The 72,089-nt window shown below is 42.1% G+C and overlaps 3 protein-coding genes across 4 annotated transcripts; all 3 read left to right on the top strand.

Moving 5' to 3' along the window:
- Positions 1-39,172: 39,172 nt before the first annotated feature.
- kcnk13b (potassium channel, subfamily K, member 13b) lies at positions 39,173-45,934 on the top strand. 2 transcript variants are annotated; one of them, XM_026341623.1, is made up of 4 exons: positions 39,173-39,751; positions 42,978-43,163; positions 43,200-43,765; positions 45,363-45,934. In XM_026341623.1, exons 1-4 carry the CDS (start codon positions 39,415-39,417, stop codon positions 45,516-45,518), a joined length of 1,245 nt encoding a protein of 414 aa, XP_026197408.1. In that variant the 5' UTR covers positions 39,173-39,414; the 3' UTR covers positions 45,519-45,934. The 2 variants fall into 2 exon arrangements, with proteins under 2 accessions (XP_026197408.1, XP_026197407.1); XM_026341622.1 differs by having other exon boundaries at positions 42,978-43,765.
- Positions 45,935-49,808: 3,874 nt separating this feature from the next.
- psmc1b (proteasome 26S subunit, ATPase 1b) lies at positions 49,809-56,388 on the top strand. The gene is made up of 11 exons (XM_026341953.1): positions 49,809-49,861; positions 50,364-50,417; positions 50,819-50,915; positions 51,343-51,467; positions 51,549-51,734; positions 52,057-52,185; positions 52,448-52,544; positions 53,768-53,957; positions 54,291-54,442; positions 54,756-54,910; positions 56,057-56,388. The coding sequence occupies exons 1-11, from the start codon at positions 49,859-49,861 to the stop codon at positions 56,189-56,191; spliced, it is 1,323 nt and encodes a 440-aa protein (XP_026197738.1). The 5' UTR covers positions 49,809-49,858; the 3' UTR covers positions 56,192-56,388.
- A 3,989-nt stretch (positions 56,389-60,377) lies between these two features.
- Positions 60,378-71,073, top strand: calm1b (calmodulin 1b). Its single transcript, XM_026341068.1, has 6 exons — positions 60,378-60,511; positions 65,283-65,313; positions 66,066-66,209; positions 69,584-69,690; positions 70,051-70,186; positions 70,962-71,073. The coding sequence occupies exons 1-6, from the start codon at positions 60,509-60,511 to the stop codon at positions 70,988-70,990; spliced, it is 450 nt and encodes a 149-aa protein (XP_026196853.1). The 5' UTR covers positions 60,378-60,508; the 3' UTR covers positions 70,991-71,073.
- The last annotated feature ends 1,016 nt before the right edge of the window (positions 71,074-72,089 follow it).

Here is a 72,089-nt window from a genome sequence, read left to right as displayed (position 1 = left end):
TCTTTCTCTGCCTCCCTCATGCTTTTATTTGACTTTATTTTTGTCATCAAACATGACAATTTGTCACTGTTGACACAATACGCTCTGACCTCCAATGCGCTCCGTCACTTTGAACCTTTGCGTCCTTCTGTTGCGATGACTCGTACATACAGAGGACAGAGAGAGAGAGAGAGAGAGAGAGAGAGAGAGAGAGAAGATGGAAGAATAATGATGAGTATTTAGCACAGGGTTGAACATCCGCTGGAAACAAGGGCACCAGATCAAATGACACAAAAGCAAAGAAATAAAATAGCAGACAAAGATGGGGAAAATTGGACGACTCCATCCAGAAATAGTGTCCATCTGTAACACCTCTCAGCTGAGCTGTCCATGTAGCCCACGCTGAAATGATACAGTATCTGTTTCATATATTTATATATATGTTAACTTCCACACGCGAGCACCGCAGGGTCATGAGAGCTATTTCTGGCTGCCAGTGTAAGATCAAACATATTGTAACTGCCGATAAAAGCACATGCATGCGTATATAGCCCGAGCATGTAACTCCAGGTTGGGTTCACGGCTGTCAGTCAGCTGCAGATGTAGGTCAAATGAGCAGACAACTGGACTGTAATGGGCGACTCAATCAGTGCAGTAATAGCAGGCTGTGGGATCTGGAACTGTTAAAGGGAAAGACGGAAAAAGAGAGGGATGAAAGACGAAAGAAAAGAAGCCAAATGACAAAGTAAGTGTTACAGCGAGAGCTGCGAGGCAGAATGAGGTTTCTAGGAGAAGCAGCTTTCTTGCTGACAAACTGGAAAAGCTGTAGGCCTGCGTCTGACACTTAGGAGCCCGAAGAGGCTGTGTCAAGAAGACTGTGACTGTGACCCCTTTGTACAGCTAAGTAAATGTGTCGTGTGCGTCTGCTGCAAAGAGGCTTTTGGTCACTTTCAGAAGTTTTTTGAACAATCGCAGTGTTTTTTCCCGGAACTGGACCTAAACCAGCAGCGAGAGAAAAAAGGAAGGAACGGATAAACGCACAACCTGTTTTTGCCAAGTCGCCAGTGGCCTCGAACCAAAATGTATTTTCTTTTTTTTGTTAAACGCCGGAGCCAACAGTGCTCTCAAACAATTAGATCATTTTGTTAGTTTTCTCTAAAACCGTCATATGCTCCTCATCAGGTCGTTTTTTTATGATTTACGAAACTGCTAAATGTGTTCCAGTGCTTCAGTAAGAAGTAAACCTGACGGGTGTACAGACGTCGCATTGCCATTCAGAGAGGCGGTGGAATGTTTGAGCAGCAGACTGAAGAACAGAGGCTGCAATATGTATATTAGATACACAAAAATCCATATTAATCCAAGGATCTTCAGTGAGAAATCCGTATTCAATCCAAAAATCTTCAGCAAACAGCCAGAGGCTCTGACATATTTTGAGGCAAGTGCTTCATAGACCCGTTCGTTCTCCTTTTTCTGAGAAGACGAGAAATCCTGATTGTTTAGGATTATAATTTGTGATCACTTGTGCAGAAACTTGACATCATGGCTTAATGATACAGTGCTGGCAACAACAGGGACAGCCACACTGAGGCATTCCACATTTAAGACAGTAAGAAACGAAGAGTCGAGCTTTCCGTGTAGGTGGTCCCCGTTTTCTAACAGACTTAACTAATTCAAATCAGGTTTTAAAGTGAAGACAAACAAAGTCATTGTTTTTGTAGTTAAGTCATAATTCTGCTTCAAGTCCCAAATGGAGACCTGGAGACACATAAAGGCAGACATGAGGAAAATGGGGAGGACCAGCAGGGCCAGACTTTACAAAGAGCTGATGTAGAGGATACTGAAGGGAGGGATCGAGCCACAGGCAGGAGGCAACAGTCGAGACTTTACTGAAGATACATAACATCAAATGACACTTTCCTTCATATGTGACTTGTGTCTCTGACTCCTCCTCCTGGCCTCCTTCTCTGGGCACTGTGAGGTGTACTCTGACCAACTTTGTGTAGGTTTCATGACGTCATGTTAGATGTCATATAGACTTAAAAACGCATATTATTATATATGCATCTAAATGTAATGAAATTAAATTGACAATATGTTCTATCGAGGGTCTGTCTTTGTATCATTCTCCTTAATCCCTCCTCATCAACAGTATGGATTGGCGTTATGTCTTCAGCTCAGCAAAATACCGTCGCCACCGTTCGTTCCAGTGTTTGCTTCTTTTATTGTAGGTGAAACCACTGGTAAATACGCTGACAAAGCCGTCTGAATTGGTCTGACATTTCCCATAATCTCTTCCTTGTAGTGGTGGTGTTTGTCTCTGAGGTGGTGAGACAAATTCGATGTGTTTAAACCATTGGTTGGTACTGGTTTCTAACACAAATTGATTTGCATCTGATTTGTCGCTGAACCATTTCCAAATGATAGACAAAGCTTAGTTTTCAGAATTACCTCTTACTCAGACTGTTCCAACATGTACGCTCTACCTACCACCATGCTTGTTCTTTTGGCGCGCTCATGTGACATGCTCACATTATGGCATGTATGCAAACGTGTCATCACCTAGTAATATTGTTGATGTGACTATGTGAATATGTTTTTCATGGTAAATTACATAGGGTAATATACATGGCATAGATAATTTCATTAGATCTGACATTTTGACTGACCTAAAAAGAAGTCCTGCTCCAAGTGTTTTATGTAAAATGGATACATTTAGAGTTTGATGATTTTATAAAATATAGAAGTAACTTGTTCTAAGTGTTAATAGGTGAGGGTACTGTGACTGGGTAGAAAAGAAGCATCCACCAAAGTCACAGTCAAGCAAAGGTGGGTCATGTCATGGCTCACCACTTTGTGCCAAACATTGTTACAGAGTTGTCAATCGGTTAAAAAAGAACGTTTGTTCTTTCACCATCTGCAGTACATAATAATGTGAAAAGATTCAGGGACTCCGGGGAAATCTCGCGGCATACACAGAGGGCATGTGCTTGACTGACTTGCCTGCAGTCCAGGTCTGTCTCCTATTGAAAATTTGGGGAGCATTGTGAAGAGGAGAGAGTGTTGTGCATCTCAAGTCTTGTGTCCAGCAAGAATATTTCACTTGCAAAGCTGCACTTCCCAAATTAATAAGCATAATTAAAAGGGAAGGTGCGATGGAGTGACATACTTTAATGGCAATAAGTCTAATTGAGAGAATCCCATACCTAATGTTGAAACATTTTTCAGATTTAAAGTTACTAGTTTTAGCACATGTGCTTCGACAAGCGGCAGCTTATGTTTTTTAGAAATGGGGTTTGTATCAAATTAGTTTCATAAGTAGAATGGCAGTGGTTTACACAGGAGAATGATCTAAATAAAGCTCTTACAAGTTGCACGATGGAATTATTGGAGGTTGGAGGTGGACGGCAACAAATGTACTGTAAATTACAATTATTGTTCCTCCACTGATCTCTATCATCTGTGAACCTGAAATGAAACAACAATGAAAGCTAGTGGTATAACTGCATTTGGATTGACAGCACCATTGATCTGCAGCAAGCAGCCGATTGTTAGAGGTGTTGGTGCCTGACAGCCTCGCTCCTGTTTCAGGAGGAAATAGCACACGCACACACACACAGACACACACATACACACACACATACACACACACACACACACACACACACACACAATAATCCTTTTTGGACACTCATTGACATAATGTATTCCCTAGCCCCCTACTGTCATGTAGGCCGTGTTAATCTACTCTATTTCCTTTTTTATTTATCACGTGTTCTGCCTTCTCCTAACCCTAACTATCACACCTTAACTTAACCCTAACCAAAACCTAGTCTTAACCCCAAGATTGCTCTTTCTCAATATGATGAAAATGTCCTCAGTTCAATGGTTATCACATTGATAGCCATAGAAACACATGCACGCACACACACACACACACACACACACACACACACACACACACACACACACACACACACACACACAGAGGTCTTGTTAATTTACACAGTCCAGTCCTCAACTGTAGATTTTCATCAATCTCTCATTAGCCAGTGTGTGCAGAGTGTACAAGTGTGCATGCACAAAGCTACATGTAGCTGTGTACACTCCATAGTATGTCGTACGCCAGACAGACACACAACTGATGTGTAACTTTGTGATTAGCAGGGGCTGAGTGAGAGCTTTGGATATAGACAATGACAACAAAGGGAGGATGGGTGTCACAGAGGTAAAGAGTGGGAGAGGCAATTGAACAACACGCCACTCAGGTTGCACTTTGTACTGACAATAGAGGTCATGATGAGATATTGAATCTATCTGGAGCTTCGGCGCAGGGAAGAAAGTAAAAGTCTGTAGAGGCCAAGACAATATGTTAACTGAGGTCATGTAGCATGTTAACATACATAACGAGCCCCGCCGTTAATCAATGTGCTTTACTTAATTAGACGCAAACACACACACACACACACACACACACACACACACGCTATATTTATGAGTGGACAAAGGTTTCCTATGCCAACCTGCTGCTCTATACTGTGTAACTTCTTGCCAGGGCTCCTCCAAATACACACACTTCAGATATTTCAGGATTTAATCCACGCCTGGGGTTCTGCAGAGGTATTATGGACGACAAAGGCCCGATAGAGATGCCATTTTAGTCAATTTAGCTCTGGGATATGATTAATACCAACCCACACCAGGTGAGGTGCCTGAGGATACTGCACTGCTACGCCAATAATGAGAGGTGGAACAAGAGGAAAAGATAGGGACAGAGAGAGAGGGAGAGACTTTTTGGAAGACTCTGTGGTCATCTCGTAATAAAATTAATTGCATCTTTAAAGAAGACATGATGAGTGGACAGTTTGACAAATTGAACTGAGTGTGAGGAACTGTGGAAGTACAGTTTAAGAGGTTTCGAATGATCACTGAGAAGCACAGTGACGATAAAGATTACAAATGGGGCAAAACATGCAAACCTGTAGTTGATAAAAACACATTAGCTCTCGAGTTTTAATGCTTCAAAACGGACAAGTAAACAAAGCAATGTTTCAAAAGGAGGCCCACTGGAGCGGAGGCAACGAGGGAGAAAGAGGAAGGAATATGAATGGGGCAACGGGAGGAGATAGCGGCAGTTCTCTGTCGAGCACGGCAGGTTAATTTGCTCTTGTCAGAACGAGGGCTTTCCCTCTAGCCGCCCTTATCTTTGTTGTCCTGCTGGATGTTGGTGTCAAACCAAGAGGCGGTGTGTGGATCCCGCCTCAACACTGTCACCTTGCTGGTTGCAGCCCAGAAGTGACAGAGCAGCAGCTTCATAATGTAATCCTGTACTTATGCCAATTAAGCAGATGAAGAATGGATGAGGGAAACTGAATTCTTCTTGTAGAAAGGTAAAGAGGGAGAAGTCGAATTGTATTCACAGGCGTTTACCATACAGTTACACAGGCACACAAATACACAGCAAAACCGCTCTTTACACCAGAAGACGGTGCTAGAAATCGAGGATTCATGCTCAGCTAACTGTGCCACATGATTATTTAATGAATTAAACAATGTCTAATTATTGTTGACTGCAATACTGAAAGCTATTGGAAGAAGCAGAAGCAGCTAGTAATATGAAGAAAAGTGCAGAATGCAAATTCAGGATGAGTGTCAGGCAAGAGGACTTAAGGAGCCTTAAAGTGTTGTACATTACCTCAAATAGGATTTACAGCTATAGTGAGATGTTACACAATAACACAGTCAGTAACACAGGGTAGACAGTCATGTCCTCGTCATGTATATGTCAGAGTCCTGTGGAGGACCAGTGTTTTCTTGTTTTACAACGCCTTCTGCTTTAGAGATTGAAAATGTGACATAAAATAGTGAAATGCTCACTGAAATGTAGAGAAGCAGCTGTGGAGGGTGTTGAGTTTTAGTCAAAGAACAGCAACTGAATCCAGATCAAATCAGTACAAACAAACGTCCCAGTACAAACAAACGTCCCAGTACAAACAATGTTAAGACCTCTATTGGTTCTATAGTGGCTAAAGTAATGTACAAGACAACAACATAGGGTTGTGAACGCATAAACATTAAGGCCCTCAAATGTGGTTCATGCAAGTTCGCAAATGTAGGCTCTTTGAGCTATGCAAAGTTGATTTCACTTATCAACGCGTAGCTTAATGTGCCACCTGAAAAATCCTCATGTGGCGCGAACGTAAGCAGCCGTCTAGGCATCGCCACTAGGGGCGCTATAGCACGACCCAGCAAGAGAAAGCTGAGTGAGTCAAAAGTTCGTTCACAGCAACCGCTGATGAGTTCCATGTTTGTTTAGTACTGAGTGTTTGGCAGCCTCTACCGCCACCTTGTGGACAGAGCTTGATCGCCTCCACAGGTACCCAAGAGTGCATGTCCCCTGAGGACAATAACATTTTTCAATTAGATTTTATTTGTATAGCATCCAATAAACAATGGATGTCATCTCAAGGCACATTACAGCGTTTAAGGTTTGAGACCTTACGAAATATTACTGTATACAGAATTATAAAGAAAACCCAACAACCCAACTTGAGCAAGTACTCGACGACAGTGGAGAGGAAAAACTCAGGCATTGTCATTTGCATTCACATAATTGCATGAACCATGTTTGGGGCCTTAGAGATAACAATATACTGTATGTGCAGCAGAAAACATACAAGACAGCTTCAGAGCCCTAGTAATGCGGGCACTGAACACTTGTTAACTGCAGCTTACAAATCGATGAGTAAACAATTTATAGTGGAGCTCCCTGCAGGTTTAGCTGGTATGGATGTTAGTAACTTTAACTGGCTAATATTACTTAGTACTTAGCTGATGCATAGCATTACTGCAGAGAACATTACAGAGCAATATTTTAAAGTGACATAATGCTGGTAATTACTTTTTTTAGTCATGAGTTGTAGCCATTATTCTTACATTTTCAGAGGTCGTTGTCTTACACAAAATGGCCATAATATAGAATTTCAAAAATCAAGTGATCACAAGTCTTCACAATTTCCATTTACGGCTTCAAAGTATACTGTAGGTACAGGTGGTTCAAAGATAGATAGTTATAAAATATCATCCACTGAAAGCACACATTTCCTGGTACTATTGCAATAAAGATCAAGTAAGCATGGACATGTTTATATTTAGGTGGAGCTGACGCAGTGGTGCTCTTCTTTCCCTTTGCAGTACTGCAGGCTACCGACATTCTATGTGGTTCTGATCCATGTCAGCCATCAGCAACAATTCCCCAGGAGACGTCCATCGCTGATGACATCATCTCTCAGCATGGGAAGTTGATGGATCCCTCGCCATTTTGGTGCCCGCGGTTTTGATGAAGTGGTGAGCAGGTAGCTGGGGGGGAGGTGAGGGGAGGACGACTGCCAAAAACACCCATAGCGCTTTGTCAACGTCAGGGAGGTGCACCCAGGGTCCCCATGCAGCCCAGACAGAGATTAAGAGCAGGGAGGATAGCAGAAGTGGTGTGTGTGTGTGTGTGTGTGTGTGTGTGTGTGTGTGTGTGTGTGTGTGTGTGTGTGTGTGTATGTGTGTGTGCTTGCACCATCATCAGATATATCAGGTTATCTCACTACACCTCCATCTATTATATAGTGAAATATCTCCTCATACACATGACTCACTACACTAGCAGCTGGGATGTGGAGTCACACGCACGCACACACCCCATCCTGTGATTCCATCCAACCCTTATTGAACCTTTAGCCTGTGAACCAGCCCAAGATAAAGAGTCACAGGGGGAAGTCAAGTGAAGAAGGAGAAGGAGGGAGGATAGATGGAGTGTGTTGCGCTCTCTGTGAATGTGTAAAGTGTCTGTTCTTCAAACGGCTTCGTCTCACTTTAGTCTTGAGCTTTAACGGACCAGCAGGGGGCCTCGCAGCCAGGGAGCTTGCCATGAGCTCATACAGTTAAAATGTAATTTAACTGCATGAAAGCATGTGTGTGGGCATATGGATATGTGTGTGTGTACGAGTGTGTGTGCGTGTATGTGTGTGTGAATATAATACTGTATATTCTGTATACGAGACAAGGACAGGCGAAGATGCAAGGCCTGGAGCTGTAATTCTGTCAAGGGCAAATCAGACCTGTCAGAAAGCATCAAGCCGTGCTGCCATGGCAACGATGTTAGCACCCACGAAGGTCACAAGACAGAGTGTGTGTTTTCCGTCCCGCTGGGCGGCTGTCAGGAACGACACACATCTACAGCCCCCCCACAGACACTCATACTTTTGTACTTGTATCTTTATGAGGACACTCATTATACCCCCCCCGTCCCCCCCCCCCCCCCCCCCCCCCCGTCCCTTAGCTCAAACTCTAAAACTACGTCTTAACTCTTAAACAGTCTTTTAAAGGTACCAAAATGTCCACTATCCAAATTATATCTTCAAACACATGGTATAAACCCAGAGTCCTAACACACACACACACACACACACACACACACACACACACACAAATCTGTATTAACAATACACTGCTGCACAGAACAGTGTTCATCTTATACTTGGCGAGTAGCAGGGAGCTTTCATACACTTCAACATGTTCACATTTAGGATGCACGCTTGTATTATTTTTATTTTTCATTCTTTTATAGCAGAAAGTTCAAAATTTACAATTCTTCAGGAAATTTCACGCATCTTTCAACTCTTACTACTCATTCATACTTTTAGATAAAGAGAGAAACTCCATCCAAACTCTAAATAATTCATAAATTTGCCTACTTTCTCACTTGTTTTCAACTTTCAAATCGAATTCGTAGACACTGAGAATTACACGGGTCTCTATGGGGTACAATGTTGAAATAACCAGAGTGGTTGTCATGACACACTGATACTGAAAACAGATATTTGGATTCAACCAAAATTTTTCAGTTCCTACATTTTTCACATGACAACCACATATTAGACATCATCGTCTCTGACCATCCAGAGTGTTGTTTATTTGGGATTACAGATTTTATAATGTATACCAGAGTTGGAGAGGTGCATCTCAGCTTAATCCCTGTCTGAAGCAGTGGTAATTAAGCACTTAACGCCGCCATCAGCCTTGTCTGTATCATCCTGTAGCTTTTTGATGGCAACACACAAGTGATTTACAAATTATTTCACATTTTTAATAACCAACTGCTATCTCCTGGTAAAGATTCATCATATTCACAAATCTGAACACAGACACACAGATAAATCAGGTAATAACCCACTAAATATAAACTTTAAACACCTTGAAAAATTCTTCCAAAGAAAATGTTAAACAATATTCAGCACCCTCCTCTCATTTCCCCACCTCTATAACTATTCAAACGTCATCAGTTGTTCGTGCACCCACAGTTAGTCCCAGCATGGCAGCGTGGCTTCAGCTTTCATGTCTTATACAGAAACAAATCTCAGTTTAATATATGTAGCCGACAGCAACACAGTTAAGCGAAGCTTTTACAGCACACAGTAACGCCATCACAATTTCTCCAGTAATTGCTGTTTCTGGATCTGTTTTGAATTGGAGCTGCGTTTTCAAACCGTGAGAGATGTATCTCCCTTAAACTGTTCTACTTTGATTGTGTCTTGGGATAAGAATTACACACGTGAAAGCACAGGACTGTGTACACAACCAGGTAGAACACACACATCCTTGCATGTCCACAAACTCTCTCTCTCTCTCTCACACACACACACACACACACACACACACACACACACACCTCAGCAGGTTCACAGGCTCATTAGAGTTTTCCCAGCTGTCTGGAGAGGATCTGTGGGATGTCGCCATCACTTACCTCAACTGCATAGGGATCTAACACCATCGGCTACACGTGCGCACACATCTGCAGCCACAAGCAAATGTGAGCTCACAGCAGTGTATACTGTCTTTTCTACAGAGCCGGCTGCTGGCTAGATGATGAATGTGCTGCTCTGCTGCGTGTCCTCTCTTTGTTAATAGAGTGATAGAGCCCTAGTTGCACCCTGCGCTCGCCACTCCTCCTCTCAGTTATAAAACCAGTGGCAACTCAATCGGGTCAGAGAAGCTTGGTAAATTGATACCATACAAACATCAAATCTGGGGTCTCAGAGGGAAAACCCCTGAAATGTTAATGACAGCAGTCAGCTACAAGATGGAACTATGTCTTGAGGCAGAAATTAGATCATCAGCTCCGCCCTCCTCCTCCTCCTCCTGCTCAATTGGTCAAGTTCACACCCAAACACCTGTCACTCATCTTGACGAGCTGTCTACTGTAAAGCAGCATGTAGCCTCAAGCTTTGCAGATGCCATGGTGTTTTTGAATGGCTCATGTCTCCTAAAAACATTTAGTTTCACTGTTCATACATTGGTTTTTGCTTCTTTCCAACTTTGCAAACATTACACTAACATTTCCACATACTTTTTCTTGCCACTATATGAAACTGAGACAGTCAACACCTGCAGAGGCACAGCTCTGTCTGACTGCCTGCCTTCTGCCGCACTCATCTCTGGCACCCCGGTCAGAATCCCGTCGTAAAACAGCCATCACAAATAAGCTACAGCAGGATTTATGTGAACAGATATGTGGCCCATTAGATGGCATTACACCGCGTGGGTTGCATTCAAATTGATTCATTTGATGTTACATGTTCGTTTGAATGCATGCAAAGTTTATGTTTTCGACAAATGTCAACGCTATGAATGAGAAAACTCTGCTAACGAAGCAAGTAAGATAAGAAATAAAGCATCAAACACACTTTTATTACTGTGTGATCACAAGTGTCTATAGTATATACATTAAGTATGCTTTTTTGAAGCAGTGGAATTTCTGAGCTGCTCACGTTTTCATCCCGCTTCTGTTTGCAGGCCCGACTTTAGCTCTCCTCCATGGTGATGGTCTATATTTTGTTTGAAGTGAAGGAGCCATCATAGAAAATGCTGTTTTTGCCGCCCTTTAATTAACACTGAAAGTGAAAATGTACCATTTGTGGCGCTGAGTGCTTGCTGCTCCTTTCGGTTACTTCAAAGTAAGTTGTAGTTCCAGCCCATTTTGGAGTGACTTCAGTAAACCAGTAAATAACAGTTACACAGACCAGCGACGGGCAGATTTGTACAATGAGCAATTTTACATGGTGACTTCTGTTTGTTTTTTGCTGTTTGTTTTCTGTCTGTTTATATGAAGTGTCCAAAATGTACAGCCAGAGGTTTTTGTTTTACTAGAACATTTCTACCATGGCGAACTTTGTGGTGGTTACACAGGAATGAACTTGGCTTGTTTGCAGAGGACTCAGTTCCTACATTAACTGCAGCATGTACTGCAATACCTTCAAATGTATTAGAAGGAAATGTCAGCAGTTGTATAGTACGCTTTGTCTAGTAGTAACACACTGCCAGCGTTGTCAGTATGCTGCTTTACTTCAGTATTGGTTTATGATCATTTATCAGTGCTGGTGCCGTGTTGTGTGCGACAAACTTTCATGATGCTGTAGATTTACTGTATTCCCCGTTGAACAAAACACGTTTCCTCAGCCTCAGGGGTTTCTCATGTCTAAACATAGACCTCAGAGGACGTGATCGACTGCAGAGTCCCCAGGGAAAGTGCTTTACTTCCAGTCAGTCCAGTCACATTTTACTGTAAGTCTAGTGTCTGTGAACCTGGCTCCGCTCAAAAGCAAGAATTCAAGCATGTGTGAAGTAAAAACACTTTTTCTAACAGTAGTTGTTGGGATGCTTGGTGCTTATAGGTGAAAACCCTTGGGTGCATTTCAATTTGATGTTTCTCTGAAACAGCAGTGGTTCGTTTAGAAGAAAATTTTAGACCTTGCCACACAGCATCAGCACAGTACCTACACCAGAAGGTAACTGTACCATGAGAAACATCCAGGACAATCAAAAGCTGAGTTGTGTGGATATCGGTGCTGCTTCTTAATCACACAAGAACAGGACAGGAGCAACGAGCAGTGCATTTTATTTTTGAGATGAGGTTTCACTTCATCTCAGATGTGATGTGAAGATTCAAAACGGCTGTTTGCACAAAAAATTAGTTTGTCAAATGTTTAATTTCTACAATCAATGTCCATCATGGATGATTCCACACAAATCGGTGTACTGTACTGTATGTCCAGAGTCACAGGAAGACCAGTACAGTGCCAGTACAGGAAGATCCTGTATATACTGTGCCTGTACTGTAGATCAGAGTGTGGGACACTAGAACAGAAAATAGCTTAAAATGCCCTTTGAATTCTTAGAGATGGGTTTATTCATGCATTTACAAATTACCGTCCACAGGAAACACTCTCTCATTAACTCAAAAGGTGGCTAACTTGCATTTCTTTTCTACTTTACTGATCTGATCTCCTCCACGGTCACTGCTGTTCTTATTTTTTATTTTTTTAATGAGGCACCCTTTCAGACTGAGTCAAATTTGACCAACAACACAAGTGAACAGCGGCAGCATTTGTTTGCAGCCTAATTAACCATTATTAAACTGCACGCTGAGTGTATTTGATACATTTGCATAACATACATAACATGCATGTCTCTACACATGCACTGTAAACCTCGGCCTGCTATTTATAGTCTCTTCAGTCGTCTCGGTGGAGGATCCTCAGCTTGTGGTCGTGGCAGCTGCTGTCAGTCCACTGATGTCAAAGTAACGGTGACACTGGTCTGAAGTGATTGCTGGACAGAGGACTGAGAAACACCACGGAGGTGATCATTTAACACCAACACGTTGCCAAGGGAGAAAAAAAAAAAAATGTACAGATTACCACTTCAACAAATGGCAGCTGGGAGCCTGTGACACCCTTGAAGGCAGCTGATAGCTAAGCCCTTCTGGATCAAGGTCTCTTGTATTTGGTCCCACAGCCTCACTTGGCATTCTGGCTTTTGTCTCATAGCTCTACAGGGGACAGAGGAAGATTTAGGGTAAGACAGTTTGGTGGACAAACACAGAGCGACAAATAGAAATGTGATTCCCGTCAGTGAAATAAACATTTCTCCGGGATGAAGAGTCAACTCCAGTGAGCTCTGAGCGTCGCATGTTTAGCTCTACATTACAACCTTTGCAGCTCGGCCTCCTCGTCTTTAGTTATTTCTATATTTTTTTTACTTCTGTCACTTTCAACAGAAGTGCTATTTAGTAAAGCTGCAACACCAGGGGGGGAGTAAAAAAAAACAGCAAGGGAAGAAGAGGGGGGGGGGGGCTTTTCAAAGTTGTGATGTCTGACCTAGAAAAAATGCCTGCGAATCCTCTTTGAATTAGTGTTTGGAATTAGAAGTGGCGGCGGCACAAGCTCTCACTTCAAAAACAAATGGAGAACACTCAGGTTGAGATTTTCAGGGTCAGGCTCCAGCTTTATTTATTCGAGCCGCTACATCACGGTCTTTGGTATTTGGTACTTTCTAATTAATGGCAGCGGAGACGTTTGAACAGCTCATTGATGTTTATCGGCTTTGATGTGAGAAAATTGCCACCATCATGGACCCTCAACGGCGAGCGTGCACGTTCACGCGCTGATCACGGCTTTATTCATCTGACACACACACACACACACACACACACATGCACACACATAACCCCGTGCCACTGTACTCAGGAGTGAACGCACTGCAGGGATACACTGGAGAAACTGCTCCAGTGCTCTGCGTTAACACGCGCACGCTCGCCAAAAGTGGCACAATGTTGTGACTGATAAAACGATCAAATGGCAGCACACTGCTGATTACAAGGAGTGATTCACCGTCAGCAGATGTTGTGTGATTATAAACAAGAGGATTTTTGTCAGAGCCATGAATCAAGCTGCCTGCCCTAATGCGGCTGTGTGCAGCACAGAGCCTCATCAAGGTGCTATTATTATTCCAGGCAAACTTGCATTCCAAGTCTGAGGAGAGAACAAGTGGCTAAACTAAAGCTCGGGTTGAGTCGCTCTGCCTCTTTGATCACAAGCAAGAGATTCGAAGTTTCTTCAACATCTAAGCCTTCGAGTCCAACGTTCTTCTTCTGTCTTCTCTGTGCCTCCGTCAACTTCTTCCACAACTACAACTGATCCTCCTGTGATGCAGCACAGGTAGATTTTACTAATGTGATGGCAATTTCCATTAAAATCAGTTCAAATCAAATTCACATGGCTCACAGCTGTTTGACTGGTGGCTCACGCCATTACACACTTCTGAGATTCGCCGTGCACTTTAGAGTGATTCATGACGTTGGGAGTCAGTTTGCTGTGTGTGTCCACAGCTGTTACATGCAAAGATCTAACACTGGATTTTATTTTTCTCCCATCAAAATGAATCTTGATTTGAATGCATACGGATTAGCCACTTGTTTTTAGTACGGCAGCTGTGATGGGTATCCTCTACAGGTAGGCCTGTTTAAACTGGTTATATAACAGCTCCTATACATCTCTCAGTTATGTATGTGTTATACTTAATATACTGATACGTTGTTTTAATTAGTCTACAGAGATTTCCAATACTGAAGACTTGGCAAACAACACAAACGGTATCTTGTTATGTTATGTCTTGTTATAAGTTTTACTTTTTATAGGCGAGGATGTTGTTATTTTTAGTTTATGGCTCATTCCTTGTCTTTAATATTAAAGATATTGAATAAAAGTTCTTCATCTTACCTTTATTCTAAGTGTATGCTAACAATTCAAACTGACAAACACTGAATTTATTTATTTATTAATGAACACTAAAGTAATTGGGTGTTAAGTCTGAATAAACAAACAAGGTATTAATTTTGCTATTTACATTTTTTTTAAAATACTTTATATTTGTAGCATTTGCACTGAATAAAAACACATTTTCACACAGGATATCTTAGGAAACAGACAGACAGATGTTGACTTGTGTAGAAATTTAGATTATTATGCGCTAAAATGATAAAACCTTGAAGGCCTCGTTCACTTTGGGTGATTCAAGACAAATCCATGAACTGAACCTAAGACCTCATGCTGCATCGGGTACATGGGATCTGTGTGTTCTGCTGTGCATGTAGAGTAAGTCAGACTACGACTGGGGACCACCTCATTAAGGTGTTAATTGGGTTGGTTACCTGCACTATCCCTTGCCTAGGGCAGTGTGTGTGTGTGTGTGTGTGTGTGTGTGTGTGTGTGTGTGTGTGTGTGTGTGTGTGTGTGTGTGTGTGTGAATTAAAGAAATATATGGGCAGAAGCCAAAAGAGGTGTGAGGTGATGGAGAAGAGATCTGGGGAGAATCATGGCTCTCTTCAGAGAGAGAAGGGGTTGTGGGGGTGGGGGGGTTGAAAACAGACGGGCGTTTTGATGAGACACTATTTGATTTCTGATTGATACAAGCCTCTCTCTAATTGGTCTGCGCTGTGAGAGCGATGGCTCCCAGGCACAGCTGTCACTGGATCAGATGTGTGCCGATGTGTCCCTGCATCATCAATGACCTTTTTGAAAATGAAGGCCCGTGCCACAGAGTGCCGTCATGTCGAACAGAGCCAGAGCCGACATTAGGGTTACAGACATCAAGTTACCAACCTGATTCCACTTGTCACTATTTATTCTCCACGACAAATCAGGCATTTATTAAAAGACGCCGCAGCGGAATACAGTCCAATCTGCCGAGCACAGTAATAATAAATACTCAGTTTACTGTATGATTCATCAGGCTCAGAGGACCGGGCTATGACCGGCGGGAAACAATTAAATAAAAACAATCTTCATAAATTGTCGTTATGTTTTCACTTTATTATTCAGCGCTCATGTAATTTGTTAACTGCCTCAGAGTGGACAGGATTCTGCCCTCGTCAGTCGGTAACAAATGCATCTGTCCTACCAAGGTCAGCAGCTGACACAGTAGGTGCTGTAGCTGTGGTTGCTGGGTGCAGTTACCTGATGCCCATTTCAGACAGGGGATGTGTAACATTGCTGTTTTCATCAGTCTGTCAAAGAGAAGGCTTCGTGTCATTCAGACATAGATCATGTTTACATCAATGGCTTCATTCAGACTTCCCCACGACTGTGATGGAGCCAAGGTACCCTCATGATGTGTGCCGTATGTTGTGGACACTACATCAAGTCACATTATATGATGCACAATGTGTGATACAGTTATTTAATCATACCTTCACATCTTGTTGAAATGTTTCCAGGTGTATCATTGCACTGAAGCTTAAATTAGATTTCAATGATCTGTCCCCAAACTACTAGTGTCATGCACTGACAAGCTTTAGGTGTGGAAACTTAGTTAAGATTTGAGAGAAAGTAATCGGTTTCTCTGTGATAAAGTTAAGTGGCACTGGTTATTTTCAGCTCATAAAATGTGCATGTTGTAACGTGTGGTTGGTCAAAAACACAGACACTTGACATCAGTGTAATTGTGGCCGTAGCCTTGATCACTCAGTAATATTTTTGTCAACTGCTTCAAGTTGGCCAAGGCAGGCCCGGTGTAACATAAATGTCAAGTTCAGCCTCAGGTGAAAATGTCAGCGTGTCCTCTGTAGCGTCCAGCAGCCTCGACACATGCGACTGGCTCACTCACCAAATCCATTGATTTTCCCAAGACCAATTACCCCGGCGTCAGAGATCTCACTCACAAGTTCCGGACGGCAGGGGGATTCTCTGACTTTAATCACACATCAATGCAGAGCCCCTCTGAGCAATCTCCACTGTTTATCCCTAACCCCAGCCCTTTGCCAGCTCTATATTGATTAGCGCCCAGCTTTAACCCTGTACTGCCATCCGTCGCTGTCTGTGTCCAGCCGCCAGCCGTCCCTCTCACTCTGTCTCCTCATAGGGGACTTAGGCAAAGGAGAGCAGAGCCCAAGAGAGATGATTCCCTCATGAAACTGCCATTGATTTGGTGACATGCTGATGCCGTGTCTTTCACACATTATATAGTCCTGACAGGGCGGCACTTATGGAAACCTGGGAATGCTTGTGGAGAGTGGGGTTGATTTACTCACGTGATGACGGGAGTTTTTTAGTCAGTCTGTATTCGTTAGCATGGTCACACATGTAGCAGTTGTCATGGCTACATTACAATTAGATGCATCAGATCTAGATCTAGAGACGTGAGCTGTTGTCCCTTAGTATAAAGATTGAATGTGCACATTACACATTATTTTACTTCTGATATATGATCGGACTAATGGTGCCTAAGCGCCAAATCCAATTTGTACATTCATATGAACAATTTATACACAACTGTGCTGTAATTCCATGTTCTGCCCCAGTTTTTAGGAAACATCAAGGTGCCATTAAGCATGAGTCTATCACAGCTTACTGAAGCTTATCTTTGCTATGGAAGAAATGAATGAAAGCCATACATTGGGAGAACTGGCTTTTAACAGCAACTCTTCTTACACTATTTAAGCCTTGTGAACATCCACTGAAGCGCCTTATTTACCATCTGATGGTTTGTTTATTCAGTTATAATCTATCTATTTCTTTATTTACATCTAAAATGGCTTCCTGTGTGTATTGGTCTGTACAACATTTTCTTGCTGTAGCAGTGTCCTCATAACTTGGAGATAAATGAGATAGTTCCTTACTAACTGCTGTTAGATTACCTCATCATAATTTGGCTCACTGGTGTCTCTCTGGACGGTCATGGAGCCAAAGTACTCGATGTGTGTGCACGTGTGAGTTCGCATGTTTAGATAGTTGAGATTTTTTAGAATAAATGCGTGTTTAACCGAGTTTGTGTGCGACAAGTTTGGCGTGATATTTTTGGAGTGTCTGGATTCCAGCAGATGTGTGTGTGTGTGTGTGTGTGTGTTTTGGCTGAGTCACGATGGTTCTGGCAGGGTCGGGCCAGGGCTGGGCTGCGATGGGTTGAGTTTGGACGAAGCGCTGGAGCGGACGTGGGAACCCTCTCTCCTGTTCGTCCATCTGTTCTGCTCAGTGGAGGTGCAAAAGGTGATAGAGGTGCTGAATGTGGTGTGTGCGTGCATGCGGGTGTGTGTGTGTGTTTGTGTGTGAGTTTGTGTTACAGGGAGACAAATCTCACAGTATACATGTATGAAGACAAAGAGAAATAAACACACAGCTACTCACTTTAAAACAAACACTGACTGTACACGCGCTTCATATGGAATCGTGCACCCAAACTTGCAAACACTGCAATGTGCGTGCGCTCAGATGCAAATTCAAATGCTTAACAGTCAGGTACTAAAGCTGCAAAGATCACATCCCTTTAGTGCACACACTGTACACATTCCTACACAGCCGTACATACACACACCTCTGAGCAACAGATGGCGGAGTGAAGGGGTTAGGGCTTCCTGAGGTCTGTGCCTGAGCGTCCCGTGGGCTACATCTCTAGAGCCAAATTTCATCTTCCTCCTCCTCCCGTTCTCCTTCCCTCCCGACATGACACTCATTCATCACCTGCAGGCGGGGATTCTACTTTACAGCCATTGGGGATGCAGGTGGTGCATCACTCTAACCTTGGCTGAAGGTCCGACATCTTCAGTAGTTCTTCGACGTAGCAGTAGTTTTTGCCACTGTTTCAAACTAACAGTTAACTGCTTAGATCATCAGATAATCTAATCCCATGGGTGAAGTATTGCACAGACAGAGAAGGGCTAGAGTCAGTCACCCTACATGATTTGTTGGAAAGATACCAAAGGATCTTGTTGGTACCAGGGGCTTCACAGTCTACCCCACAGTGCTCTGACTTGATGGTACTGACCATTCTGCATAAATGAGCTCTGTTACTTTTAATTCTGCAAAGTTTCTTATTACAAAACAGACTAATGTGAAGTACTGTACTGTCTCTAGCAGCTTGTGGTATTTTGTCAATTTCCTGGACACATTAGATAAAATGCGATGATCTGTTGGGGAAATTGTGTAGTTGCAGCAGTTAAGAATTCAATATCCTGTTTAAAAATAGAACCAATCCAGATTATTGCAGATAATATGGGAAAGAAAGAAATACGTGGAGGGTGAAGCAACCAATTATAGGAGGCTTCTACTTGTAAGAGTGGTTTTTGTGCTGGATGAAAACATGCAGATGTCTAGTGGTGCGCATAGACTCCTATTCAACATACATACATGAACACATGTGTGGCTAGATAGGATGAGAGAACACACACACGCACACACACACACACACACACACACGCACACACATACCCTCCTCCTCATAATCCCACCTCCCATGAGTCTCTCCAAACAGGTGACATCCTGTGCTGTTCCTGGTTTGAAATAATCTCATACAACAGATGGGTCCTTTTCCCCGAACCTGCCAGCCAGCCCCACACTGCACCACAGGCACTCGTGGCAGCGAAAATACAAATGCTACCCACGCCAGGAGAGTGGTCCAATTCTCATTGCAGTGCCCACCATCATCGCGGCCACCGCCGCACACGCCGCTCCGCGGGTTTCTTTCCTGAAATACCAGTGGGCGTTAGTTTCACTTCCTGTGCTCTTTGTTCCGGGCTGAGGTGTTAATGCGTGTGTGTATGTGCTTGTGTTGTTTCATTGTGGAGTGGTCAGTGAAATCTGGAGCCTCTTGGTGCTTGATGTGTGTTGCTGCAGCGACAGGTAGGCAGTCTTCTGACAGCACCATGTAGGAATAGGCAGGAGACCAACAGACAGCGTAGGCAGGCAGTCAGTAAAGTGTGAAAGCAGGTATGTGTCTTGAGTGCTGCTTAATTCATCTGTCCCCTCGGGTTTGCCCAATCAGCTAAGCCCCAATCTGCCTTCACGAACACCATAAGGAAGCAGATAATAAGGAAATTACGAGACACTAAGTGAGAAACAGATGCATCAAATGGGTCTGGGTGTCACTTTTAAAGGGACAGTTCGATGTCTTATTGCCTTTTCACCTATATTGCACGAGACGAACATCACTCTCTAACTCATATTGTGTTAGGGAGCAGATGACTAAGCTTAGCGTCTTTAATCTGCTCAAGCAGTGGTCAACAGATTAAAATTCAACAAATGTGGACTTTTGGAACACCATGCTTGTCCTAGTGCAACACAAATGTGCACGCACAACACACCGCAACAGTGTGGAGGCTGTTTTCAATGTGAATCTACCTTTAGTCATACTTAACAGACCAATACCGTCTGACACTGCTATTCATCTTCTAACTCAGAGAAAAAGACAATAAGTGCATTTGCCAAATGTTGGAACTATTGCTTTAAACATAATTTGGCTCATTTCGATAGAAAAGTATCTTGACTTGGAGAGTTACAGCTGTGCCCTTTTGATAAAGCCTGAACTGAGGTTTTCATTATGTTGATACCCAGCTGTGAGACCTGATGGATATTTCATAAGGATAAATTTCAGTTTGAAAGGCCATTTCTCCACAACTGCTACCTCCATTCAGATGCCAATGTGAGTTTGTGTGGGAGGTGTGTGTGTGGGTGTGTGTGCGCGCGTGTGTGTGTGTGTGTGTGTGTGTGTGTGTGTGTGTGTGTGTGTGTGTGTGCTGGATAAAAAAGCTGGCTGCATCCTAAATTAATCACGCCACTTTAACATCTATGTGTTCTCTGCTGAGCCAGCTCTAAAGTTGGAGTGAGTGCACGTTGTGTGTGTGTGTGTGTGTGTGTGAAAGAGAGAGAGAGAATGCTAAGCAGCTTCCCAAACTCTTAGCAACACTAGAGAAACTCTGCACAGTTCACAAAACACACCCCCTTGTCCTTTTCTTCTTTTATATCCGTGATTGAGCCAACCACCTCTTCTCACCAGCTGCCTCACCTCATCTCACCAACTTTTATGTTTCTCCATCAATCCTCTGTCCTCCTCCTCATATCCCGCCTCTGTTACCTCATTAATATCGCCTCAAATCTGCTCTCCTTCCTTAGATTCTCCGCTCTCCTCCTCCTTCGCCTGTCGTTTTCTTACTACCCTGTCCTCCTCCTTCGCTCTCTCCTCTGCGTGCCCTCTGAGCGCTGTTGTGTTACAGCTCAGCTGGTGACAGCGTGCCAGGAGAGTGCTCCTTTTGTGCCCTGCTGAAAAGGACTCATAGCTTTGTGTGTGTGTGTGTGTGTGTGTGTGTCTGAATGAAGGGGGTGGAGGGGTCAGAAAAGATTGACATGGTGCATCCATCAACCGCAGGAGTGTGTGCAGTGGGCCTGTGGCTGTCACAGAGATTTCAGTCAAGCTTGTCCACATCAATTATCTGTGGTAGATAACTGGGTAATAACTACACTCGCACACATACAAATACCCCCTTCCCACGCCGATCACCACATATAGTTGGTGTCGCAACTTCTTAAAGAATTTATTGATGCCAGCCACCTTCTCACCAATAAACACTCGCACACAGTCGCACTCATAAAAGCCCAACAACCCCAAACTCATCTCTCTTTCAGCACTAGCTATATTAAAGACACAAAGGAGGGCAGCGTGTTTTGAAGCCCAGCAGAGCATGACACTGAAGTGAAGACGTAGCCTTGTTAAAGGCTCCAGCAACTCTGTCTTCTTCTGTGTCTCCCGCTAATGGATGGGTAAATTTAGAAATATAGTCAAAAAGAGACGAGACAAGAAGAAGAGAGGGGAGGAAATAGTTTGAGCCCGAGGAGGAATCCTCTTCTTTTTCAGCTGAGGATTGTAAAGAGCTTTTCTTAATACGCTGAAAAGCAGTTTAAAGAGAACAACCTGTTTTAATCGAGAGCAAGAACAAAAATAAATACAGTCGAATCCACTGTTTCCTCAACACTGTGCCGGTCGTGTGAGAACAATGCCTGCAGAAAGTTGTAAAGCACAAAATATATGGCAACATGGCAAAATAGACCACGGCCATAAAATATGACAGGATGAAAATGACAGAAAGGACCTGTGGGGGATGAGATCATCATAATGATATTCATCCTAATGCACCATCTGGAGTAATGGCTTTTGGACGGTACTTTGACCAAGCCCCAAGCGATGGTGATTTAATGATTTATTGACAGAGGCATGCCTTATGGCTATATGACTACATAAAAACTTATAATCATGCCATTTTGAAATCATTATGTCATGCACATGCTATGTGGGTGGATGAGACTGAATGCACGGCACCAGAACTCCTAATGCACATCACATGTCTGGTCGACCGTCTCCCGGTAACGTTGGCATTTCAACGCCTTGCTCTGCAAATCTCTCACTCGAACAATGCTGTAGACGTGTAGTTAAGGGGACAGGTGTTGCACTGCCACATTGGAGAAAAAAAAGTGTTACCAACAAAAATTTACAGTCTTATTATTATTATTATTATTATGTTCCCTGCTAAACTTACAGTGGTTACTAATGTGGATTTTCTCACAGCTGATCCATCTTAAAGGACATTTGCTGTTCATACCAGTGCCAGTGGTGGAGCCATCTCCGTGTGTAACTCTAGACAAGAAAACTAATAAGCACACGTCCCAAAATGTTGAAGTACGTACAGTGTGTACGTAAGAAGCTTTTCTACCAGCTGGTGACTTCGCGTTTCCAGTAAGAAATCTGATGAGCCAGTGAGTGACTCAAGCTACCGAGTTAAACCTTATGATGATTCTGGATCAGTGCTGGAAAACTTCTTAAGCTGCGTTACAACTGCCCAAACTTTGGAGGAGTGAGCCTATGAAGATAAAGTAGAGGGTTCGACTGTTTGGAAAAAAAAATCACCTAACACATTCTCTCCTCCCGCAGCAGATACCCTTGAACAAAGCATCTGTGCTAGGAACTGCTCCAGCGGAGTTACTCAATGTCCACAGGAGCTGTAGCAGCTCCCAGGTGTGTTCGGCTCTGCTACTGAATGAGAATATGCAGGACAATGCTGAAAAGGAGCAGGTGTGCTTCCACAAACCACTGCTGGCTAATAAAAGGTTTTCAAACGTGCATGTTGAGGCACGCAGAGCGCTTTCCACTCCGGGTGAAAAGCGAACAAAAAAAAAAAAAAAAAACTAAACAAAAATAAAGGCCGTCCTGTGAGTGCATGAACAATTCTAGAAATACATCCATTTAAATAAACGTGGCATGTTTTAATATGGTCCAGGGCGTTTGTTATGGTTTCAGCAACAGCCTGCTCGCTCGGCTCCTGCCTGCCATAAGACAGTCAGGCACAAAGACGCACGCTGCAGCCATGCAAACAGGATTTTCACACTCCTAGACAAAATGAGATTATTTTTTGCCATTGAGACTATTCCAGGCAAGCATTCATGTTGTGTCTCAGCCCTGCTCGAGTGCATATTATACTTCTGTACATCCAAGGGAAAAAAAAAATAATCATAATACAGTAAGAAGGGTAGTCAATTGCTGGGTTTCACCTATTGCGCCTAGTGGGTTCATTCATTGTCCCTCTATTTTCATGCCACAAGAAATGAATGGTCTGGGCTGTAGTTTAAAATAAACAAGCACCGCTTTCAATCCATTTCCAGGACTGAGATGGTGAAGTCACTAGTGATGGCCACTTTAGCCGGTGCTTGATAAGTGGTTATTGTGGGCACGGTGATGGCGAATGAGTGGCTGCAGACAGCCTCCCATCCTCCAGGCCACATCATAAACACAACACTTCATCTTCTTAACGTCCTTCCTGCTGTAAGTGAACAAAATTAACCAGCGACTGTGATTCGCTTTTACTCTGATCACCGTTTTTATCGTATTTCATGCTCTGATTGCATCTAACACAATCTGCAATTTAACTCCTGAGATGCATTAAGCACTGAACTAGTAGCTGTAAACAAAAGCACTCGGACTGTAACGCATTGTTTAATCTTTTTTTCATTTGAATGTCACACAACTGAAGTCAGTCACTCGCCAGCTTTGTTGTATTTTCAAAACCTGGAAGTCTGGAAGGAAAATTTTGCATTTTCACATCTTTGATCTACAGTTTCTATGGGCTACACTAATTAAAAGATCAACATCTAACAGGTATGCTTGGTGTAGACAGAAGCGCAGACACTGTAGTAGTTAATTTCCCATACTACTCCTGTGTGGCTTCAAATTGCAGCAATTGGATTTTAATCTGTGTACCACTGATTAGTCATTTGGCTCCCCAGCCGCTGTGTAATTTGTTCCACAACAGAGAGCGGAACAGGCACGTGCGTTTACACAGTGAACTGCAACACACACTCAGGCGAGCAAGTGTGCAAAGAGGTGCACATGAAAAATATACAGGGAAGGCTGGACACAGGACAAGGACTGAGAGGAGCGAGAGACGGACAAAGAGACAGAAATAAGATGAACAGACAGACAGCGGAGCAAAGAAGGAGCAAACAATAGTTTGTTCCTGGGATTTGAAGAGTATCTCAGCACCCTCTCATGGCGGCTGAGTGTAAAACATGCACTCAAACTGCTCGATTGATCATACAGGCTGGTGGACACATGTTGTTTTGCTGTGTGTCAAAGTGTCAAACAGGAAGCAGAGAAGAAGAGAAGGATTGTACCTGACAGCAAGGGCGTGAGTGTGACCGCTGTGTGGGTGTGTGTGCGTTTTACTGAACACAGCTCATGATCCTTTGTCTTTTCTTCAGATCAGCACTTAAACTCTGTAGCTCACAGAAAACTGCTTCAAACTGAGCTTTTATATTTTGTATTTACATTTTATTTTAGTTGTTGGCTGGCTTAAGTTGGAGTGACATCACACAAACGTTGCCTCCACCACAAGTTGATGCAGATGTTGCATCGTTCTGTAGATTTAAAACCTAAAATCTAAATTAAAGACTTTTATTTCTATTTTATTTATATTTTTTCTTATTTGCAGGACACAGGAAGAGAAGAGTAGAATTTTGTTCAATCGCATCTTTATTTACAATTTCAGAAATACTGGTATATTGATGAGATATTAAAAATTGTTGCATAGGCAAAAAAACTGAAACAACAACTGGTGAGTTTGAGAAAACAATAAAGAGTGACATTGACGGAAAACTTGTAGGATTTAACAAATCCTGCCTTCATCAAGGCTGTATTATGCAATGTTGTCCAGGAGATGGCAACAGTAACCTACACACACTTGAACTGTGCATGAAGCCCCACAGAACCAAGTCTACTTACTAGACGTGTGTCTCACTCTACCTGACTGGGTGATTAAAGTCCATGTTCAAGTTTTGACTTTTTAAATCAACTAACTCGCTGTTGAGCTGTTATGAAGGCACAGCAGCAGCCCAATGATAAACATATGATTAGTTCAGTTGTTAAATCGTGAAACGCTCTCAATTGAATCACTGAATCTCAAATGCATGCAACATACTATTTTGTAGCTGTTGTTGATGACTATAATAATTTACTTTTGGCCAGTTGAAGGCAGCAGAAATCAACTGACCTTATTTAACACATTTCCACATTCAAGCCGTTGTGAAATGTAAGATTATAGTTTGAATCTTGTTTCTGCCACATAGCAAATGTCGCACTTTTATGCTCTCTGCTAATTCTGAGTGGAAACATGATGAATCAAGACATACTTTATTGATCCCCTTGGGGAAATTGTTGTTTGGACAGCTGAAGCAGATGACGGCAGGAACCGGGAATCAAACCAGTAACCCTGGGGTTTATAGATGTATAAAATGTTTTTCTCATTTTTGTTTTCTTTGTCTCATTTTCATAGCTTTAGCATTTTTTAACATTCATTTGGTGAAAATAGAGAGAGGGCATAACAGACAAGGACTGCAGATTTTTTTTTAGGCAGAGAGGAAACATATGAGATGAGAGTCAGGTGTGACATTGACATCAAACTAGGGATGATGCAGTTACAGTACACGGTATGCATTGGAATTATTCATCTACCAAGGTGCTGCAGAATGTTGTCTTAATACTCGGTTGGTTTATAATCTGACACGACACATTTAATTAATCATTTAATCCACTGTTAATACAAAAATGTCAATTAGAGCAGATTTGAATATAATGAGCTATGTAGATCCTGTCGGTCTGTGTCTACAAAACATCCATGTGCAATGAGAAGTTGTTTTGTGGAAGTACTAGTACAACACTGTACTCCAGTACTGTAGTCAGAAATAAATGAGGAGCCATTAATGGCACCGGACTCCACTAAGTACCACTAAGCTGAACTACACTATCATCATTCTTTGTCACACATGCTGACTGATTACCTGACTTATACTGGATTACAAGTTACATAGCAGGAGATGTCTTCTACATTTACCCTTCAGCTCAGCTGAACTGATCTGAGCTGAATTGATCTCCAAATCAGTAGTATACCTGTGTGTGATTATTCATTGCCACTAAGATTAAAGTGGACTGCGAAACAAACCGCCCCGTAGACCAATAACCGCCATCATCCCTGGTTTCAGTTTAATTAGATCATTTATAAAGCAGTTATGTTCTTCCGAAGCTTTATACTTGAGGTACAAATTGCATCAACCTGATGAGTTTCATCCAATTTGGAACAGTGATATCTAAAGGTTTCACATTTGACTTCACAATTTTGACCTTTCATTGTACTGTACATTCATCATTAGGTATGTGTGGTGCTGGCAGAGTTCCTAATATGTCAGAGTTTGGTAGAAAATAGCAACTTTCAAAGGCAGAAACTGTGACCTTTAATTATGGTGCAGTGATGTTTTTAATGGCTGGAACACAGAAACTTCATAGGATTCCCTTCTTTTTGCACAAACCAGGGCAACTGTGTCTAAAATATCAGATTTGAATGATGGACAACCTATTCCATGACGAACATTGATGGCTGCAAAGCAACCTGAAGAGTTTGAATATGTTCAGTAGAACCAGAACCAGCCAGGATGTTTACCCTTACTCCTCAAATACAGCTTGAAATCATGCCAGTGAGATTCTCAGGGGATTTCTCTAAATCCTGCAGCTTCCCTCTACCTCTGTCTCTAGAGATACCCATCCTGTATGAATAAATGTGTCTGCATGTGTAATTTCCTCAGAGTATCTGAAGAGGCCCCTCAAGATCACATGATGTCCCCAGGTCCTCAACAGGGATGAGATACTCTGCGCGCCTCTCTGATTGGTGCAAGGTCTTAACAAATGGCTTATAGCACAGAGCTATTAAACATTTGGCTCATGGACCACGTCAGAACAGTTTTGTACTCTTTAAACAATAAAGTGGTGACTCATCTAAATCTATGTTAAACTGACAACATTACCTGTTCTCTTTGATGTTCTTATTGAACTTGCTGTTTAGTGTCATGGCTGAGGCAGCGAGGACACCAGCGGGTGGGCAGGTGCAACAATCTAACTTAAATAGAATAAAAGATGATGTGGTGCAGGCTTAGGAACAGACAAGATGCAAGAGGTACGGTAGCATTGAACATAGCAGGCTAAGAGTCTATAGCAAGGGCAAAACACGGAAACGTGTATTGTGCCACGATACGGCAGGGAGCAGGTGTAAATGGCTGGTATAATTATTGAGAGAACTGATACGTAAACTGGTACCATGTAAGAGGAAGGTCAGGTGACTGGGAATGGAGGCATCTAGTAGCTGTAAAGATAATGACAGGAAAGAGGCAGACTATGAAAAAAGGCCTGAGACAAGAATCTAAACTGCAAATTAATCTTGGAGAAGCAGGATTTAGTTTTTGTTTTCGCCGCTGTCTCTTACTCTTCACACTAGTGGATGGAATTAATAATTCATGCTTCCAGTCTTTACGCTAAGCTAGGCTAATCACGCCAACCCCCCCCCACATGCAAACTTAATGTATAGGCAGGATTGTGGTGATAGAAAGGTAAAAGGTTTTGGAAACATTGCTCAATCCTTTAATCTTTTACAGTGCATCCTTTATTTAGTCATTATTTACAGCACAGCTTGTGATGCCAGTATTTTGAATCATCATTTCTATTCTGAGTGCATTAATTCACTCAAGAGATACCTCAATAGCTCTCTCCACACACACACAAACACACACACACACACACACACAATTGAATAATTAAAGTAAATTAAATTGTTTTCATTTTTATCATTTCAGTCATTTCCTCTGACCTTCCCTTTGCCTTCAATCTAATCATTGCCATCCTTCCTTCCTTAGATGTACAAGATGTCCTACGTTTATTTTGTATATCTAGATTCAGAATTGTTTGAGAGATGTGAAACCTTCTAGTCAAACTTCACACACACACACACACACACACACACACACACACACACACACACACACACACACACAGGAAAGCAAGCAAGTTAATTCAGGATACAATCAGTCCCCACTGCATTACTTGAGGAGCTCAAAAGCTCTGTTAAGACACTCCAGACTTCACAAGCCAATCGTAAGCTTTGTTTTTTTTTTTTCTCACAATGTCACAAGAAGATGTTAATTAGGCAGGCAGTCGAGGTGGGTACCTAAAAATAGCCATGACACGGTAGCACCATTACCAAAATGTGCTAGGCCTACATCTGGGCTCCTTCAAGAAAAGAGACTTTAGGGGATAAGAAGATCAAAATAGCACTTGTGGCTGGAACGTGACCTGCGTTAAACAGTGCAATCACACACTCACGCACACACATGCATATGCACACACAGTTCTATCAGCAATAAGAGCAATTTTTAGTCCTTCAGCGCCAGACTCATTTCTCAGGAACAAGAGTCATCTATATCTGCCTGCGAGATCTTTCACATCACAATCACTTCTTATCTCGTTCAGTCCAATTTCTTTTCATTTCTTTGTTATATTTCCACTTTCAGGTCTGTACCTCTGCACAGCTTCCTCTTAGACCATTTGCCAAACAGACAATATCTGTTTCAGTTGGGTAAACTGAATATAGCAGAGCTCACTTTTCTTGTGTTGAACTACTAGTACAACTTAACAGTAGATTCGTGATCATGGTTGAGTAAATCCAGTTTAGCCCTGCCTTCTGACCACAATAGCACAGGATAGTTCACCATGAGGCTTTAAAAAAGCCCAGTCAACGGCTGAATTTATCTTTAAAGGTCTTAGACAAGGCCCTGGATACCCCTTCCTCTTCTTACAGCATAAGAGACGTGTCTTCACCTTAGCACCTCCCCACCTTTGGCGCTCCAAATCCCCGACACATGTCCTGGCCCAGTGTTGCCAGGGAACAGCGATGCCTTGAAGTTGTGTGGGGGCGTACGACTGGACAAGTGGAGGAGTGAATGGAGACAGGAGAATGAGGTCCAGGGGATGAAGAGCCTCTAATAAATGGTGGCAGCAGTACATTGTGGCTGGGGGAGCTAATGGGGAGCTTAGTCCTAAACACGACCACAGGGTGCTTAATGGGACCTCAGGCCTTTGTGGAGGGAACTCGAGCACCCCCTTGCTGCCACACCTGCTTATGATACTGCTTTTGCTTTCTCCTCTTGCAGTCCCTATTGGCAGTCAGACCCTGTGTGAGCCCAATTAGACTTAGACTTTCTTTCACTCCAAAAGAACTGGTGGCTTTGTTCCTATTTTGTGATAATGTACTGGTGCAGAATTGTTCTTTGTACATATTCACACAGTGTGGAGGAGTTTAGATCCTAGTTAATTAGTCACTTGGTGGAAATTCGCTACACTGTGAGTGTGGTGGAGATAAAAGTTTCTCTACTGTGAAAAGTCTATCTGAAGGAGTCAAGCCATGAACCACCAACAGTGTCAGGGTCAAAGCCACAGTCCCCATTGGTTTACTGTTACTATGCAAAAATGACAAAACTATTATACAACTATTATATTTTAAATTGAGATTACTATTTTGCCCCAGCGAAAGCATGCTACGCTGCATGGCTCAGAATCCTACATGACTCATGAATCTTCTTCTTCCACTTTTTAAAACATTGTGTTGAACAAGATCCGAATCAGCCTTTTCATATAAACAATGGAGCAATTGACGAGGTGTACTTTGTAAGTCCACCTCATTCATCTGTTTTAGAATCCATCAGCTCATTGTTTTGGTCATCAGTCAGACAAAGTTAGCAACTAGCTGGTAAACCTTGTGAAGCTTTTAGCAGCCGGAGAGCAAGATGTTTCTCCCAGGAGCTGATAGAGGCCCGAACAAAGCTGAAGAGTGAGGTAATGTACAATCAGCAGGTGGTAAACACAGTTACAAATGAATGCTAATGTTGTTGTGCATCTTCTGCGTAGAATCCATTAGCCACATCCATTTATCCATCCATTTATCCAGTGACAGCAGGCGACCCTTGTGAGAGGTCAGACATCCCTCTGTATAGCAATGTTTACCACCCCTTCCTAGAGGGCCCCAAGGTATTCCCAGGTCAGATAAGATACATATATATCCTCTCCTACATGTTCTGGGCCCACCACAACGCCTCCTATAAGCGGAATGTGCATGAAAAACTCTGAAAGGGGGCACGTATTGCTTCCCGCAAGTGATTTAACAGAGGCTTAAAGTTATTTCACCAACATTTTACCACCTAACCCCATCAGTTCCCAGCATCCAGCGCACCCTTTGAGTAAAGCTTACTCCAGAACAGTTTGCTGTAAATATACCAATCAACAATCATTTCACAAGAAACTCTCATTTTGACTAAATGAGCTATGATTATTGGTTGTAACTCCTCCTTTTGTGTTGCCACAGTGATTCAAGCAACATGCGTGCATCAGTTTTGTTTGTGTCCCACTATCCTGAAGTCATAAACAGTTAATGGTGCTGGCTAACAATGTTTGAGGCACTGAACCTTGATCCCTTTTTCTGCGACACAGTTTGAGTTGTGGAGACTCAGAATAACATTTTTTAGAATGAAGGATTGCCATTTCACTAGCAGCATTTCGTTTACTATGCTGATTTTGATAGATTCGATTCAGATGTTTATTTAGACAACACAAATCTTTAAAGCTAAAAGAGATATTTAGAAAAAGGTTTCAGAAAAATACAATCTATGGTCCAGTTCTTGCTTTTCAGCTAAAAAATCCACTCTCATTCTCATGTCAGTACACTAAATATGAAGCCACAGGCAGGAGACAATTACTTCAGAGGCTTGCTAATTAACATGTTACATCTTGTGTGTTTAATCAGTACACAAACCAAAGTCTCTGCTGGTTGCCAGGCTTTCAGGCTTCCTAACTACAGGAAGTCACTGTGCCGAGTTAAAACATACTGCGTGTGTGAATTTCCCCTGAAAGCACAACTTGTGTTTTTTTTTTTATATATTGCTGTTTGTGTACACATTAAACAGAAGAGATATCCCATTTTCTGAGTGAAATTTAGAGGCAATCTAGGCAAATATTTAGTTTCCACTGCTTCAAAGTCAAAGCTCACACGAGTGTTTTACCAATCTTCACATCCAACTCTCAGCAAAGAAGCAAAACGTCTAACTGCACCTTTAAAATGCAACAGGAAACACTGATGCCTTCTAAAACACATAATAAGTATACAGGACCATACAAAGCCCTGTTACACTGTACAAACACTTAAAAAGCAGCATGTAGAGACGACACAGGAGCAATAAAAGACACAATACGACACTATCTTCCTCCCTTTTGCAATATCAGTTCAATAGCTTTAGATCCCTGCATCCCTAAGAAGGTTTATTGCAGCATGGTGCTGGTGGCTATCTGCTGAGAGGCTGGATGACGGTGGGAGAAGTGCTCATTTACAGCTGCTGCAATGGCAGCAAAATCACCAAGGCTGGGAGGGGGATACGAATTGCTTCCATTCCAGCTGGACGCGACGATGATGATGGCGCTTGGTCGGTTAGTTAGCATGTGTACGGTTAATAATACAGCTTGGCACGGCGTAATTGATTTGTTAACGTTTAATTAGTTGTTTGTCATTCAGGAAAGGACTATTTGGGCAAAGCCAAGCTGCTGTGTGTGCTGTTGTTTGGTTAATACATCGTTGCTAATTCAGTGTTTCTAGGCCACATCGTAAAAAATTTGCATCTTATTTAAAATGCATAGAAATTCTCATGCAAACTGAATAGGGTTTCTGCTTTTAATGTAGCCTGACTAAATAGCATACAGTTTGGAATATATGGCATTTATACATAACAATATTTACCTTTATAATACAATCAATACAGTAGGTCTGGAAACATATTTTGTGTTTTTATATGGATCATAAGTCATTTAAAATTAATACATATGCATAATTCCTGCTAAACAACACTTGTCGTCAGTATTCGTCAGTACCAAATTTCATGGTGATCCAGTAGCTGTCTTCATATGGTGGTGCTACAAAGTCGATTTATTCTCTGGGGATCACCCTAAAGCCATGCCCCCAGCACACCTAACACATGGCAGGGCAGCCATACATGAACCCCAGCATTCAATTTCTGGTTTCCCTCGCCCCACATGAGGAGGAGTCCTTAGACAAGAGATTGCAACCCTGTTGTTGTGCCGTTATCTGTCTGCCGCTATCCAACAATCCATCGACCATCTGGTATATCAATACCTTTTGTATGTCTATATCAGAAGAAACACATGCAATCACTGCAATCTGCTGTGAACCACATGAAGTGCATCAGCACAGCTGCCAGTGTCTAATATTGCTGGAGGTAAATCAGTTCCTCTGAGCATTTACTTTGGTTTCTGTGGTTGCGCTGTTAGCTCTTCAGCAATAACAGACAAGCAATATACACTGTGTACTGTAAGATGTCATGCACACATTGACATGTAAGCACCAAAATCACAAATTATCCACACACATTCACACTCTGCTGTGCCTAATAAAGTGTCCATATTATAATGTCTTTCACATTGTTTAGTGTTAAAAGAACCATCTGCTACCACTAAATCATTAGGAAACGAACAGCATCTGTTTTCAGCACCAGCTCTGAGAAACAGCAACTTTTCAACACCTCCCACTGGGTTAGAGCTTTACCCTCAACCCAGTGTGATGTGTCAAATGTGAGATTGCCAGTGGCATAAGTGATGCTAACATTTCTGAATCCAAATGTGATGCTATTTATTACCCTTAACACCCAATTATCACAGTTCCTCTTATGTTTCTTCCAAGGTTATCACCCAGCCATTTGTTCCTCACTGTCCATCATGGGACAGCTCCTTCTGCTTCCTATTACACGCTGCCCCCTGACAACAGGTTCCAAACCCAATCCACTTTGAGTTGTTTTTGTGAAGGAAACTAACTTCACAAAGCTTTTTGTGTTATGTTTTCTTTGAGAGACACCTTGTCATGAAGACATTCATACAGGAGGCATTTCCAAGAACAGTCTGTACAGCCTAAGAAAATCTGCATACAAGTGATCTATCTCACGTTGATGACTTGATTCCCAGTAGGGGGAAAACATAGCTAGATAAAACATCGGAGGACTACTGTGGGCAGTGTGGTACAACATGGGCAGGAAAAGCTGTTGTGACACATCAAAGGGTCAGCCACTGGAAATAGCCATGGCAACCAGTCTGCCTCTCCATGACATCGCCACAGAGGGCAAAACGCTGTGTGTGGTCTTTTAGGGTGTTTTATGATATGTCTGATTCACAGGGACAGAGGAAAGATAAGGAAAGGGAGAAGGCGGTGTTGCACTCCAAACCTTTTGAACTTGTTAGGTCGCAAATAAAATGCATGTACAAATGCATTACAACCCTACTGACATGTAATTGTTTTATACTGGGCTGCAACGTCAAAGCCTGAGCCCACGATTTACATCTACACTATACATCAATACCATAGCATCACAAAACTGATTCATGTGGAAGGATCCTCAGTATCTTCACATTTCTTCAATCTGATACGAGGAGCTGAACATAGAAAATCACAGCACAAAGGGAGCACAATAACGAAACACAGACCCTCTCAAATGAGGAGCAGTCCTTCAAATAGAGGAACCTGTGCCACTGTGCCTGTAAGCATCTACCAAGTGCATACTTCTTTGTGCGAGATATTGCAGCAATGACTTGTGTAGAGATTGGGTGCTCTCTGACTCTGCTGAACTGAGGAGGAAGCAGAACACCAGTATTAGCCAAGGCAAAGCTTTAGAGTTAGATAGGAATGCTTTTACTGCATGTTGGCCGCATACTGTTTGTGCAGCAGATAAGGGTTTTGGTATTTTGCAACATCAACCACTTAACGACTTTTCTGAAAAAGATGTTGGTGCATTCAAGGGCACTCGGGCATCTCACACACACGAAAAAAACACCTCTAAACCGAATCCATCCTTGTAAATGTAAAACCTATCTCTTATCTATTCAGGGCTCCAACCACTGTATCAAACAAATGAATCATCTGCACAATGTAATTGCTTCCTTGTTTATGTTTTACAGCATATAAAGAGTTGTGGACATGCTCCATATGTTAAAAGGTGAGCTTGCCAGTAACACTGCTACATGTTGATCCAACGTCTCACACGTATTAGAATGTGCTCTGTGATCTGAACCTGCTGTTGTATTCGTGAGGGCAAAAACGAATCAGCTCGGCAGTAAGATCAATTTCAGAGGCCATTTTTTAAGGATATTGAGAGTCATAAAAAGTGCAGGGTGCTTCCTTTGAAACATGTTCTTAATAATATCTCATGGCGGAAAAAAGAGCTCCTGCTTTATCAGACACTAGATTGAAGTCAGATTCGTGACTATTTTATGTGAAGTATAAGTCAAATTTCACCACTTTTCCTTGCTGTATTTTTCTTTCAGTCAATAAGATTAAGTTCAAGCAGTCTGAGCCAATCTCTTTTGCCACTGTAATGTTTTTAAAAGGGTGCACCTCAGTTATGACGTAACATCTGATCATCCTTTGAAAATACTAAATAAAATAGTATGTAAATTGGCCTAGATAAAGCCAATAGTCAGTTTAAGACTCCTCTAGTCATTTGACAGTGGGTTACTGGTCCTGTTTCAGGTAGTCTACTTTACTTTACAGCATAGTGAACACATCTGTTCTTTGCTTCACAATTTCCAAGAAGAAACAGCGTTGGAAGCTGTTACATCAGCCAGGGTGACTGAGCACAAATCAACCGTCATTGCCTTGCAGGGGATGACAAATGTTTTCTTTGACTGTGCTGATAGCAGAGGGGCTGGAAGTCTCTCATTTAGCTTTGAGGCCAACTTCTCTCCTGTTTCTCCTCTAATGGGGTGATCTCATTATCCGTCCCTCACCAATTACAGGAGACTTAAGAGACTGCCGTCTTCGGACAGTAATATGCCAGAATGCGATCACCCCCAGTGTTTCACAAAAGACACGGAGAAAAAGCTGTGAGCCTCAAAGGCAGGGGAGATAAAGGCCCTCTGCACACTCACCAGCACCTAAGTATGCACATAGTCTGCACAGAGAAAAGCTCTCACTGATACATAAACACACATACATTGCACCCAGCAAATGCTTTTTTCTAACAAAGACACGCATGTACAAATCTGCCACGGCCCCTGAAGCAGTTAACTAGGTTCAAAGTAATCCCGGCTCTGTTGTCGTGTGATACAACTGCTGTGCAACAGAAACAAAGCCCGCACCTTTTAGTCCAACACAATAGACTAAGTAGCAAGAACAGGATCCTTTCTAGACAAACCACATTTACATTTACATGAGAAAAGGTGAGAGCAGAACAGGGTTTGCTTCACCTGAAACGTGGTAAATATCAAAAGTGGAAGACTTCTCTTACGGACCTCCAGCTTCAGACTATTCCCTGGTCTTAAACGGTCAAACCTGATGCATTTTATGTATGAATGACACATGTTGTTTCAAACTTGGGCGAACAAACGCTAAATATTGCATGTTTATTTAATTTGGATTACAGCGCTAATTTTTCTCTAATTATAACATCTGAGGATTAAGGGATTAGTGTGGTGTTGGTGCGTTTTCCCATGGAAACACCAAAGCAACAATACACGAGTCTGTGGCACTCACATCCACTGGTTCCTCATGAAGATCTAAATCTTCTAAAATGGATAACAACGTTTTTCTTAAGAAGTCTAAGTAGTTTCCTGGAACATAGTAGAGAGATTACTGTCTGTCTGAGAAAGCGAACTGTACACTCTTGTGCACTTTATTGTTGTTTATATACTGTACTTTATAACCTAGTTTCTAGTTACTATGGTTACCCCATGTTCACTGGATGGATGCCTCCCTGCCAGAGAGAGAGAGAGAAAGAAAGAGACAGAGAGAGGTGCATGGTATAAAGCAATTCACCATAACTCAACTAAATCTCGTCATTTAATGGAAATGGAATAGGATCTTCACTTGTTTTGTTGTTGTTGTTCACTTAAAAGAAAAGCAACACTCACACACACACACACACTCACACACTCACACACACACACACACACACACACACTGACAAAACATATTCATCTAATTATGGGAAAGAGGAAATACAGCACTACCAGTGCTACTCAATATCCCTGTAAAGTGCCGCGGTGTCTGTGTTAAACATTTTATAGTTATATAAGTGTCAGAAAATTGTAGAGCAGCAGGGATGGTAGTAGATCACACTGAGTGGCAAAAGATGAGTACAGTTTAAACACTGACTGAATAAATGAAGGGAATATAACAGTCTGTAGTGCTGAGTGTATTAAACTGAACTTGTACGGCTGATACTTTGTTTAATTACCTAATTAAATTGAATCTAGGTGAACTAGCATTTGCAGCTGTGCTAAGGGAATAGGAATAGAAGTGCATGATCACCTGTTGACCTTAGTTGCAGATGGACTTGACCCGTCCTGTGTTTATTTTATTTGTCTCCCTGGACTAGATTGCAGCCCTGTAAGAACTTTCTGCAGAACAGCAATATTTAGTAAAGTCTTCAAACAAGTATTGTAGTTTTAAATACAGAGTATATACCCCGAGTAAAACTGGGTATAGCCTCACAGCTATGCCCAGTAACAACAGTTTACCATGATGTCAGACAGTCGAGCTGGTGTTTGGGATTTCTTTCTTTGTCATCTTTTGTGCTCTGATATAAAATTATAATAACAACTACTGCCCTGACTGCAATAAGATATTCTCTTTTTTCTTGTGCACTCCACAGGGAGACCAAAGGTTAGGCTCGGTTACAGAGCACCTACCCTGGAGCTACTGGAGATTTTCACATCCAATGCCTTGCTTAAGGACAATTCAGCAGCGTGGATGCTTGTTGACCCAAGAGCTTAAATGAACGTCCTGCTTTAGAAATCAGTTTTATTTGTGTGTGCGTTTGTGTGCCTGTGTGCAGAAGATCAGAGCACTAATCTAAAGATGCTCCTTGTAAACCTTGGAGAAGGGAGGTGAAGTGCCCTCTTACCAATGCAGAGGCTGATGACAAATAGCTACGACCTTGTCGCCAGTAGTGAGGCTGCAACAATGTCATCACATCAACTCAGAAAGAAAAAAGGCTATTCTTTGCAAATAGATCTGATACCTATTACATAATACATAGTACATAAAGTGATTACATACTTCAGCATCATCCTGTATATAAATTCATATATCTAACTAAGTACTTCATTCAGATTTAGTTCTTGATAATGGTCGACCATTTCTTCTGGCAGGCTACAATTATTACAGAAAGCCAAATGCACAATAACATCGTCCAGGGTAAGCTCAAAAAAGATTTTTCTGGGTATCAGTCCAATGAGTTATTGATTAAAGAAACAGCTTTTACTCTCTACATGTGCCACATAAATACACTTACTGCATAAATCGGAGTATTCCGGCCTTGTAAAGTTAATGAGAGAATTACTTATTAAAGTTTTATTGGAAAATTCATCCAAAATTAATTCAACTTTCTTTAGAAATGTAGCTTCTAGCTTAGTAGCAATAAAAAGGATAATGTTAAGGGAGGCACACGGCTGAAACATAACTTTTTAAAAATGTAGAAATACGAAGTACTTATTTCATGACTACTTTTACTCTCAGTTGTAAACTGAATTTTGTTGCTGCTTGGCTCGCGTCTGCACATCGTCCTTATATCATTGTATGTAGTGGCATATGAAGTAAAGTACAGCATTTAATTCCAAAAACAGTATTTTTAGCTAATGCCCACCACTGGACTGATTGGACAGCACCATTGCTGACATATGTTTGAAACTTTGAGATGATGAATGATGATTTTCATAACAACACAAATTGAGTGTCACTCTTTTTTTCTTCCATGGTGTGTATGCATAAGTAATCCAATGACATATTCACACCTCAACCCAAAGGTGTGACCGCACAGCCTCTGCCACAATTAATGACCTATAACCATATGCATGTGCTATATGCACGCAAGGTCTTGTTAGTAATGAAAAACATGTAAATAATATGTCTACATTTTAATGTAATCACTGCAACCAATCAGAGAAAATGTGTGTTTCAGGTCTCTTTCAGTCAGCAGATATGTAATGTAAATCTCACCCTGAACGGCTGGAAACACACACAAATAAAGAGAAGCTTCAGAAGCATGGGGACTGACTATGGTTTTTATTATTTATACAGCCACCACAGCACAGTAATCACCAGCGCCTCATAAAACATGAACTGAATGGTAAATGAATCGAATATTTCTATGCAGCACACAGCTAGTGAATAATACCACTTGGTCACGCCGCCTATATATGGGAAGTTAAAGCAGCATCAACAGAGGAATTCAAAAAGAAATATAAAGCAAGAGTAAGAGTTGCACACAGAAAAGTGTTTGCATGTCTGTCTTGCCATGTATTTATCAGTTGCTGTGTCCTGTTTAGAACGCCTCCTAACCTGCACTGGTTTCATCTTGACTTCTATCTAAAAATAAAATGAACTGCTATTGATTATTATTATAGACTGTGTCAGGTTTATCTGTTGATATTGCTTTGTCTTGTTTAAAGTAGCTTGGCTCTAAGAAACTTCCATAAACGTACATCAGCAGAACTTAGTAAAGTGTGACCTAGAAAAGCTGTTCATGCTCTGTCCGTGGTCCTGAAATGGCCCTGCACGCGTCATCATTTGTTCAATTCACCGTTTTACCGAAATAGCTCTTTTGTTGTCCGTGTCGTCCTGAATAATTTATTTCGACGCGTCGTTCCGTTGTGACATTTGCTCACATCGTCCCCGGGTAAGCATGTTTCAGGCGTATGAATCCCTCATCAGTGCTCGGAAAGGTCAAGATATATTGATCTCACTATGCAAAGGCGCTCTATATTGTCAGGATCGCACCCCCTCTAAGTTGGTGTCACATCGAACATTTTCAGCCCATTTAGGGACTCGTTATCAGATTTTGTTCCTTTGATGCCTTAATAAGTTGACATGGCGGAATTGCTGTCTACAATTAGCTGATTTGTATAAATAGACCTCCCTCGTGGTTAAGAACGGACACAAGCTGGAAGTCCATCCGCATGTTGGTGGTCAATCCGCGGTGCGTAAAACGCGCGCTCTGGGGTGGGGACTTCTTTGGAGGGGATGGACTAGAGAGCGCACAAGCACGACTCTGCATCTACAGGTTGCTGCGCGGATCCCTCGTCCTCTCAAAGCATCTTGGCAGCCTACATCCTAAAAGTGCGACCGCTTGAGACGCGTTTGGCTGAATGGTTTGTTTCTGACTTAGTATGGAGATGCTCATGAGCAGAATGCCAAATCTACAGCCTTGGATAACTCAGCCATAGGCTACATGACCACTTATTTGCCTTAGACAGGACTTTTCTGTTGTAAAGATTATCTCGTTAACGTTTCTTCCGAGGACTGTGCATTTAATTCGAGACCACCATGCCACAGGTCCCTCACTGCAGCTGCACCACGGTGACAATAGCAAAATAATGGCATGTAGGGGCAGCTGCTGCTGCGGCTCCGGTCCAATAAACGAGGATAACGCGAGGTTCCTGCTGTTGGCATTGTTCATCATCATCTATCTCTTGTGCGGGGCCGCCGTCTTCTCGGCGCTGGAGCAGCCAAAAGAGCGAGAAGCGAAGGAGCGCTGGGCGCAGAGGTTCGAGCATTTCAGCCAGAAGTATAACCTGAGTAAGAAAGACTTGAATAACTTCCTCAGGAATTATGAGGAGGCGAACGTAGCGGGGATCCGTGTGGACACCATCAGACCTCGATGGGACTTCACCGGCGCTTTTTACTTCGTGGGAACTGTGGTGTCAACCATTGGTGAGAAGAAGAAATATGCGTAAAAATGCAGTTTCGCATGAACATCTCTCGCCTCGTTTCTGTAAAAACGCCATGATTAAAATGTATCATTATGGCATTATCAGATATTAATTTCAGTTATGTTTTGAGCGTGGTTTCAGCTTCTGTCATAGTTTTCCCTTCTTTGCAAATACTTTAACTAAATCTCCCACATCAAGGCACAATTCTCCTCACTTTTCTGTTTTGAAAGGGTGTGAGCAGCCTGGTTTGGATCAATCAAACATTCACACATAGGGGATAAAACATAGGAAGCAGCTAAATACATGCAATTGACTTTTTCACATGGAGTTTAACTAGTCGTAGCAAAGAAAGTGCAGGTGTAACTAGAAGCAGTTCTCTTTCCTCATCGTGGATATTTTGCTGTACTGTTTGCACATCCACAGGCAAATCTTGAATGATTTAATTAAATTAAACAACACTCCATGTCACAACAATAATAACAACACCAGAAGAGAGCCATCCGCATAAGCATACGCACGTCAGGCATATTGACAATGGACCTATTGATGTTTTGTTGTACTCCATATCTACTCTGGTTTTTCTTACTGTTTCCTCTACTTGATGAATACAACTATTTCAGCATCTTCGGTTAATGGAGTTGATTAACAATGACAGGTAGTTTGACAGGCCCAATGACTAGACGATTGGCATATTCTGCCACCATCATGAATGCACTCACGTGTGTGTCTCGTAACAAGGCTCGGTGGTATCTCTGCTCTTACAGATGGCAGATGCAACATCATAAAACCATTTGGTGATGTCATCACTGTTGCAACCCCCTGCAGAGATACTATATGCTGTAAGAGCCCACCTGTTGCTCTGAATCCAGCTGCCTAAAGTCAGCAAGCGGGGAGACGGTCTAATATTTGATGTAGTCTTGTCAATCTAAGGACTCAGTCTGCATCCTTTTCATCTTCTTCTCAGCTCAGCTCAGTCTTTTTTGGTATATAGCTTTAGGTGAAGCCCTTCACAAACACAGAAGGATTTTTTTGCATGGTGTGGGAGAATACTGTGTGCATTAGAGCGTGGATGAATAAACAGGCTTATACAAGAGAGAATTGCTTCTGTTGATTCTAACAAAAAATACATAAATCTAAGTAAACATTTACTGTATTTGATAACTTGGTACAGTGACTCCCTTGAGTTGCTGAGGAGAGAGATTTCAGGTTCCCCTTGGATCTGTAATTAAAAGTTAAGCAACTCGCATTTGAAGCACTTGTAAGGCTTGGATCAGCATGAAACTCTGTTTAATTGCCAGATCAACAGATGAACAGCTGTTTCAGAAATAAATAGATGATAATTTATTATAAAAAAAAGCCAGAAGAACAAGACTGAAATCAGGGGGGAAGTAAACTGTGTTTATTACCAGGTGCATTTTGGCAAACACCATCCACTCACTGTGTTTACACTTGTCTATTGTGCCAAATTGGCAAAACACGATTTCTCACAAAGTTAAATCAATTATCCTGGCATAGGCTATTTCTAGCTTAGTTATTTAGCTTAGCTTAGCTGGTTAGCTTAGCTTAGCACAAAGAGCGCAAACAGGGGGAAACCGCTCTGTTAGAATAAATTCAGTTTGTTTACACAAAACGCAAAAACTGAAGTGTGGAAACCACAAATTGTATGTAGGAGTATGTGCTGTAGCTACTATTTTAGCAAGTAACATTATGAACCTGACTTACCAGGGACGACAACACCTGAGAAAGCTAGCACACGAAGGTGATGAAAGAGGGGTTTACAGTGTAAAGCTAGCTGTTCTCCCATTTGCGCTAACGTAAGCTAACTGGTTTTCTGGCTATAGCCACATTTCTAGACTATTGTCATGCACGTATAAGTGTAAATGATATATATCAAAGAGAAATATCTAGCAGTCATATTTCTTTTTTCTTTTCGAAAGTGCTTTTGTGAGAAAACAAGTCAGGAGTCTTTAGCATCACCCAGCACCTCCATTAACACCCACCGTTTTTAGAGCTTTTGTTCCCGACAGCCAGACTGACACAGGTGTCATATTGACACCGCGGCACGCCGTTTCTCTCTTTCTTTCATGTATATTACATTAAACAAGCCAAATGACTCATCAAAATCCCATTTAACCAGGTTTGCAAAATGAGCAGGAAAGAAAAAAAGGGCCCTATAAAATCAAGCCCGTTTGACTTTATCGTTGTGTTTGGAAGAAAACTCAAAGCTCAATTAGCACCTAGAGAACCAATTTGAATGTGGAGGCAATCAAATTCTCCACAAGAAGCCTGCCTCTGAGGCAATTAGTCATATTGGAGACTGCATTTTTCATCACTAGCAATTCAGTAACTTATATCTTTGCTTTTCTGTTGGAAATGGGCCTTGTTTTGTAATAATTTACAGCCTCTATCCCTGCAAATAATCAATTTGTCCCATAACAAAACATCATGCATGTCACTGTAATCGCCAACTGAACAGGGAGAGCAAACAGACAGGCTGTGCCTCACTGGGCTTTCGGTGTTAAATGAGCGATGAAAAGGAGACATCACTGAGATTGGTACAGTCGATAGAGAGACCTCTCACTTCAAATGTCTTTTTATTCATCTGTCAGTTCACAAGAGACGGCGGAAAAGCCGCACACAAACACCATCTCGGTTTCCCTTGGGGTGCAATCAGTCAGGGTTTGAACCTTTCAAAAAGGCGACGGTCAGATTGAGACCGTGAGGCGGCACCTAATAATTGTGAGGAATACAGTGGAACGTACAGTGACAAACCAACAATTTGGGGCTGATTGCTGTGATGTGGTGGGACTCAAAGCACCTCAGCTCTTAAAGTGAAGTGTGTGTGAGAGAAAGCCGAAGAGGGAGAGAGGGAGAAGGTGTCACCAATAGCAACCCAGTGAAACGAACTAGAAAGTTACATTTTTATTTAGGAGAGGGGGGAAGACAGCAGCAATTAGTTGTGTTTGTTAATGACAGAGAGGAACTGAGTTTAGTTTTAATGATGAGTCAGAACAGCTAGAGGCAGCATCATTGTTTAGTCTTCGGATAATCCATTCATTAACTTTGAGCACTTAAGTGTGTGTGAAGGTAAAATTCAAACACTGAGTAAGAGTGAGCAAAAGCTTGTAGGTAATGGGTTGATGTGAAAGAATGCTGTTTCATCTTGTCTCAATATCAGTAGAAGGATTTCTTCTTATGGCATGTTTATGTTTTTATATCTATCTCAGGGTTTGGGATGACTACCCCTGCCACCATTGGAGGAAAAGTCTTCCTGATGTTTTATGGCCTGCTCGGCTGCGCAGCCACCATCCTCTTCTTCAATCTCTTTCTAGAGCGCGTCATCACCATCATCGCTGTCGTCCTCAAGTCTTGCCACGAGCGGCGCCACAGCAATGTCGTGCTACCGCAAAATGGTCGTAGAGTCTCCGAGGGAAACAGAGCAGGTGGAGCTACAGCAGGTGGAGGAGAAAAAGGTGAGGATCTGGCTGGCTGGAAACCATCAGTCTACTGCGTCATGCTCATTCTAGGAGCAGCAGCCATCTTGGTGTCCTGCTGCGCCTCGCTCATGTACTCAGCAGCTGAGGGTTGGGGCTACTTGGACTCGCTCTACTTCTGCTTTGTGGCCTTCAGCACCATCGGTTTTGGAGATATGGTGAGCAGCCAAAGGGTCGTCTACGAGGGTCATGCTACCGCAGCTTATCGGCTGGGCAACTTCTTCTTCATCCTGACCGGCGTCTGCTGCATCTACTCGCTCTTCAACGTCATCTCCATCGTCATCAAGCAAGTCCTCAACTGGCTGCTGAGGAGGCTGGAGGCCCCGTGTCGATGCTGTTTCCCCAGGAGGGGTCACCATCCACACAGGCATCCACGACGGAATGTGGTGGCCCCAGGTCACCTGCGTGCTCGCAGAGGCCCGTCCATTGAGACTGACGCCATCAATGACAGCGAGACTGACACTGGACGCAGGATGTCTGGGGAGATGATCTCCATGAGAGACTTTTTAGCAGCTAACAAGGTAAGAGCTATAGGTTTGCAGAGGGCTGTGGCTGACTGGTTGGATATAATCCCATGTTATTAGGCTTGTCATTTACTCCAAGAGTAATTTAATTTAAGTGCTCACATGAGCAGCAGAAAGAGCAGCCAGTAATCTTGGACTCATATTTACTGCAGTCATTAAGTCCTTCTTCATCATCAATTGCTTGTCATTATTAGGGGCACTGATTTTTGAATGCTCTCTGGCAGCACTAGTATCAATGCAGAAACGTAAGCAAATATATGCATGAAAAAGTGGGACTGGGTCTGTTTTTCATTATATGACATATGTCTATGTTTATTCCAATGCAGAGATATAATCTCTAGATTGTCCAATACACATATCAAAGTGTCTTAATCAAGGTTGTCATGGAAACAGTCATAAACATCAGTTAATGATTATGAATCTAGCATGGTTTGGTTCTGCTGCGGCTCAAAGACTATTTAACAGAACATGGTTAGGTTTAGTATAACAACTGTGGTTTTGGTGAAGTACTTCCTTAATATTACAGGACCATTGTTGTCATTGTTACGATAATGAATATTCCAATTTGGTCTCCATTTTTAAAATCACAAAATAGCTTGTACAAATTTTGATTCAGCCACAGCTTCAACAAATTGGTCTACTACTTTGCTCAGCAATTTACATATTTGTACGGCCGAAGTGAGACAAAAATGAAGGTTCAGTCTGCCTCTCTGGCTAGTCTGTCTGTGAACATTCATTCTAAAAGAACACCTGCAAAGTGTGAGGAGATGGATTTGTACATGTTGTACTTTATGAAAGAGTAAGAGAGCGAGAACAGAGTGAGGGGTGAAGGGAAAGAGATGGAGAATACACATTTAACATGTCAGGATGCTGCTGCACAAGGTAACATGCTGACCTTTTAATTTTCAAACAAGGACCACTGAACGCTGCTAATCGATAGGAAGTTACAAGTTCATAACTTGTTATACAAGTATACAAGTGAGTAGGTGATAAATTCAATATGGATTTTGTTTCTATGTTGCAGCTGTTTTTCTAAATTGACAATGTGGTTAAAATCTTAGAAGCATATCTCTGAACACTGAATGGTCTTTATGATCCTTTATTTTTTATCTTGCTGTGGTGTTTGATCCTAGTTTGAAAGAAGTGGTCAATGTGGACAATCATTCAATTCCAATGCACTTGGAGTATTTAGCCACATTACAATAAGCTGCAAAGATGAATAGAAATACACACAGATGTGTTTAAAAGAACATTAACTTGATTTAATGTTAACTGTAAATGTAAAACGGCATCAATCGTGTTCATTCTCACACATTACTTATTACAGTAATGTGAAAAATCAAAGGTTAGTGTGTGGGAGACTAAATATCTAGTGTCTGTCAGTCACACTTGTTTAGCATTTGTTGTCTTTGTTCACTTAAATGGGCACACCAAAGGAGAGGAAAACCACCATCTGCTATCTTTGTATCACACCTGTGAAATCAGATGTGCCTGCCGCCAACACATTGTCCTACGTCTTGTCTCACAAGATTTGCAAAACAGACAGCAAACATTTCCTCATCTGTTGATTTCTTTATGTCTTTCCTCTCCACAGGTGAACCTAGCCATTATGCAGAAGCAGCTATCGGAGATGGCCATTGGGCACCCGCGGCAGCCCAGCTCCAGTTCCCATCAGAACGGATTCTCGGGAGGTGTGGGCGCCCTTGGCATCATGAACAACCGGCTGGCAGAGACTAGCGTGGACAGATAGGGGAAACAGCGTGAATGGTTTTCAAATGATACAAAAGGCTGAAAGAATGAGACTAAGGGTTGAGAGCTGAACTGAGAGGTGTACAAGACTGAATTCATGACTACATAATACATCCTTTCTGTCAACCAGTGGGTTGACCCTCAGCTATGGATTAGAATCAAACCATCTCAGACCACCTTTGCTACATGAAAGATGCATGATAGTCTGTAGGAGTCTCACATCTGGATCAATCTCTGGAGTGCTGGAATGTTCCCAGATGAGGAGCTCAGTTTCCATGGTGATAAAAAAAGCTCTTGTATCCACGCTTTAAAGACGATGATGCACTACAACACTACTTCACACCTAACCACAACTTCCACTCATCTGCAGTACTTTATACTCAGTATGACTCTGCCCACATCCATGCTGTATCTGTAAAGGAGCATTAATGAGAGAAAAACTTCAATAAAATGGGTGTTTCTTGGTTTTGTGTCTAACAGTAGTTATTACATAAACCGCAGTGTTATGGAGAAAATGAAAAAGAAGCCCAATTCATGGGTAATGTTTTCCTTTAATGCCGAACACATAATTTTCCAATCAGATGATCAATGACTCTCACATTCACATCATTCACCACTCAGACAAATGTTTCACTGCTGTATTATATCCCATTCAATAGCCACTATCTTTGGCTCTGATTTCATTCATTATCACAATAATAGAAGACAAATCCCCCAAAAGAACCTCATTACAACTCATACAAACCTGTTGCGTTGAATAGAGAGTGAGATGGAAACTATAATTTGACACTGCTCTTTACTTTAGGGGTTGCACATTATCCAAGATGTGAGGACATTTTCCAACCCTAATGTTGTCCAGGCCTGTAGGTGGTTGATATTGATATGAATGAAGTGAAACAAGTCGCCCTAGGACTCATTATTTGATTGTAGCGAGTTAGTTTTTATTTTATTATCCTACAGTATGGACTCACGGTAAGTGCAACAAAAAGGCAAAAAGATGTGATAATGCCATTAATAACATGCCTGTAATGTGAAACCTTCAAGAATCTGAGAACTAAAAACTTGTGGACACCACGTTATGCTTGATATAGAAAGAAATCATCAATTGTTTTTGTAAAAACACCTGAGAGGGTGAAATTACAGAAAAAGCAGGTCCACCCTGGTCCACCAGCTGAGCTTTTAGACGTGTCAGTTCAGTGTGTCTGGTTTCCAGAGAACAGAGAGAAAACCTCCTTTGGAGTTTCCTTGATACAACAACCACCTAAAAACCTGCAAAGTATGTGCTATGATTTTACAAGGTTATCGTGATCTTTTAGGATGATTTCCAATGGTTGTAAGAATATTATATCTGTGAGTCATCTGCTGCAAATATCCTTTGCAGTTAACAGCAAAAACTGAGAAGAAAGAGGTGAGATCTAGATGGCATATGGCTTTAAGAAAATACTATAAGCAGAGTAAAGAACACATTTGTATAACAGGAAGACACACAATGTAATTAATTTTTTTCTAAATCCTTCCCAGAAAGAGTGATTTTCCAGCCATAGCTTAGCAACAGCAACTAGGCACAACAGACCCGTGGAGCCTTGAATTTTTCAACGTGAAGCAGTGTGCACAGGACATAATTACAGAAAAACTGTCCGTTTTTTTTTCTGAATTTAATAGTGTCTTTGTGTAGCCTTTCCAGAACAAACAGCACACAAGCAAAAGTGAGGTGAGTGTGTTATACAGTGTTTTTATCTGATTGTTCTCCGCTGTGTGGAGTGTAGGTTAAAGTTAAAGGTCTGGGTCTTTATGGGATTTAGGGAAGTTTACACTCCAACTATATGTAGAACTTTAAACTTTAGTATAATATCAAATCTATTATATATGAATTTAAAATAAAAAAAATCAGCTGAAGAAGCTAAACTGTACAATATAATGTACAGCATCATTTTAGCCAGAATCACTAGCAACTGGTCTGAAATGAACTCAACTAAACTGACTGTCAACAACAACAAAAAGGTGCTGGTGGTGCACAGGGGACAGATAAAGCAACTTAAATTCATCCATTTCAAACGGCACTTTGTATTTATTGTTATACACTATACTTTCAAATGCAAGATCTTGTAAGGATATTCAAGGCGAATCAAATCCATACTGTCCTTTATGTAGTAGTACATGTGAACACTTTCCTCTAAAGTACTTCATACTAAAATTAAGAATAGCAGCTACATATTGAGCAAGCCAGTTCATTAACAGCAGAGAGGGAGAAAATAACACAGATCTGAACAAATCCCTAAACACTGAAATCCAATATATTTTACAGAGCTGACAAAAATAACTAGAATCTAGCAGCCTCCACTCTTTGCTATGGAGACAATTTCACTTGAATAATCGGATCCACTATGTAGAAAGATACTGCTTTCTCATTGCTAGTATGCATGAAAACGCACGCCACATGCACACACACACACACACACACACACACACACACACACAAAATTGCCTAATAGAGAATCAGAGAATATGTCATAGGAGCTGTGCCTACACAGATAATAATAGCTTTGAACAAATGCCTGTGTGTTCCTGTCTGTTTGTCTGACTCTGTAACAAATACACATGTGCATGCTGCAGACGAGACCCGGACAGATGCAGACAAAGACTCTTTGTTAAAGGTTTTTTTTCAAGTCACGAAAACTCCCAGAGAGTTACTGACACTGCATTTGTATCCACTGTGTTGTTGTGACAATTTGAAACACAGTGTAATGTCATTTGGGAATTTGACAGCGTGGTTGGTTCCATTCTGCTGCAGAGTTGATTAATGTTACTCCACCAGTCACGTTTAAGTAGGAATAATAGTTTAGTATTATACTCTGTGGTCACTTTATTAGGTACATTTGTACACTCTAATCTGAAGCAATCCATCAAAACAGCTCTGTCATGAATTCTACTTTTACAAGGTTATTGTTTTCTCCTTTTTTGTTTAAATGGTCAGATAGCTGATAATTATACTATAATGTTTGTAAATGGGTTCATAGTGTGTGATGGAGTTGGTAAGAGGTGTTTCTAATGTTCTGTTTTCCTCATTTATGTAAATAGGGTGTACCTAATAAAGTGGCAAGTGAGTGAATGTTATATGCGTGAAGACTCATTGCACCTGAGCAAAGACACGATGCATATGTGACTACATTTATAGCAGATCTGAGAATTACTTGTGTTCTTTTTATGTTTGAATTATGACATTTTGCTGGCCAAAACCAGTGATCTATGCAATAATGTAATTTTAGACAGTGGGCACAATGATACAGAGTCATTTTAGGGTCAAGCAATGGCTTTGCACACATACAGTATACAGACAGGTCCGATCAGAGAGATTAGCTGCACCAACAGTGGCAGCTCTGCACAATTAGCTAATTACCTTAATTAATCAATTAGGATGGAAGTAATGTGTAGTCGCTGCCATTGTATTATTATTAATTTATCATGAGTATGACAGGGGATGCCAAATGGCAAGCAAGCAAATGAAACAGTCTATGTGAATGACCGTAAGATACATGTGGCACGTGGTGCACATACACAGCTAAGAATGCATTTGTACAGTAATGAAATCAAAAAGAGAAGATATTTCTTTAGTTTTATTCAATCCATACTGTTGAGCACCCATGTCCATACCTTGTATATGGTATTAACTGTACGGTGCTTTGCTTCATATTTCAATTTCTGACTTGCCTTGTTTAATTTCCCTCTGTCATCTAAGTTAAGATTTTTGTGACGTACGATAAAGTAATATTTTGTGTTGCTTAGCATGACTACTAGGATGACACAAGATTAATAATCAGCCACTGTGTGCAATAATGTGCTAATATCCATAAAAAATGGCATGGCATGTTATGTTTGTTAAAAAGTGTCGAATAAAGTTCAAAAGAACAGACAGAAATCAAAGCATTGAGACTTGAATGTGTTATGTCATCACAATATATTTTTTTAAAAGTGAATTAATTCTCTTTAGCAGAGCTTCCTAAACAATTCAAACTATATTATTGGCAGAAATATTTCAACCAAATAACTTTACTGTACAGGAAACGTGTCAATGACGTCACCACAGCTGTCAAAAAATAAAGCAATGTCCCGGATGTCATAAGCGCTATAACACTTGCTAAACTTTGATTTAAAAATAAAAGTTAATCAATTCTTCAATTTATCCAATCTTTAAATTATCTTATTTATACAGATAAATTAAGTCAGTGTAGTAAATTTAAATAAACATGTTTTCGGGGTTGGTATTTGCTTTTTTCCGCCTTGAGGTTTTGGTCTTACAGAGTTGCCGTATCCTCTGACGTCACTTCAGAGCGACAAGCAACAATGGTAAGTGAGCAAGCAAATTTCTTGACTGCTCGTATATGTAATTGACGAAAACGTATTATTCTTCAATAAATCATTACTCTCAGTGCTTGAAATGTTAGCATCTATGTTGTAAATACGTTTTATGTCTTATCTGTGAAGTAACAACATAACTAAAACAATGTAACAACCTACTAGCGGAGTCCTAGCTGCGTTAGCTTTCCTCCTCGGTTGCAGCAGTCGTTATTCTACGTTAGTTAGCTCTTAGTATCAAGGCTCTGTTTTGTCCCTGGTGGTTTTTCGGAAATATTATAGGTGACACTTGTAAAGTTGGTTGTTCTATCAATACTGGATAAATAATCCCAGTCGAATCTAGCTATGCTAGCAGGTAACGGTGCCGTGACTTAATTATACAGTAAACAGCTCAGCTAACAAGCAATTCAATCATGGGTTGTGTATCACGGTGTTTTGATATCTGCGTTATCTGGTTTTCTCATATATAATAAGATATTTCATCTTTTTCCAGGGTCAGAGCCAGAGTGGAGGACACGGTCCAGGGGGAGGCAAGAAGGATGACAAGGTGAGAGTCACACAGCCGATGTTAGCTAACGTTAGCCGAACATTTGAACCTGCTAGTTTTGGTCTTTAAATGTATTGATAAATTAATTCATTCATTCATTTTCCGTACTGACTGAATTTAGATGGTTTTAAACAAATTAAATCGCAACAACATGGTGAAGGCCATTAGTTAATTTCTAGATGCATCTGAAAAACCCTCCACACTCAGAGCTTTATGTGAAGAGTGAAAATATCTATGGAGGTTGTGTATGACAAAATTAATTTAAATTATGGTGAAATTTGAAACTTGTGCTGCTATATAAATAATGGTATTGCTACGTGTTTGATGCTCTGAGAAATGTAAACACCATGGTTAATTGGTTTCTGGCTATTGCTTTTGTTACATTTCACATTTAAATGCAGGATAAGAAGAAGAAATACGAGCCTCCAATTCCCACCAGAGTTGGCAAGAAAAAGAAGAAGACCAAGGGGCCAGATGCAGCCAGCAAACTGCCATTGGGTAAGGAAGGAGAAGCATTTAACTGTTGTTGCCAGTCCCATTTTTTTCAGCTGTCAGTTAATATGTAGTAATTGTTTAGTTCTCAAGTGTACTTCTCCTGCTACTTTGTTTTCTCTAAACTCTTTATTCCTTTTTTGGTGTTCTTGTTTGTTAGTGTGTCTCATATTTTTTTTGTCCGGCTGCTCTCACTGTGTCATTGATTGTGTGCAGTCAGCAGTCTTTCTTCAATATTCAGCTTGAGCTCACTGGGTACAATTGAGGATGCTGTTAAAATGTATATGTGACACCCCTGGTGGAGAGACAGTCATGTAGAGGCAAAGTCTTTAGAATAAGTAGATATTACTGTATGAGATTGAGGTATAATTTATTATGTTGGTATAATTATTTATGTAAAATTTACACTTGCTGGCCTATGTTTGTTTTTTAGTCACCCCTCACACTCAATGCCGTTTGAAGCTGCTAAAGCAGGAGCGGATCAAGGACTACCTTCTGATGGAGGAAGAGTTCATCAGAAACCAAGAGCAGATGAAACCTCTGGAAGAGAAACAGGAGGTCAGCCTTTATAACCCAAGTTCCTTACATGCTTTTTGCAGCAAATATGGGTACAATAATTAACTTTATGTTTTTTAATAGGAGGAGAGGTCAAAGGTGGATGACCTGAGGGGAACCCCTATGTCTGTGGGCACTCTGGAGGAAATCATCGATGATAACCATGCCATTGTTTCCACCTCAGTAGGATCAGAGCACTACGTCAGTATCTTGTCCTTTGTGGATAAAGATCTTCTTGAGCCAGGATGTTCTGTCCTGCTCAACCACAAGGTAATGTACAGCTTTAGGCTTACTTGTGTTTGTGTCTGATTCAAGACAATAAACTAGATATATTTACAGCTATGACATATTTAGCCATAACTAGAAAACTATCCTGAACTGTGTATAAAGGATGTCAAGTTGTGCCTTAATCCAAATCTTGTTGATACTGTAGAGAGTCCAATAAGATACAATGTATTTACCTGAATGTTGATAAAATATGTATCTGACACTTTTGTACACTACTCTGTGCTAATAAGACATCTATAAATTAAACAAGGAATTATCAAATTCATATTATCAAATGTTGATGTGTACGTATGTAACCATGTAGGTCCACGCTGTGATTGGGGTACTGATGGATGACACTGATCCCTTGGTTACGGTAATGAAAGTGGAGAAAGCCCCACAAGAAACCTATGCGGACATTGGAGGACTGGACAATCAGATCCAGGAGATCAAGGTACGTCATAAAGGCACTTTAACCTGTCAGGGAATAAAAGAATACACACACTGGCATTTTCCTAAAATGATATTAAACTAATAGAACCAAGAAAAAATGTTATTGACTTCAACATTAATTAAAATGAATATTTGACCAATGAATAACAAATTAAGGAAAGTTAAGCACTAGACCAAAACCTTGCCTATAATCAACAGTTGAACTGAAAGTACAGAGTCTTTTCCTTAAACTTGGAAGCTTTGTTTTGTATTATTTTAAACAGGAGTCAGTGGAGCTCCCCCTCACCCATCCAGAGTATTATGAAGAAATGGGTATTAAGCCCCCCAAAGGTGTCATCTTATATGGACCTCCTGGCACAGGTAAGCTCTCATGAAACATGTTATCAACAGTAGTTTACCTTCAGCCTCTTCAGACATTCATGACCTTTATTGCTTGGTTAATGAGATTTTAAGAACAGATTTTACTTTTAAATTGTTAAATTACTTTTTCAATGCAGTTTTTCCCCAGTTCACACTGGCTGTGGACTGAAAAAAAAAATCACAGTGACTACTCTCATTCTCCTCAATAACATTAGTCTCAGTCTAAGGCTGATGGCACATTTCAGAGAGCCCGCAGGGGGCAAGTGGGGATTTTTTTTTTCTTATTTATTTATTTTACAATTGATGAATGTGTTTTGAATAATTACATATGTGTAAGAGTGAACTACAGAAAGACAGTTGGAAGCCGGTGACAGTCTCTCGTCTTCCCTGTTGCGGTGCCCTTTATAAAAAATAGTCCCTAATGGAATTCATCTGTGAATTCAAACTGGGATAACTACACGTTTATCTTAGGATTTCTCTTGGAGAAGGATTAATACTAATGTGAGTGAACTTGAAGATTAGGTTAGGCCATATACACTGGGGTCCAAAGTTCTGAGACCAAAGGTCTGCAATATTTTCATGAAAACCTGGATAGAATCACAAACAGTGAGGAATAGCAAACACAAGAAGTTTAAAATTAATTCATTCATTTGTTTAAACTTTCAGACGTGTCACTCTTGCTTAAAGCACACTGCACAATATGATTGCTGAAATAACAAACAAGATTTCACCACAGTTTGTTGTAAAGGAGAATATGATACATTTTGATAGTGGTTCCTGGTATGAAGCAAAACCAGTAGGGTTTTTATTACAATCTATTGCTGCGACATATTATGGCCATTTTGACTTTTGTCTGCTTATTCAGAAATATATAGAGAAACATTTTGTAATGTGTTTTTGTAAATCTGTAAATGAGAAAGTTCCTAAATTACTTTCAGGGTTTTACTAAACTGTCTCTGTGTGCTTGAATGTCACGTTACAATTGGTGAAGAAGACAGTGACATTTTATAGCTGCTTTAAATTCAAGAAATAAAAAATGACAAAACTTATAAAATGATGACATTTTTAGTGAAAATGCTAAAAGTGCATACAAGTGTTGATGCAGGAAACTTGTTGGAAAAGTGATTTTTAGACTGTGTTTTACTCTGATGTAGTTCTTGTACTTTTATGCTAAAGAAGTACTTTGAAATGCACTCACTAATCTTTGCTCTGTTGTGTTACAGGCAAAACACTGCTCGCCAAGGCCGTTGCCAATCAGACATCAGCTACCTTCCTGCGTGTGGTGGGCTCAGAGCTGATCCAGAAGTACCTGGGAGACGGACCTAAACTGGTGCGAGAGCTGTTCAGGGTGGCAGAGGAACACGCACCCTCCATCGTTTTCATTGATGAGATTGATGCTATCGGCACTAAGAGGTACGCAGAGGTCTTCTTAAAGCAGTTAGAGTGAGACAATCAGTGCTGTGATAATGTACACTGGCTGACCTAAATGAATGAGCCTGTACATTAGTTTGCTTGGGATATTGACCGGCTTAAATAATAAATGAGTATGTATATATAGTTAATGTCCATATATATGGACCCAGCTTTTTACCTCAGATAGACAAGACTGCGAACAGCTCCATTAAAATTGTAGTGATGACAAGACCACATGATGGATGAAGCTTCAAGTCCTTAAGTCCTTGAATGTAGGGTGGGGGAAATGGATTCCATGCATTTTTAAGAAATAATTACCTGTTCTGTGTGCAGGTATGACTCTAACTCTGGAGGTGAGAGGGAGATCCAGAGGACCATGCTGGAGCTGCTCAATCAGCTGGACGGCTTCGACTCGAGGGGAGACGTGAAAGTCATCATGGCCACCAACAGGATAGAAACTCTGGATCCAGCCCTCATCAGACCTGGTCAGTAGGAGTGTGATTGGATTTCACTAGGCCTGCCTCTGTCAGCGATTGGCTGTCAACTCACATATCTACAGAGTACTGGAAATTTGGAAAATGGCTGTATTCTGCTGAGTCACAGCAAGTTCAAATGATGTCTCTTTGGCAGATGCTGTTTAAAACACAGGTTGATGCTGAAGCAGGTCACATATATCAGGATGAATAAACTTAAACTTAAAACTAAGAAAATCTTTCACATTATTATTCCTGAAAGAATAGTAAATAAGTAATTAAGGTTGCAGAATAATGGGAAAAACTTCTTCTCTCCTCACCTCAGGGAGAATCGACCGTAAGATTGAGTTTCCTCTGCCAGACGAGAAAACCAAAAGGAGGATCTTCCAGATCCACACCAGCCGCATGACATTGGCAGATGATGTCACCCTTGATGACCTCATTCTGGCTAAGGATGACCTATCGGGAGCAGACATCAAGGTAAAAGCAAGACTGGTGATTCTGAAAAGCCAAATGATTTCCTCGCTGGTCCCATTAGTCCCACAAGCCAATTTCCACTATCAGCCACGTTGTTGATAGGGAGCCTACAAATATTGGTATTTGTACATTCTCATAAACATCAGAGTAGATTAGTAAAATATATTACAGAACTGTAGATGTTTTTTTTTTTTACGTCTTGTGGGTTTTTTTATTTATTTATTTTTCCACCCTCACACTTGCACCTGCCTGGCTCTGACCCCGTGACCATGTATTGATTACCAGTATGTAAGTTCAGATGATCTTAGCAGCGAGACAGTTTGTGCCGTGGCGCAGCAGAAAGGTGGAAACAAAATGTATCAGTTTACAGTTTAACCATCAGTGCTCATTTTGTAAACTATTCTCTTATCAACAACAGTCATTTTACTAGAAGGTTCAAAAGTGTTGACTGTGTGTTTCCTCTACTGCCCTCCTGTGGGTTTTTGCAGCATGACTGCAGCAAGTTTCTGGTGTCCTCTGATGTTACTCTCATTGTTGCTATTTAATTTGTTTAACATGAAATATAATTAATGGCAGTGTTCAGGAATTTTAAATGAACTAAAGCACACAATTCTAAAGAGAGAACCCTAAACCCAAACTCCTGCATTTTGATGGTCAAACAGCCCTGTGGGTTTGAGAAGTGGCTGTTCCACAGTTCATCCTGTGGTATCGAATTAAGCCTTAAAGAATTAGTTTTAAAGACAATGAGTTGTGGTTGAATGGAAGTAGAAAGAACACCTATAGTCACCTTTCAATCATTACAAATTAAATATTTAGAATAGGGTATTATGTTACCTATGGTTAAGAGCATTGTCAAACAACCTAAAGTGTATCTAGAGTAGTGTTTCTGTTTTTTCTGCAAAAAATGCATTTCCATGACATTCGTTTTCCTCCGTTGACTTTTATGCACATCTTACTAGTTCACCCTGTTATGCAGGAAAGCTAAACACACAAACAACATATTCTATTACTTTTTGTTTAGACTAAGGCCTGTAACCAGGTCTACATATTTACATAAGTACACAGAGCCTTCTTATTTTTTTCTTCTTTCACATAAACATTTGTTAAAGCCCAAATTAAACTTGACACTTGTTCCTCTCTGTCCTCCAGGCCATCTGCACAGAGGCAGGCCTCATGGCTTTGCGGGAGCGCCGCATGAAAGTCACCAACGAAGACTTCAAAAAGTCCAAGGAGAACGTCCTGTACAAGAAGCAGGAGGGCACGCCGGAGGGCCTCTACCTCTAACCTTCAAACTTTTCAGTCTCTCCCGCCCCCACCCTCACCTCCATCGCCGCGTGAAAGAGAGGAGGCAGCACTGGAGTTGTCTGTCTCCCCAGAGAGAGTTTTGATATATTTTGTGCACGTCCTGTCTGGCTTATCCCACTCTCCTGTTACTGTTATGTGTTCAGATAATAAATAAAATGACTGGTCGTAGTGTGTTAGTCATCGTTTCTATGCGCTTTACTTACAGGAGCATTTTAGCTTGCAGCAGCCTCTAAAATCCTGCTTGTAAAGAAGCAGCATCTGTTGACGTCTGCTCTTTATTAGATTCCTCTATGTTGAGTTCATCGCTGGGCTGTGATATCTTGAGATAATTAATCACATGAATTATGCAGCTGGTTCCGTCCATGTGTTGTCGCCCTTAGTGTCACAAACGGAATCAGTTGTATCGATATGCAAACTCACGTTTGCTTTCTTACGGGCCCTCTTGCAGACATGATGTACCTGTTATTGACAAAGGCCTGAAGGAATTTCCTGTCCTGTCATTTAAAATAAACACTGCTTGCTAATTGCTACAATATTCAATATGACTCTCGCACACTTGTCGACAGCGCAGATGTCGAGCTAACAAAATGAGATGAAAAACCTGACTGTAGCATTTTACTTGGACATCGCCTCCAGCAGCTGCATAATGTCAATGCACTAATGCCTCTCTCTGAAGTGTTTAAAGGGGACCGTTTGTAAGCAGGAGAGGGAGGTTAAAGTGAGTTTCTGCACACAACATATCTGTGGCAAGGAAATGAGATTTTGCTGCCTTCTGTTCAGATCAGCCTGTAGGTTATTACAGCACAGTTAAGTAAATCCAGCTAAGCTGCCCTTGCTGCAGTCTGACATGCGGAGAACAGCAGCGTTGATTTAATTCCTCTTGATGTGGAGCCATGTGTAACTCAGTGCTCAGCAGAAAGTGGCCCCATGCAGCAAGCGTCCAACCACTTTACGGGGCCTTTTTTTTTTTTTTTTTTGGCGCTTCAGTGAGCTGCCGTTGTGCTGCAGCCCCCTCCTCAGAAACACTCTTTATTAAATCAGTCACGCATTTCAACCGCAGCTCACCCTACATCACAGCACATTCAGCAAATGGGAGGCAAACAAACAAACAAACAAACATTTAAATCAAGAATGGCGTGCTGTTCCACAAACGCTGCAGGAGTTACAAGAACAGGGGTGGTGCGTTTGCTCTGTCAGCTCAAGGCGATCTCTTAGGATCGGTATTTTCTAAACCGCCCCCGTGAGCGCAGGACACTGATGGGGGATGATACAGTAGGGCAGACCAATGTGCTGGCATTCTCTGAAATGTCACATCCACGTTATTGTTCACTTGGGATGTGTACATTGTGCTCTAGTTAATGTAGCTCTGCGTAACAGCAAATCAAAGTATTATTTTCACATTTCTTATCCATTTTAATGCACATGAATGGACACAGAACTTCTAAAACCTCAAGTCGTGCCTCCCAACTTCCTGCTGAACATCCCGCAACCTGAATGATGACAGCCACGTTCGACTAATCCTCAACAGATACCTGAGCCATATTCCAGATAAAAAACAATGATCACCTTCCGACCTCTGGTAGAAAACTAGTGTTAATGTGAGTCAGTGTAAAGCAGCAGGACAAATGCTTATGTAATGGACGCCTCTCCTGTTAAACGGGGCAAAACAACACTGAACAGATTCAGTAAGAAGTCCTGATTAGTTCCAGTAGATTAACACGTGGAACCGCTCAGCTTGACTTAGAATCAGTTGGACCTGATGAGAAGACGGACGAATATTATTTCTTTAGCGCTCATGTGGAGCCTCACTGGGTGCATTAGGTGTTAGCGCCACAGCTTTTAGCAAATGTTCATAGCGTATGTTTGGCCATTGGGCCTCTTTCTGGTCGTTTTTGTGCGTCGCTGTGGCCATTCATTCGTTTGTGATCACTTCTTGTCTGTTTATGGTGGTTTTTATTGGCTTTGTGGCAGTCTTTGTGTGTTTTATCTCAGCTTTGTGATTCACAATAAACAAATAGTAGCACTCATACAGAGGCTTAAGGGCTTCCTGAACTGTCAGGCCCATCTATCTGTAACGCTTTCTCAATCAATTCTTGCTATAATAAGCTCACATCATCTCAACTGCATAAATAGCCTTAAATGTATGTTATGACTCAAGGTTTTGTTGATAAAAGCTGGTGAATGGAGCCGCTCAGTTCTACAGTTCCCTCTCTATCAGCTGTTTATCTGTAGCTGTTATCCACTCAAAGCCTTGAACGCAACACAACATCAAATACCACGTTAAACACACACACACACACACACACACACACACATACACATACACATACAGTTGGGCTTCATCTATAAGACTTTATTAAGTGTGTGTGGCCTCTCCTGGCTGCTGTAAACAACTGTACATCATGACTTCCACACTTTATCCACCGGGTGGTGCTTTTTGTCAGTGTGTGTGTGTGTGTGTGTTCACTGTTATGACAACACTGGGATACTATGCGCTTTGCCAAATTCTGCGTCGTCATTCTACCTGCCGAGGTTATGTTGTTTGTTTGTTTGTTTGTTAGCTTCAGTCAACAACACAACAAATTCGCTCGTTGTTTGTTTTCCTTTTAAAGGAAACGCAGCCGGCTCCGGTTGTGTACACCCTAAATAAACGAGCAGCACCACTGCCATGCTTTATAGTTAGCTTCACGTAGGCCTCCCTGACTCCACAGTAGCCAATAGTAACTCTGCGCACTTCCCCTACCGATATAGAAGAAACCCGTCGCATTTTCCTCCTCTCTCGACCGAACACATCCTAATAATTGTAGACATTTGTAGCGCAAAGCACACACGCCGCCATAAAGGTGCGTTGGTTTCTACGTTTCCTGTATTTATATTTATTATATTTCAGCTAGTGCCTGGTGCAATGCAGGTCCCGTGTAGCCAATCGCCGCCGCCGACACATGGAGTATAATATTGCAGGTCTGCAGCGGCCAATCAGCGACGCCCTCACACTCCGGCACAGCAAATTCTCCAGCGTCAACCGGGCTGCTTCCTACACTAGCAGTATCCTTCCGCGGCTGCAAACTAGTACCATGTCAAAAAAAACAAAAAACAAAAAAGAAAGTCTCCCTCTCTCTCTGGAATAATCCTACAGATGGATAGGTGGCAACTTCACAATGCACCATTGGGGATTTTATGTAGTAATGTAGGCATTAAGCTCATTAATGAATGTTGTGAGGTCTCATAATTATTTTCACCAGGTTAAAGGCGCAGTTTACATATGAACTGACTTTAGATCACAGAAATAGTGAATATTAGTAAGGAATAGTGCACTAAAATAAATAAATGTAGCTTTAGTTTGGATGTAGGCCAGGTTTAGAGTTTAGGCACTTTGTCAAACGTCTGCCTTCTTACATGAATAAGTTTTGGTTGTTTATTAGGGACAGTCTGTGTATTATGATAGTTTGTGGTGATTATTAACAGAGGACAAATTAGAAGGTATTCATAGGAAAGATCTCCATTTAGGCTAACACAGCGATGATGATGATGATCATAAGGGTGGTGGTGGTGTTTTAGCTAAGATGTAGTTCTTCTGTGTACTACATGTTAATTATGGTCTTTATACAAACTGGAAAGGCTCAATTAGAATTTGGATGTAACTTTAATTTGGGACTTTATGGTTACTCTGTTTAACTTGAAATGTTAAAAAGCTCGCAAGAGGCCTACTAAGCAAACACCATACAATATTTGTTCTTCAAGTTTAGTCATACAGCATAAAGAAACATCATGTGCATAAAATATGTAGAAACATTTATCCAGGTTTTCCTTATAGGACCTCATCCTCTCTTTACTTCCATTAGTGACTTCACTGTAGCAGTGATTTAATAAGATCAAGTGGCAGTAACATATGAAGCGCTGGGTTTCTGATCCCCATGTGTTTAGCATGTGCACTAATGTAGTGACATTACAGGCTGCATGCAACCATCTTTTAACGATAACTGACCAAATATCCGCTGCATCCCCAGTCATGGAAGTGCAATATGACCGCAAGGATGGTCTCGGTGCACTGCAGGCGCGTTAGCCCCAGTGATTGGCATGTCTTCTGCAAGACGGGGGCCTGCGCTGCTGCAACAGCCCTGAATTGAAATAAGGAAGTGAGTGATCAGTGCTAGTGTGGCGGAGGGATACACAGGCAATCCCCGTTCTGGCCACGGCCAATATACCCACTCCTAACCCGCCAGTGGAACTCCATCTAAGGGACGAGCACACTCCTAGTCTGCCTCCACAGACCGACAAGCACACAACCCGCCCGACATGGTACGTATTGCCATTCATTCTGTGTAGAAGGGAAAATGGCTTTTGAATTAGGGGAAAGCCTGCACACCGTGCTGTAGCTTAAAGCTGTTCCGCTCCTGTGTTGACTGTCCAGCCGTTGATTCTTCTCATGAGCGTAAACGTTGAGAGGAGGCGGAAAACGCCCGCAAACCGCATTTCACTGTTTTGGCCGGTGTTTGAGATATCGTGAAGCCAAAACATGGACTGTCTTTGTTTTACACGGCGGCTTTAAGCCAGAAATAACGCTCACCTTCAAAAACGGCTCCGTATTTCCCCCAATAACTGCGCAATTCATCCAGCGGTATTGGTGACTGGGCTCCGTCGGGTCAGGTAGCTGCTCGGCGGCTGCACTGTGCTAGATCGTATTAATTCTTGGACTGGGTTTAGTGGGATCGGAGTAACTAGCAAAGCTATTCTGGGTTATTACAGCGTAATTCTGCAGCAGTGGGTGCTTTAGAATACATTTTACAACCCGCCTTAGGAGCGCAGGCGTGTTTGGGGAAGCGGACCCTAACGTTGTTGGAAACACGGGAGAGCCGTATGCAGACGGGTTTCTAACGCAGCTAACACGTTTTAACACATATAACAGCGAGGTATTGGTGTTTTCTCTCTCTCTGTCTGGACCCGCTGCTCCTCGCCGGCTGCGTTTGTTTCCCATTTTCTACGTTGCACCATCCCGCCGCTCGATCAGCGTCTTTCTATCGCGGGTAATTGCACTATTGTACCTCGTCAGTGTTCCGCAACGGAAACTGGCCATATTCTGTAATGACAAGGTTATAGCTGCACCGGCCTGCAAGGGCTGCAGAGAGCGGCGCAGTTCCGCCTTCACTGCAGGTTTATCTCGGACTGTGTTATCTGTTTATGTTATGTCGGCTGATTTGGTTGCCTCTTTGCAAATTTGCGATGTTACGCAAATGTGGTACCTGAGTGACTTGTCCAAGAAACTCTTTTTGGACTTGGCTACCACAAAACATCAACAGCTGTGTGGTTTTGGCTGACCCCCCCTCAAAAAAAAAAATACAAGTACAACCCTAAATATAGTAAAATATGAAAGTTGCAAGACAAGTCATTCTGCTCTACAGGTTATACATAGTTGAAATGTGACATATTACGTTGTTGCTTGGTTTCAGGGTGCCTTGGTGACTGGCAAAATACACAAACGCACTCATCCTCACACCATTCTCACCAGTTTAACCAGATTTTGCAGCTACATGTTCACACTCACGCTGGCATATGGCAACCAGATAAAGAAAAGGAGCCCCCTCCCCCGTCACGTAACGAGGTGGAAATGATCTGGATATCGAAAAAGAGGCCTTTGAGCTAATCCGTTGATTATCAAGAGTTATAGATCATTAATGGCTCGAGAGAGTCGAGAAGCCGTATACCTCTCCTCCTCCTCTGCTGTGATCGAATGTCCCATATATGGAATCGAGCTGCGATTCAGTTTCACGTTGCATCGCGGCGCAGTAATTGGAGTGTAAAGTGGGATTGTTATGGAGCTAGCCTGTGTATCAGCGTCTGAAAAGTTGTATCCAGAGGCTTAAGCCCCTTTCTATGCATCAGTACGCCCACTGAAGTGGAAAAAGCCTCCCCCATTGAGGTGAAAGTATCAAATAAGTAGTCGGACCATGCTAAGGCCCTATCCTGTTCCTGTTACGCTTCTGTTTGCTGATGCATGTTTAGTAACTTAAAGGACATCTGATCTGCTTCAGTGAATAATTTATTTGATTGGCGGCAACACCTAGCCACATCCCGTGTTCCAGTGTCTAGGAGCGATAAGGAGCTCTTGTGGTGCGGAGGAGTACCCAGCCACCTACCACCACCACCCAGCCATATGGTGGACCAGCCCTGTCCGCAGGGTGTCGGGAGACTGGTGTTGTTTACACCTATTCTCCTTTCCCTCCTCCCTTTCAGACACAAGCCAGCCCTGAGGCCTCACTGTCTTTTGTCCAGCCTCAAAGAGAAGAAGCATTCAGCGCGCCTAGAGCTGGGAGTGTGTCACACTGACTCTTTGTGTTTCTGCTTGTGTCACAGGGAATGGAAGTGTGTGTTGGTGTGTACGTGTGTGTGTCACCCCCATCTGCCAGAGTGACGGCTAGTTTTGCACCTTCCACATGGAGAATGTAGTAAAGCTCTTAAAGGAATGGTTTGGGGACCTTGTGGTTACAGATCAAGTCGGAAAACCTGTAAAGCGTTACTAAAGGAAAAGATATTTGTTTTGTATTGTGTTAAGCCATTTTTCATCCCCTGTCAAATAAAACCTCTAAGATATGGCATCAAGTGAGAGCAAAAGATATTCCTCAATGGCCCAGAGATCTGCCTCCTGCTGCCCACAGTCCTGTTTGGAGCACATTGCTGGGGCTGGCTGCCCAGGCAACAGTGGGAGTGGTTGACCCACTCATGCCAGCAGACCACTGACAGCAGAGCACCCCCCCCTCCATCCCCAAACACACTCATACTCACACCCCTAGTCCTGTACAAGCTGTTATTAAGACTGGAAACCTGGCAGTGAACAGCCCTATCCATAAGCCATTGTAGAGGGTGAATCACAGGGAGTTTCCTCTGAACAGTATGTCACATATAGAGAGAAAAAGAGATATGGAGGAGAAAGGTCTGAAGGAGGAGTTGGCATTGGCTGACATCCAAGCGCCTTGGAAAAAGAAAGGAAAAGGAGAAAAGAAAGGGATGGGCAGGCAGTGGGCCTGGTGGTGCAGCAGCGCTGTGGGCCTCCAACAGCTTGGGCCTAATCCAAGGGAGGATCCATAGCACTGAGTCACCAAACTCCACACCCAGTCCATTTAGAGAGGTAGCAGGGGACAGACAGAGACAGCACAGATACAACAGGAGTGACACACCATGACAAAGAGGGTGACTAAGGGAGGATAGCAATGGAGGCTCATCAACAGGGAAATTAACATGAGGAGAGAACACAAGCGATAAGAGGGACAGAGGAAGATGGCGGCCAGAAATGCACAGATGAGACTGAAAATATCTTTCAAGCTGGGTGGCGTTTTAGCGTCGGCAGAGCTGTGTTGTCTCTTGACATTTCTCACAGATGGAAATGGAGACGGGAAGAAGGTGCAGGGAGGGAGACGAACAGCGAACCCTGTTGTGTGCGGAGCAGGTTATTGAATCATGTCAGCTAATTGTATCAGCGCTACTGAAGTTATCCATGAGCCCCTCGCTGGCTGAATCGAGGAGAAGCCTTCTGTTTTTGAAAAGTTAAAGGTCAGCTCGCTGTGTGTCATGCAGTGATCTGCTAAATCTTATCTAGTCTAACTGAATCTAGTCATTATGCAACAAATGTAATTTGCTGGCTTTATTTACCATAATAAAATACCCTCGCCTCCAAACATGGACTTAACAAGGGTCAGGTTTCCATAGTTTCTTTGAGATTTGAGGACGACTGTGTGTGTGTGTGTGACTGTGTCCAAAATGAGCGGGCTTTTACAAACAAGTAAACACACCAGTGGTCTACAGGAATTTGCTTTGAGACAGAACCGGTTACTCTGACTAATTCACAGGAAACGTGAATGGAAAGTATTGGTGTTCAGCAAGAATGTCATTAAGAGAGACTGCCTGTGTGTGTGTGTGTGTGTGTGTGTGTGTGTTTGCTTTTAGAGTATGCTTGCATGGGCATCAGTGTGTGGGCATAAGTGCACATCTGTAACTGCTCATGTTTGTCTGTGTTCTTTCTCTGTGTTGCAGAGCACAGTGATGACAGAGCGGTCTGTTAGCAATAATAATAAAACCAACTTTTTTTTTTTTCCAAAGCAGAAATGAGGGAGGTATATGTACCACAAGCTCTGTATTTACACATCACTGTTTGTTTGACAGCCATAGCTTCTTTAACAAAGAACCTTGATCCCTCAATGTAAAATGCCTGGCAATTGACTCTCGCTTCCAAGCCATTTAAAGCATGTATGAGTCACTATCAGCCATTAGAGAGCCCTAGCGAGTGGAGGGAACAGGCTGGGAGGGAAACCAACCCGTTCCAACCCAGCAGGCCTTTTTTCCTGTCGGTTTGATCATGGAAAACACTCCTAGGGTGATATGTCCTGAAACAACCCCACCTAAACATTTTCCCCTGGCCTGGAGACAGCACATCCTCTTTTCTTTTTTTACAATATCTCATTTCCCAGCAGTCCCCCAGCGTGGTGTACTGAACCCTTACCATGGAGCCACTCATCAGCTGGATGTTTTAACCTGGAACATCGTAGAGCTATCTTTGTTAGCTTTCTAGCAGGGCGTCATTGCTATCACACCCGCAAGCTTGCTATCACAATCTTGATAAGCCTTTGCCTCAGAGAGAGCCAAGTTTAATCATTGATTTTCTGCACTGCAGTCAATTTTATGGCAGCCATAGCCCGACTGCCATCATTTGGACTACAGTTGGCATTTACTATGGTGTGATACTGCTTAGAGGTGAACATGCCAATTAGACATGTCATGTAAATCGTAATGTACAAATAATAAAAGAAGGCTGATTAAATTACTAGTCAATGAGGCTAGTGGTAAAGTTGGCAAATCTTGGCAGCGCCTAAATAAATTCCAGTTAAGGCCTCTGGGAATGGCCTTGCACTGAGGCCAACAAATCCCCTGAACACTGTGGTCAGTGTTGAGCTGTGTGGTGGACGGTGGGTGGGGATCCTGTGGAATGTAATGACGCAACACGCTGGGATTTGGAATAATTGCCTTGTTGAGTTAGTTGTTTGTTTGTAACACTCTCCCCCCTCCTTTTTTCCAACCGCAGGCTGACCAACTAACAGAGGAGCAGATTGCAGGTAGGAACATGCATTTTATTCTTTCCTTCTTGCCCTCTCAGCCAAGTCCTTTCTTCATATATTTAAGTGCTACTTTGGATTGTTAGCTGTTTAGGTGTCTCCATTTCACATAAGATTGAAGGATTTGACACCTCAATTGTTAGATCATTAGCTTTTTAGAATGAACAGGAAGTAAGAGTAAGATGTATTTATAGCATGTTATACTTCAGGACTGAACCCTATGATGTGAAAAGACAGTTTTCAGCTTTTAGTTATGTAGCACCTTCATATTGTTGATAAATAAATTATGTGGATTCTGTACTAAGACTGGAAGCTGCACAATTTCTTCTCAGTCCAACAACCTCTGTGGTTAATTATGTTGTGCTAAGGCTAATGTTCAATATTGCCTGCAGTACCCTGAATTGGTTTTTATAGTTATAAAAAGTGTGGCGCACAGGTTGACGTTCTTCCATTAAAAGCTTTTTGCCTTTTCTGCTTCCCGACTTCTGCCGTGTTTTCGTTCTTTTCGCAGCATGAGATAAGATCTCTGTTTGGTTTCCGAGCTCAGTGCATTTACAACTTTGCTTTTGTTCCCGCCCATGTGGGCCAATTTACAGACAAGCATGAAGCGAGTTAAAACCGTCCCTGTAGTCATGTCGCAAACAAGAATCAATTAACCTTTAGGACCCGACTGCAGCATTCTAACATAACCCCTTCCTGTATCTGCACAGCAGCAGTAATCTAAGCTCTCACTCTCATCTCCACCCCTGCAGAGTTCAAGGAGGCTTTCTCCTTATTCGACAAGGATGGTGACGGCACCATTACCACCAAAGAGCTTGGCACCGTCATGAGGTCGCTGGGCCAGAACCCCACAGAGGCAGAACTGCAGGACATGATCAATGAGGTGGACGCTGACGGTCAGTATCCTCGTTTGTGATTCACTCACAACTTTAACAGCAGAAGTAGCTAGAATATTAATTTATAGGTTATTTTCACATGTGCCAAATGGCTTCTGTAAAAATAACAGCGTGGACTAAATCAGCTGATAAAATATTATTTATAAAATATCACTTGTTGAGTGCTTGCCTCAGGAATCAAAACTGAGGTTGCTGGAATATCACTAGATTTACTCAAATTCTGCCATAAGCAGGGTAAAGGGTTTTAATATTTAGGTTAATATTAACCTTTATATTAGGTTGATATCAATCTTTCAAGTTACACCACCATTTGTAATGAATAAAATCACCAACAGCTGTCACGTCTAATCACAGAAAAGTAAAAAGTACACACCTTTCAATATTCAACATGAGCCTTACTTTTCAGGTGTGGGGGGACAGAACCATTGTGCATCAGTCAACGTTTCATTGCATCACTTGAGTGATAAAACCTCTGTTACAAATGGATGAAGGATTAGACCGAGCATCCATTACTGCCCCATCTCGAAACACAGCAGCTGTGTTGTTGCCCACCTCCCACCCTTTTCTGCCAACTGTCAACCAACTGTCCGAGCCAACTGTCCAGCCAGCTTATTTTCAGATGACGTGTCCCTCTGTGTCAGCACTTTAGTCACTGTGTGTTCAGCTCCATCACAGTTGACAATGTCAGGGATATGGATGTGCAGGAGGTGCTTTCAGTGCTGGGGAGTAGAGCAGGCAAAGTGTCAAAAGCAGTACTGGTCAGTACTGGTGCCCCATGCTGAGCGCATAATTCAGACAGATTCTTCTGTTCACCTCCTCCTCTGTTCACTGAGTATCCTCCGCTGCAGTGTGTCCTAGAGGAGACGTGACTGAAGGAGGGTGAGAGAAAGAAAGAGAGAAGTCTGAGAAGTTGACTAGTGGCTCCCCAGCTGGTCGTCCTTGGGAAGTTGCATCAAGGTTGTTTGCCATCAGTGGGGCCTTCACCCCAGTGGTGCTCTGTCAGCTTATAGGATTTTGTAAATGGGACCGCATTGATCAGCAGAAATCAATTCCGCCGCAGCTTGGCTGCCACTTTATTGAAACGTCCTCCCATCATTCTCAGCGTCCCTCCCCTTTTCCCTCAGTTACACCCAAGAGCGACCATACACACACACACACACACACACATACACACTCCATCACTAACATCCCCTTGTTCTGCCTCTGCCTCCCTTGGCTGATGCAATCTAGGTCAGACAGCAATGAAGCTAGTAATGGAAAATAAAAGTGGTTACATAAGGTCTCTTTGCGCTTTGCACATCCAGTACCCACATCTGCAGCCATGGGATGTCAACGGGCCCATTGAAAATCAGCTTTATTTACCAAACAAGGAGGCCGTGGCAAAGAAATACAGTGAATGGAGGAGATGATGGAAGGCTTTAGGTAGAAAGAAATAGCCTCTTTGATTGTTAAAGCCAAGCTGCAATTTATGATCAGCGTGGAATACAGATTGCAGCAAGTGATTCACTGCTGTTCATCTAACAGCAACACAAACTAATCACACATGCCTGAGATCATACTGGAGTTCTCTGTTTCTGGCATAAGCAGACCATAATGATGTAAAATACATAAAAGGGAATGAAATCATGTATCAGACAAGATAAAACAATTTAATTATGGATTATGTAACAGTATGACAAAAGCACTAGCTTTAGCCCCAGCACATCGCTCGTCATCACTACACAATCCTACCCCTCTTTCTGGTCTCTGGGATGGAAGTTGGCTTTATGATGCAGAAAAAGCGATGACCACACGCACACACTGAGATGCCTCAGCCTTCTATAGTTTGCGTCAGCACCTCTTATGTGTAATCGCACCATCTCCCACTCGGTTCACTCCTTATATTCTCTCCTCTTCACATCTCCCTCATCTCCATCTCCCTCTCTGCCGCCCACTCCCTCCCTCCTGCTCTTTTTTCTCTCTCTTTCCCTCCCACCATTTTCTATCTCTTCCCTTCTGCCTTCCTCCCTATCTTCATCCCCCCCCCCCCCCCCCCTCTGCTCCACAGCAGCAGCTGGCCTGAGGTGCAGTTGAGCAGATAGCACTCGCTATCTGCCCTGCTTCTCTAGTCATTGTTCCCCTCGAGATGATGGTTTTCCAGTTGCAGTGCTGCACTCCTCCAAGACAGGGGCACTCCCAGCCTTCCCCCAGTGGCAGCATGTGTTCCCTCAGTGCTGCTGGCTGTCTCTGTGTGTTAGATAACAGGTCCTTAGATTGTTACCCCTGGCCATGAGATCACCATCTGCCCCATCACATTACTGCATCCCTTTTTGTTCCATACACCCACATTCATTCTCCTCTTCTCTTTTTGTCTTGCTCTCTGAGGCATGCTCTGTCATTGCTTAATCTGCGTACAATCCCCGCGCCCCATCCGGCCCACCCCAGGACTAATCCTCCTGGGCACGTTGCCCTCTGTGTCCCTGACCTTCACTTCACTCCCCTCACAAATTTCGTTTTTTTGTTTTGTCAATTCTTATTGATAACACAGTCCCATTTGCCTGAGCTCACCACCACCACCTCCTGTGCTTGCTGCTGAGCTCCTAACATATTTCTCCCCTGTCAAGGGGGTCTGATCCTCTGATAATCCTGTCTTGACAACAGCAACATGGATATTGATCCTACAGCACACATACATACACCATGAACACAACAGCTGCCATTAGCAACACCAGAAACACCACCCCCACTGACTCCTCGGTCTGAATTATTGCACTTCTGGGTAACCACTGAACACATGCGAAATACAAGTGGACAGAAGGAATGGAGCACTTGGATTGAAGCTCCCCACTCCCCTTCTTGTGCTTCTCCTTCCCCCTCCAGCCTCAGTTTCCAACAGGGGCACTAAGAGAGATGAACCTTTGATTTATCCAGGCTTCTTGAAGGGCACGCTACACAGTATACTGTATGTCTACATTATGGATGAATGACCATGGGTTCCCCCCTGCGCTGTGTATAACACATGCAACTTCTTCCCGGGGCTTCCCTGAGGAAGAAAGGAAAACACACAGAGTCACTCACACACACACACACGCATGCATTCCCCCCATCCCCTATCAGCCTGCAGTAGCCGTGTTTGTCACAGGAGGGAAGGTGTATGCTAAAATGATCTGAGGGCTGCATCCCTTTCTGCAATGACTCATCTCTCAAGTTGCACAGTCACTGAACGCCTCTGGAGAGAAGCTATGGCCCATATAGTAACATAAACTCTGCTGTCATACACGTGGAAAATAGCTTTTCATCAGCTAAATGTTTCATTATCTCTGCTTATCTGAATTTGCTTTTAAGTAATTGCATTTTGTACTGATTAATTTTGCCTCAATCATCACCCATTACAGGTAATGGAACCATTGACTTCCCGGAGTTCCTGACCATGATGGCCAGAAAAATGAAGGACACAGACAGTGAGGAGGAGATCCGCGAGGCTTTCCGGGTATTTGACAAGGTAATTTCTTAAAGAGGGAAAACAAGAAAATTAAATATAACAAAAGAAATGTGGAATGAATTTTCTAATCAAGATAGCTGCTTGTTGTTTAATGTGTAGCCCAAAAATAATTGTTTACAGCTGTAGTAAACCTTTTAAGATGGGCAACTGAAATTGAATTCATGTCAGATTAGTGGTAGAATAAATTTAAGTTGGTGGAAAAAATAAGTCGTCAGTTTCCAACTTGGTGCTTGATTCACACCTTGTGCTGCACCTGCTCATTAAACCATCTTGTGGGAATATTTACCCCCACCGGTTGTCAACATGTGAGATTTTTTTTAAAATGCCTTTCACACATTTGATCCCATGCCGTGTTTCCAGGATGGAAATGGCTACATTAGCGCTGCAGAACTTCGCCATGTCATGACAAACCTGGGAGAGAAGCTAACGGACGAGGAGGTGGACGAGATGATCAGAGAAGCAGATATTGACGGAGACGGACAGGTCAACTATGAAGGTACAAATACACATATATATCACTGTAAAGGAATAAACTCATGGTGCACAAATAGCTTTAATTTCTAGGCCATGGCGTAAGCTTTTATTAAACAGGGAGAGCAGAGCTCTTCATTTTCCAAGCTGCGTATTTCTCTGAGGACAACAGAGAGACAAGCCAGGCACACATATCAGTTATTAGATGGGAGCTATAGATGGAGCCTGCTGAAACAGAGATGCGACGTAGCCATTCTTTTGAGTAATCATCAGCATGTCAGAGCCTTTTCACTCTATCTTTCCTTCCTCCTACTATCGGTCCCTCGGCACATTACACGAGAGACTGCGCTCATTTTCTTGAAGGCTGTTGATACATTATGAACAGTCCATAAGTCCTGGCTGCAAAGTGCCCTACTTCTACACTCCCATTATACCACAGAATACATATTACGCATAATATCTACTCTAGGGACTCTGAAAACATCCTCTTATTTGCGTGTGTGTGTGTGTGTGTGTGTGTGTGTGTGCGCGCCGCATATTGCCAACACATTGCTCCTCAACTGTAAGCACAACGCAAGAGCTTTTTAATCAAATGGGTTTAATGAGATGAACATGGAAGCCGTTTGGAAAGGGGACACTAATTAGGATGTGTGTTCTGAACCTGCTCAAGTTGATTAAAAAATTAATAAAGCATTTAACAATTTAGCAGGTGACTGCTCTCACTGGCAACAGGCTGTGCCAAAGCGCTAAACCTGATGTCCTTATTGTCTTTTGTCTCCTCTCTCTCTCTCCCCCTGCAGAGTTTGTACAGATGATGACTGCAAAGTGAAGCTTGCTCGCCCCGTCCTGTCCCCTCTTAGAAGAAAAAAAAAAAAAGGAAAAAAAAAAATCAAAATGTTTTACTTACCTCTTGGAAAAAAATGTTCATTTATTCATACTGTTTCTGTATAGAAAATAATTGAATGTTGAAATAAAATAACCTTCTGTCCACACAGGAAAAATATAAAAATATACAAAAAATATCTGCATGAAAATGATGGTTAGTGATCCTTTCCCCTCCCCCCGGAGACCAGTTTAGCATCAGTACTTAACAAGTAAAAATAATAACAACAAACCCTGTAACTACTACCTTCAGACTAAAGCAGAAGCATTTGGCGAACTCCTTCCAGTTCCATTTGCTAGTGGTAAATGTCTGGGCTGGCCATCTCTTCTTTCTCTCTCTGTTTTCTGTTCTTCATGCATGCAGCTTGAGACCGGAGCACTAACCCCCCCGCCCCCCATCCCTCCTCCGGGCTACCAGAGCGTGCTGATTCCACTATAAGCTGTCCTCTTGTTGGTTTGGTACAATTTTTTTGGTTTGTTTTTTTTTTGTTTTTGTTCTTTTTTCTTTTCTTTTTTTTTTTTTTTTTGTATTTGGAGAGGAATCCTGTACTGTTAAGATGAGAGAATATACAAGGTTCTAGCTCAAGCGTTAAAGTGAAATGGGACTTAGTTGTATGCTAGATAAAAAGTGAAAAAAATAATATACAAAAAAAAAACCCTACATTTTCAAATGTTTGGCATGTTCTTTTGTTTTTGTTCAGTTATTTGGACGGCCATCTTAGTAGTTGTGCGTCCTGCCCTTTTTAAAGGAGGGGGGGGCTTAAAGAGTCTTACAGTGAGCTTTCTGTTGTTTCGTTTTATTTTGGTTTTCTTTTTCCATTGTATTTTTTTTCGCTGAGATGGAGTGTCTGTCCTCTTTTCTTGCAAGAGAGCATCACTGGCCTTCACTTTTCTTTTTCTTCTTCTGTTTCTCGACTCAGATAAGAGCATAGTGAGGGGTGTACTGTGTTCGCAGCGCATGCTGTCAGGAGTGTCAGTGCACCAGTCTTTTCAACTGTTCATCTGAGTTCAGTTTACATTCATTCCAAGTTGTACATGCTAGTCTT

The sequence above is a fragment of the Anabas testudineus genome, chromosome 24 (genome assembly GCF_900324465.2).
Source record: "Anabas testudineus chromosome 24, fAnaTes1.2, whole genome shotgun sequence".
Classification (NCBI taxonomy): Eukaryota; Metazoa; Chordata; class Actinopteri; order Anabantiformes; family Anabantidae; genus Anabas; species Anabas testudineus.
This window is presented reverse-complemented; position numbering and strand designations above follow the sequence as displayed.

Excerpts from the sequence above, each read along its gene's own strand:
- calm1b (XM_026341068.1), top strand. Across the intron at positions 69,691-70,050 it reads CTTTCCGGGTATTTGACAAG|GATGGAAATGGCTACATTAG; the intron begins GTAATTTCTTAA and ends CCGTGTTTCCAG. Across the intron at positions 70,187-70,961 it reads CGGACAGGTCAACTATGAAG|AGTTTGTACAGATGATGACT; the intron begins GTACAAATACAC and ends CTCCCCCTGCAG.
- psmc1b (XM_026341953.1), top strand. Across the intron at positions 52,545-53,767 it reads ATATGGACCTCCTGGCACAG|GCAAAACACTGCTCGCCAAG; the intron begins GTAAGCTCTCAT and ends GTTGTGTTACAG. Across the intron at positions 53,958-54,290 it reads GATGCTATCGGCACTAAGAG|GTATGACTCTAACTCTGGAG; the intron begins GTACGCAGAGGT and ends TTCTGTGTGCAG.
- kcnk13b (XM_026341622.1), top strand. The coding sequence starts at position 39,415 with ATGGCATGTAGGGGCAGCTGCTGCTGCGGCTCCGGTCCAATAAACGAG. Across the intron at positions 39,752-42,977 it reads AACTGTGGTGTCAACCATTG|GGTTTGGGATGACTACCCCT; the intron begins GTGAGAAGAAGA and ends TATCTATCTCAG. Across the intron at positions 43,766-45,362 it reads ACTTTTTAGCAGCTAACAAG|GTGAACCTAGCCATTATGCA; the intron begins GTAAGAGCTATA and ends TCCTCTCCACAG.